This window comes from Mercenaria mercenaria, chromosome 6, assembly GCF_021730395.1.
Source record: "Mercenaria mercenaria strain notata chromosome 6, MADL_Memer_1, whole genome shotgun sequence".
NCBI classification, from domain to species: domain Eukaryota; kingdom Metazoa; phylum Mollusca; class Bivalvia; order Venerida; family Veneridae; genus Mercenaria; species Mercenaria mercenaria.
In genome coordinates this window covers 77,523,420-77,592,176 of record NC_069366.1, presented here as the reverse complement: position 1 = coordinate 77,592,176, position 68,757 = coordinate 77,523,420, and the positions used below count along the sequence as shown (strand labels likewise).

General features: G+C 34.3%; 1 protein-coding gene across 1 annotated transcript; it reads left to right on the top strand.

The window, feature by feature from the left end:
* Positions 1 to 8,967: 8,967 nt before the first annotated feature.
* LOC123548459 (neurotrypsin-like) lies at positions 8,968 to 62,174 on the top strand. The gene is made up of 7 exons (XM_045335750.2): positions 8,968 to 9,479; positions 13,861 to 14,005; positions 14,594 to 14,766; positions 47,454 to 47,598; positions 54,302 to 54,474; positions 58,387 to 58,534; positions 59,105 to 62,174. The coding sequence occupies exons 1-7, from the start codon at positions 9,128 to 9,130 to the stop codon at positions 59,259 to 59,261; spliced, it is 1,293 nt and encodes a 430-aa protein (XP_045191685.2). The 5' UTR covers positions 8,968 to 9,127; the 3' UTR covers positions 59,262 to 62,174.
* Positions 62,175 to 68,757: the final 6,583 nt, after the last annotated feature.

The window sequence follows — 68,757 nt, the reverse complement described above, 5'->3', positions numbered from 1 at the left end:
TACTTGCATTTTAACTTACAAAATCAGTTCCCTATTATTAAATATTTGGTCTGTTTCAGTTATGCCTGGGAATTTTGTTTAGATACAAAATCAGTGTCCTATAGACTGGCATTAGCCGTTAGAGTCATTAAATGTTAAGTACCAGGCCATAAAATCAATCCTGTCTGATACCACTTTCTGAAAATATTTACAATATCTCTTGTTGAGATGAGCCTAGAGAGAAAATAGTTATTTTTTTCTGAAACAATATCAGTGTCAGTACGTGTCAGTACGAAGAAATTAATATTATTACAGATTATTGGATCTCAACAGACTTTGTAAGTCTAAGTGTCCTATTGTGTAGAGGGGCTATTTGAGCCGCGCCATGAGAAAACAAACATAGAGCACCTACGCAGTCTAGTCAGGATACATGCTGATCACTAATGGTTTCTCCGATTGCAATAGGTTTTGAAAGCGAAAAGCATGGACCCTGACAAGACTGCGCGGATGCGCAGGTCGGTCTGGGTCCATGCTGATCCTGAATGCACTATGTTGGTTTTCTCATGGCGCGGCTCATTTAATTGTTGGTGTGTTATAAGTTTGCCTAGCATTTTCACTCACCAAATCAATCCCTTATCATGTTAAAGGAATACAAGTTTTACGGTGAATTGTTTAAGACATGCATTTATAACTTTTAAGATTAAATTTTACTCATGCGCATGACATGTCTCGAGCGTACGCCATTTCATTTCGTACGCACGACATTTTATCTATTGCTTAAGAAATACGGCGATATAAAACTATACAATACATGCAAACAAATTATTTAACAAACAAAAGAAAGAATAAACAGATGTATTAATAAAGCGGATATCACGAGTAAACGGGGCAAAATTTCACTATAACGACGATTGGCAAGGCGACTTCCGGTTGGCGACATTTGGCGGGCTGTGTTTCCCGGGGTATTGACCGGCGGGCCGCTATAACGTGTCGCTGCGACAGAATGAAATGTCAGAAATCAGCCAACATAGATAACAGTGGCATTTAATATATTTATTTATTTTCTAGGTATAACGTCACACCGACTAAATTTTGGGCATATTGCGACTTTGCAGTTTTTTGATAATGGAGACGACCCCGTGTACCCCTTTGTGCATTATTAAAAAGAAAAGATAGCATGACATGCGCACGAGATAAGATTTCCAGAGCTCGTGATAAGATGTCGTGAGCACGAGATAAGCTGTCATACGCTCGAGATAAGATGCCGTGCGCTCAAGATAAGATATCGTGCGCACGAAATAAGACGTCGAGCTCAAGAGATTAGATTTCGTAGGTACGAGATACTATGTCTCGAAATATGTCGTGCGCTAGAGATAAGGCATAGTGCGTACAAAATTTGAATTCGAGCTCACGAGATAAGATGTCATGCACACTAAAAAGATGTCGAGCGCACGAGATAAGATGTTGTGTGCACGAGATAAAATGCCGTGCACTCAATATAAGATGCCATGCGCATGAGATAAAATGCCGTACGCCCGAGATAAGATATCGTGCGCACGAGATAATTTAATCTTAAGAATTGCATCGAAGTCTTGAACATACTACCACTTCTGTAAATATTTCATCTTCGATGCACTTTAATTTACAAAGTCAGTACCCTTTCAAATTATCAATAATCCCTGTTAGTATTGAGCACTAAAAAACGGCAAGAAAGAAAAACCTAGATAAATTCTAGAACTGCTAAAACCTCTTCCTATTTCACTTTTGACTCATTGAATAAAGCAATCAACGAGTTAAAAATACGGACTAAAAATATATATAATGCCGATGAAAATACGCTGAAATCTTATTGGAAAAAAAGAAGAGAATGACGTCAATTATTATGAAGGTTAAAGTTATGCCATTTCATTAACTATTTTTTCCATTGTAAAAGAGGGAAATGTACAGTGGTCTGTTAGGATATACATTTAGTTTTGTTTTAGGATTAAACAATCCCGCGCGCACTACATCTTTACTCGAGTGCACGGCATCTTTTCTCGTGCACACAACATCTTATCTATATATATTAGGGCCCTTTGTGTGTATTCAGGTCATCAGTAAAAACGTTAGCAGGGTAGTAATTTTAATACACAAACTGATAAAAAGGCAGCAAAAATCAGTGATGATTTAAGTTCTTGACAAAATAAAGATTTAGTATGTAGGCTTCGCCTACATATTAAAGGGTTTTACCGTTTCCCCTTAATTCATGCATACAATTTTATAACTTTTCTAGCAATGTCCTTATTGATACTATTAAACTGCGATTGTTTCTAATTCTAACATGAGGTAATAGGAGATATGTGCACTGCTCTCCTAAATGATTTGACAAACTTAATAAGTTTAAAAACATCTGAATAAGCGGGACCCGAATTATATATTTGATGACCTAAATACACATAAAGGACCTTAATATATATAGATAAGATTTCGTGCACACGAGATAAGATGCCGTGCGCTCGAAATAAGATGTAGTTCGCTCGAAATAAGATGTGGTTCGCTCGAGATTTCGTGCACACGAGATAAGATGCCGTGCGCTCGAAATAAGATGTTGTGCGCACGAAATAAGATGTCGATTGCAACAAGATAAGATGACGTGCATACGAGATTCTCGAGATAAGACAATTTATTTTTTTTTTTTAAATAAATGCATGTCCTAAACATACCATTGTAGAAATGTTATATTTGTTTAAACTTTGAAATGCCAGACGCAATATTGCTCGATCTGTTTGCCCGTTAAACTAAATTGATATTGAAATGAACGCAGTACCTGCTGCATGTAGTTAAGCTTTAACCACGTTTTGAGGAGCCTCCATTGCCGAGTGGTTAAAGTCACTGTCATCTAGCCACTTGTCCCACACCGTCATGGGTTCGAAAATCGTTTCGGCTGAAAATTTCTTCCATGTGAGGAAGCCATTCATCTGTCTTACGTTATGTCGGTAATACGGTACTCATATACCCGCTTGTGTCTGAAATAACGTCAACACCTTTAAATCTCCATATGACCTAAATTGTTTTGGGAGGATACTAAACTCAGTTAAATACTCTTTTACCTATTTACTTCAATAGAGTGTGTCAGTGCAGCCATTGATCTATGGCTGCTCTTGGTCTTCTCTTTTATCTCTGATGTGGTCGGCATGGTCTATATCCTACCAAGTCCAACGCATTGCAACCTAGGGGATTGCTGCTTTTTCAATGCGACAAACGTGGCATATTTAACGTCACTGTATACATCTAATGAGGATAAAAATGGGTCGTCGTATATGTTCTGCAATGGAGGTCTTGGTTGGACAAGGTATGCGACCAAAACATCACAAGGATTCGGCTTAGAAATCTGGTCTGGAAAACATATACTAGTTTCTGGTAGTAAGACTGTGTCGCTGTCTATAGGATTTTTATTCTAATTACTTTGCTCTCGAAGATCCTGAGCTCATGGTATGATAGGTTACAGCCCTGTTCCCCGGGAGATTTAGATTCTGGCTTATATATTATCTTATAAAATTACCATCGATAGTGACTTTCTACGAAATCTTCCACATCTTTAATAATGCTTTCGTGGTTGATAATGACCAGTCAGTCGGTCTGTTTTGCCTTTTGTGTTTCATTACGCCTTCTCTTGCCGGTGCGTGTGTTAGGGATTCAAACGACAGGGATTACTTTTATTTGCATTATTTGTTCATTGTTTTCTTGTGCTTGCGTCGTCTTTTATCTGGGGGTATGTCTGTATGTGTGTGCTGGTTTTGGGCATGTCGGGTGCTGTTGGTTGCGCTTTTGGGAAGCTGCGTTTCTTTATATACCAAAAGTTATGACAACAGGATGGATTGGTTTTAATTTTCTCAATATGGATAGGGATGTTTGTTATATGATATATATTTCTCACTTAATTCTGTTTGCAAGAGCATGTAGTCATGTCGGGGGTTACAATGATCGTAATTTACATTTTTTTTTTATTTTCAACTTTAATAATAATTTGAAGACACTTTTGCGAAAAGTTATACCCAAACCCGATTTTTATGGTGATATGGTTTCCAAACTTATCAAGAATTTGGGTCATGGTAACTTTTCAATTGTAATTTGTACTGTTATAAAACGTTTTGTTAAAAGGTTATGACTCAACTCTTTTGAAACGCACCATATTTTTGATGTACAGAACTTTTACATTTTAACTGTGTTTAGTGGAACATGGGGAGGGTGTTATGATAGACAGATTTTAAATTCCACCGGTACTGAGTTGTTTTGATATCTGTATTAAGGCCTGTTTCGTTGGCTCTTAAATATGACTCTCTTGATGTTCTGTGCCTTGAGTGTATGCGTTTTGTGTCCGTCCCCCTCCCTGTTCTTGTTTATTCGTCTGCTTTTGTGTGTGGGAATATTTTTGCTTTTAGCTCGACTAATCGAAGAATAAGTAGAGCTATCCTGCTCACCTTGGCGCCGGCGTCGGCGTCACACCTTTGTTAAGTTTTTCGTACCTGTCCACATTTTGACAATGGTTTTTTAAGATAAAGCTTTAAAACTTTCAACACTTGTGTACCATCACCATGTCAAGTTTACAGTAAGAGGACATAACTCCATCAAGGATTTTGGCTGAATTATGGCCCCTTTTAACTTAAAAATATTTGTTTTTCATACCAGTTCATATTTTGTGCAAAGTGTTTGACATATGGCTTTGAAGCTTTAATCACTTTTATATATTATAACAATCTCTATCTGTAGGCAAGAAAACATAACTCTGTCAACTATTTTGGCTAAATTATGGCCCTTTTTGGACTTGGAAACTGGAACAATTTTTGTTCATTTTCATGTTTTGTCAAAACTATTTGACATGTGACTTTGAAAGTTTGAACAATTGTTTATCATTATGATTTCTATTTGAAGGCAAGAGGACACCACTCTGTGAAGGATTTTGGCTGAATTATGGCCCTTTTTGCACTGAATGTTTGTCAAATTATTTGACATACGTCTTTGAAACTTTGAACACTTGTTTATCGTCATGATTCCCATCTGTAGACAAGACTATATAACTCTGTCAGCTATTTTGGCTGAATTATGGCCCGTTTTGAACTTGGAAATCAGTTAAGTTTTTCATACCAGTCCGTATTTTGCCTAAACTGTTTGTCGTATGGTTTTGAAACTTTGACCACTTGTTTGTCATCATAGTCTACATTAGTAGGCAAGACTTCATAACTAGGACAAGAGCTTTAGCTCAGTTATGGCCCTTTTTGACATAGAAATTAGTTAAGTTTGGCATACTATTCCGTAATTTGTCTGACTGTTTTATATATGACTTTGAAACTTTGAACACTTGCTTACCAGCATGGTCACACATTGCCGTATAGTGCAAGACTTATCCAAATCCACAAATGCAGGTACATTGTTTTTATTATCTTTTTTTTTCTTTTGTTGGAAAATCTCTGGTAATATTTTGACCCTATACTTTTATCAATGCTTCGAATAGTAGAGCGCGCTCTCAACAGACAGCTCTAGTTTTCGGTGGGTGCCCGTCGGTTGTTCGTCCGACACTTGTATCGTACATGTCCCAAAAGTATTTGACCAAGAGTCATCAAGCCTCAAAAGATTGTCACACAGCATAGGAATATCATTCGGTAGGCAGAGTTGACCATTGACTAGTCAAAATATGTATAGAAGGGCATAAAAAATTTTGAACAAGCATCTCAAAACGTATTTGACTTAGAATTGTAAATCATGACAGGATTATTATATAGCATGTGAAGTTGTGCATCTGGTGTTCTGTTTGGGATTTCTTCAGCAAAAGTTAAGGTCCTTGACGCAGTGAAAAAATACTGAAAAAGTGCTTATATGTTGGAGTTGCATATGTTGTAAATATATTGAACCAAGCCATGAGACCATGTAGAAATACGATTCAGCATGTGAATTTATGCACTTAAAAATTGGTTTGGATTTCACTCTGCAAGTGCAGAGAGTTATGGACATTGACTTCGTCAAAACTTTATATTAAGGGTTAAAAGTTTGAATTACATGTATCTCATAAATATTTTATCTAGAGTCATAAAACATCAGAGTATTATGCGTTGCGCACCTGGTATTATGTTTGGGATTTCACTCAACCAGTCCAGAATTATGGTTCTTGACTTCAAAGCGCAACCCACAATATGCGAACATGTAATAGACTAGCACACAAACAAACACACACACAATCAAACACAAATCAAATAAATGAAGACAAAATGGAGAAGTAGCGCATCCCCTTGGAACGGTCAGTCATAAAACCATCTCTGAAGGGCTTTAATCGGTTTATGGTGCACCTAACATTTCTTTACCCCCACTCTCCACATTATGTTCCAAAGTCAAAAGACACGCAATGGCAACAGAAGGCATGGCATGTAAAACACAGAAAAACATATGAAACCGTTTTCGCATATAGTTGATGCCTTTGTATGAGGCAGTTCAATGACAGAAACACCAATGACGGCCTAGCAGTATGTCAAAACGCACGTGGGTAGAATATATCGAAACGCACGTGTCAGACCATCTGCCCAGTGTGCTTTTAGAACTGTGTATGAATGGAACGTAGCATCATATAATTGGTCCGTCTAAAAAGAGTCCGGTCTTAACATCGTATCACAACCACTTATAATGTTATAGAATTTGTTGCTATGCTATTTGCATTGCTTGAGCACGAGTGTTTTCCATCAATGGCCAATCACATTATCATTATTCAACTGCAAATCGATATTTACGCAAAAATCGTGTAGTGGTTCTTGTTATTTTATCGTCTACGAATCATGAATATTTCATTCATGAAACAATATTGTCGTTAATTAAGAAATCCATCCAAAAGAAACTTTAATGTTTAACAACCTTTCGTCGGACAAAATTGCCTTTCTTGTTTCACCATTTGCATACAAATTGATGTACAGTTCGGTCGGAAAACAAAACCTAATCAAAGGAAATTCTCTTGAAAGACAAACTACGTCGTAACTGCGAAATATCTTCAAGAATATTGCCTGAAATTAACACCGTTTTAAGTGAACAAACAAACATGAAAGATGCATGAGAACCTGATCAACAAAGTATTGACTTCGGTCTTAAATTCAATGTCTTTGTTAAACCTTCGTCTAGACATACTGATCCGTACAAAGATATTGGTAATTGCCGAAATTATATATTCTGTTGTAACACGGCATTTCAAGGGGAAACCTTTTAGCAGATGAACACGTTAAAGAGACAGCTGGGGAAATGCCAGCAGCTAGTTGTCGATACCTTGAATCTGTAGTTTGCTTAATATGTAAAGAAACCTCTTAGACGTAGACCATTTGATATTCTTGGGTGTTTGGGGGCGGGGATGAGGCGGGGAAATCATTTCCTGACTTTGGTTTTACATGGAAAGAAAATCTAGTTTCAACAGAAAAAGAAATATTTGTCTCCTAAATCATTAAAACATGATCTGTCTCCCATTGAGATTTTTTAAACAAATGATAGCCATTACTCTGAAAACTATATTCTTTTTCTTTGAAATTGCATTTAGATTTAATATTCTATAACTACATAATAGGGTTAGTATGTTAATCATAACATATCGATTTTTCTTTATTAATTTTCCATCAACATTAAAATATAGAATACTGCTGAAGAAAAGTGCGAGATTTATTCGAAAGTAAATATGTTATATCGATATTATTATAGCTAAATATGAACAGTAACATATATTCTGTATACATAGGCGTAAGAACAGGTAGGTGGGAGGAGGTGGGGGTGGGGGGGGGGGGGAAAGAGAGGAGTACTATCTTTTGAGTATTATCAATAACAATTAATATTTATAATTCTTAACTTTTTATGATAAAGATTTCATTTGAAATACAGAGAACAGTAATGACGTTACGTCATTGTAATATTTCAAAATGTAGCTGCCTGAACATATTTAACATTGAAAGCGTACAAAAATTATTGAAAAAAAAACTCAGAAGTCTAATGCTGTTTTTCCTTGGAAAATGAACTGTTTTAAAATGATATATATATTATACTGCATAGTTTACAAGAACTTTCTTTGAACTCTTGAAAAAATGTTTGCAACCGTGGGGCGAAAAGCAAGAATCGTCAGGAGTATTGTCGCATGATAAAACAAATAAATCGAACAGCTTAAAGCTGCGTAATTATTCATAAAGCCTCACTAGTTTCGTCTGTCGCACACTTTATGCTTTGGTTTTGTAATGAAAGGTGGCTGTGACTTTTAGAGGATTAGTGTTTTAGGGACTTACTTTTAGGGACTTGTTTATATATATATATTTGTTTTCTTTTTTTAATATTTATTTTATCTTTCAGCAGTTTAAATGCACAACAGACTGTCAACTGACTTTAATAAAAACATATTACAGAGCTAATAAAACAAATGGCTTTATATTTATCAGTGATGCTATATTCCTGGTCCTTTCGGTTCATGGAGTTTATTGAATTCTTTTAAGATAGAATTCCACTTTATCTGTACTAGGTGATATGATGGGTGTAGAGAATATCAGTACCATTGTCAGCCTAATCAAACTGAGTCAGTTTTTGTTTTGTTTGGTTGCGGTCTGTGCTTCCAAAGAATTTTCTTTTAGACTTTGTTAAAAAAATGAGCCGTGTCATGAGAAAATCAACATAGTGGGTTTGCGACCAGCATGGATCCAGACCAGCCTGCGCATCCGCGCAGTCTGGTCAGGATCCATGCTGGTCGCTTATGGTTTCTCTAATTGCAGTAGGCTTTAAAAGCGAACAACATGGATCCTGACCAGACTGCGCGGATGCGCAGGCTGGTCTGGATCCATGCTGGTCGCACACCCACTATGTTGGTTTTCTCATGGCTCGGCTCAAATGTTTTCCAATTTCGATGTTACATATAATGTATTTCGAATGATAGCATTAGATACCAGTCAAAATAGCTTATATTTTAAAATCATAATATGAGGGGAAACACATTTGCTCGTGTAAAATTACCCCTTTCTACTGCGGAAAGCTTGTATTTACTAAGTAAAGGAAACAAAACAAATACGAGTCTAGAATGAAAAAATTATCTATAAAAATAATGTATTTTATTAAAATGGGAGTTGGTTGACAGCCTAGGTGTATTTCAATACTGTATTTTAATACAAAGGACATGGATAACATCAGAAAGAATATACTGGCATTAGGCCTTGTGATTTTGGTGGTAGAATATACGTTTGTTATTTGTGATGGAATACGCTGGACAAAATACCATTACAATGGCAATACTGGACATAAACACGTCGAACCGAGAGAAAAAGTCTTTACTGCTGAAGTAAAGGACCCTGTTGCATGCGCCAAGCTATGTCACACAAACGGTGTTTGCAAAAGTTTTTCCTTTCAAGCAGAAACTAACAAGTGTTCAGGATGCAAAGGAACACTCCATTGTGATGCAGTAGCCACCGACAACCCACAGGACTCTGCAACATCAGCGTTCTTTTCAACTGTCAAGGAGCACAGTGGACGTAAGAATTAATATAATATTGATCTTATCTTTTTTATCATATAAAATACGAACAGTGATAGAAAGATATGTAACTATTGTCGATTAAACGTATAACATTATGGCAATATTCAATATTTTGTTGTTTAACAGCTTTCAGTATCGTTTGATCCACCGAACCTGTAATAGGAGTACTTTTGAATTAATAATTTATTTCGCAAGATACATGTTTAGGTAAAACATCATTATTGGGAATTGTTATTCCTAGTTACCGATATCTAACTTATTTAATCTCCTCTTGAGTTAAATATGACTTTTAATTGTTGCGGACAAAATCGAACAACTCTAGTCAATTAGATAAAAATGCTTCAGCAGGTAAAACATTAAAATGGCCGGTGTATATTTACTGAAAATGCAAATGCGAGGTAAAACAGTATGTTTACAAGTAAGAAGACGGAAAAGTGATGATGAAGATGCAGTTTATGATTGTTACTGTTTATATGCTTTACAAGATATATGCATGCCTTAGTTACACTTTATATCTATATTATTAATATATGCATACCAAAATAGACAGTAGTAACCAAAAGAAAAATATTTGTTGAAATTATCTTGTAAATATCGTCCTAAATCCGACAAATGTTTCTAAATATCTCAGAAAAAAGCAAGGATACCCATGATATTCATGTTTTTGTTCTGCTGTGTGTGATGTAAGCCACTTGTACAGTAAAAAAGAAAAGATATTTTACAATAGAAAAAGGGTATTTTATGAAATGTGCAATTTTGCTACAATTTAGTATATTAAGTGAGAAATAAAATGTAAAAGAAAAGTATTTCATGTAAATATTGGAATTTATGAAATTATTTGTAGCAGTTATGTACTTTCATACGTAAATATTTAAGAACAAATCCAGCTTTTTCTTCAGTCAACAAAAATAACAAGTGTTTACATGAGATATTTACACTAATCTTATATTCAACCTATAAAAACTAAACCAGAGAAAAAAAGAATTTCTACAAAGTTTACACCAAACGATTATAAAATTACAATTTTGACTTTTATTGTTGCTAAATCATATTTTTCAGTGAATATAATGAACATTTAAGATATATTTGGACTTAAAAAGATCATACTTCTATCCCTAAGGACTTTTGCCGGGTTTTTTTTCTACAGATAGTTTTTTTTTTATAATGCGCATTTCTACTTCAATATCTACGCTGTCAATTTCAATGATCATAAGGAAATGTCACCATGCTCAATTGTAAGGTATAGACAGCATAAATGAATGACTAATTAGAAGTTGATATTCAATAAGAGAACCAAGAACAGAAACAAACTATGAATTAAATTCAATGAAAAATAAAATTTACTGACAAATAAGTATTCAAAGTTACAAGTTAACAGTGACGTCTAATAAAAGGTGAAAATTAGAAGTTGATTATGTAATTTAATCATAAGCAATCAGTATTCCGTACTTAAATACCAGTTTACCTCATATTGTAATTTGTTCTTATCGAACATATTAATCTCTGATCTGCTGTGAGCTTTTCGTCTTGAATCAAAGTTTCTGGGATTGTGGCTCGTCAATTTGCCAAATCCCTCAAACTATTAATTTTCTTCAACGTCAATTTTGATTAATCTGATATTTGTCGAATACAGAATTTTTGCAAACATTCATATGGGCTACATGTGCTGTGCGCGCCAACGGTGCAAGAGTCACTTAAAAATAATATAACTCTTACAGGAAAGGTAAAAAAAAAAAATCCTAATTTCTGTTGAACACATCGGGCAGTTTACAATTTTATGTCAGTTGGTCTAAGTTGGATAGGCAAACACGTGACCATGTCTATTTCTTCCTTCGCTGATTTCGGATGTATATTGAATAGACACGGTTACGAGTTTGTCAGCCCGATACAAATCTGATGAGGATTATTTTCAAAATAACATATAAATACAGCTGTACATGTATATACTGCTAATGTTACTAATGTCTCAAGCCAAATAAATCAGTATCATCACTTTCCGCCGCATTCTATGATTTAAAAGGCATTTTATAAAGGTTTATTTTTTTCTCATTTTACGAAAGCGCGTATTGATTTAACAACTGTAGAAGCAGTGTGTCAATGATTGCAAAAAAAAAAAAAACAGTTTCAAAGATTCTCTAGCGGTGCATTTTATTTGTTGTACGAGTCAGAGTTGTGGAAAAAATTAAAATTAAAATAAAGATATTTAATTTTAACTTTATATCCATTCTCAGTAGTATAGGAGCAGATGTCCCATAAGACCTAAAACAATTATGACTTTATATATGCTGTATTCTCCTGGAGGATTATAGGGTTTACAAACATATCAATTTTGCATTATTTGAATGTGAATTTTTGGTATTTTGAACAATGCTATAGGAAAATTTAGAGACTTAGGAGTAGTTTATATAATTGACGATTTAAACACAAAAACTAGTAAAAAAGTGTGCGATATAATCCTGGATATATACTTAACCCTTTTGTTAACACGCCGTTTTGATAATCATGCGAATAGTTATTGCAAGAAACTGTAATTGCAATGTTAACAAAACGAGATACAGTTTTAGTGCTAAAGACAGATTTGAAAAAGAAGACAATGTGCGTTTTTCTTTTTGAATTTATAAGCTCTCCTATATCGTTCAGGAGGTGGATGATACGGTGTCGGTTATCAATTATTCTGCTCCAGCATTTGTTTCTTGATCTACCAGAAAACTTCTTGTTCTGAAGACCTCTTTGAATTTTGTTAACATCGCTCAGTTTGGCCCGTTTTACGAGACACACGTCATATATACACTTCTAAAGTACATCCAGTTAGCTTTCCAAACTCTGGAAAAGATTACTCGAGAAGAGCGAAACTTCTATTTCATATGAAATTCAATGATATTCTACATGTCAATGTAAATTCTCGTCATCTTAAAGTAATCTTATAGTAAAGATGATTCAAGTTAGACATAGTTCTGAAAATTATTATGCTCAGGTTTGTATTTGAACAACGTATTTCTGGTAAGAGTTAGTAGTTTTCCACATTTCAATTGCAAAATACATGTATCTATAAAAAATCAAAAGAGTGTGACACAATTTTGTTTACTTTATAAGTATTGAAATAATATGTGACAACTGCATTAAGTTACATATAAGAAGTAATTTACAGACTACTTCCTTAAATAATACGTGTTTTATTGAAATACTTATGTTACACATTGTTTAATGCACTATACATATTACAGAATCTGATGTTAATTTATTTATTAAACAACAGAGAAATGAATAATATTCTTTGCAAGTTTCAAATTGTTATATGTGTTAAACATTTACAGAGTCAGAATATAAAGGTTCATTTCAGCTGAGTAGCCTCTGCTCGTTTAGGCCTCTTGTCTTCATATGAACAGTTTAGATAAAACATTATTAGCAAAGAGTTACATAAGTCATCCACTGTCGTTAAAATGACTGTCTTTAAAATGACTAGATGCTTACTGATTTTTGCTTGTGAAGTTTTTGTCTAATAACAGACGGGAAGTAAAAACAAGTTTCTTTATAATGTATGTATTACTTGAACCTGTATGATATTCGTAAAGTTTATTGTTGTTAATATTTTATTTATTCATTATAAATATATCAGAATCTCAATTTACCTACCATATTTATGTTTTAATATTCTGATCTATAATGCTTTCGATATTATGACATAGATAGCGCTTTCCGGAAAGGGTGACCCAAAAATGTTTATCCAACGAAATATGAATATGAATCTTAGCGACTGACGCCTCGTTCGATAATCATATATCTTGTAGTGAATAGTTTTTACAATGCAATATTTACATAGTAATGTTTATTTTTATTTTTGCCTTTTTCAGTTGAAATAAATGAAATGAATTTATTTATCTCTCTTTATATTTTGTTTTTATTTAGTAATAGAAGCATATTGCTGAGATGTGAATATTCTCCTTACTTTATGTCGGCTTCGTCTGTCTACTATGCTTTTCATAAATTTTAGATCATCCATATTATTACACTCTCAATGTTAAAAGTAATTTTTAAAGAAGAAACATGTTATAAAATACGAAGATGTAAATTATTTATTAATTTAGAAAAATACCGCAAAGCGTTAATCGCTCAGTACATTTAATTCCATAAATGTATTTTACGTCATGCAATAATCATACAATTTCAACACCAAGGCACTAATTTATGATTATTATAACCGACAGACTTAATCATATTCTCAAAATAATGACGTGCAGACATTCATCTAAAGGAGCCCTTTAGTCAAATTGATAATTTGATCCCTTTGGAAATATAGAAAACAAATGCAAAATATAAAAGTGGACTCAATTCCCGACAAGTCCTTGTATGATGTATCGAGATTTACTCTGTTACAGCATCATCTGTGCGTTTAGCTGGTGGACATATTGAGTACGAGGGAAGGCTAGAAGTATTTCAAAATGGACAGTGGGGAGCTGTCTGCAATGACAGTTTTGGCAAGAAAGAAGCAATGGTTGCTTGCAAAATGCTAAACTTACAATGGTAAACACTTATAAAGCTTTTAAGAAAGCAATGTGTGCATCCTGCATAACATAATGTACATTATCTCAACGCGTATATATATATATTATATACATGATAGAAAGATGATTAAATAGGTTGGTACAAACTTGCACTATAACAAAAGGATATGGCATTCAAAGTTAGAATATATATTTGCGGTCATTTTTCTATCCTATTGCCAAATGCAATTATAAGGCATTTTTGCTTCCGACATCATGTGTTAGAGGCATCCGTGTCCCATGGACACATTTTAGATTTAAATATTAAAGGAAACACACATACTAGTATATTAACATTCTTACACAATATATATATGCAAACATACATAATTTATATATTAATTGTAATTATCACTTATTAAAATATGAAAGCACGAATAATTGTAAAAAATAAGAACATATAAAATACAAAGGAAACTACAAATGAAACATTAGGCAGTAATAACATGAATTATTAAATATACAAAAGTAGTATATAAATGTATGGAGATTTAAAACATGTGAATATACATTGACGTGTCAAAGAAAACATTAGACTTGAATATTTATAAACTTACATCTGTTTCAGGGACTTTGCGAAAACGTATCCTAGTGCTCATTTTAATGAGAGTACACTACCAATCCTTCTTGGTGATGTTTCATGTTCCGGTTCGGAGAACAGCCTTTTCGAGTGTTTGCATCGTGTGTGGGGCGAAGTTGATTGTAGACATGGCGAGAATGTTGGAATATCTTGTTCACCAGGTATTATATTCCTACAATTTCTGACACATTAAATGATTTATTATACAAATAAACACGCTAACTAAAGCATGATTTTGATAGGGGTAGGGTAGGAGGGTTAACGTCGCACCGACACAATTATAGGTCATATTGCGACTTTCCAGCTCTAATGTCCCAAGGTGCCCCTCCTTGTATTACTTATCACAGGAGGGTACATGGGTAGAACCACCGACCTTCCTTAAGCTAGCTGGGTGGCTTCCTCACATGAGAATCTCGACGCCCCATGTGAGACTCGAACCCATATTGGTGAGGGGCAAGTAATTTGAAGTCAGCGACCTTAACAATTTGGCCACAGAGGCCGAAACTGATGATATTTGTGCAGTTGCTGCATTATATTAGCCGCCAGAAGGCGGCTTCCAGTACGTACGCTTGAAATTTTCTCATATGGAGATGACGTCATTGATTTAGGATCAGCTGTTGTATAACTGTTGTGTTTATATAACAAAAAAATGTATATAAGACGAACTGATTTAATAAAATTTCAAAGTAAAAACATAAATGATTTTTTAAATCATCCAATTTCTTTTTAATGCAGATATATAATCATAATTATAAAAATCAATAGTCAGCAAAAATTGTAAAAGAACTATCCCCATTTTTGTAGACTGGTCAATGGTCCTCTACTTTAACACTATGTTTTGTTTGATTGTCATTTCAGTCTGTGTATTTCGCATATTTTTATATCATAAATTGACTGAAGTGAAAAACGTAAATATATTTATAAGGTAATATAATACATTTGTGTATTTGAAATGATCTTCTTCCAGCAAAATTAGCGATTGAAGCTTTTTCTCTCTACAAATATACATATAGGAATACAATTCTATACAGTTACTTTTACCTGCGTAGATAGGGAATGATAGAGAATAATTTATATAATAAGTTACCAGAAAATTTGTATGAAAATTAGTATAGATGACTGGAATTATCTGCGCTTATCAGTTATGTATTGTTTAAACCTTCATAGTTGTATGGTATGTTTGTTAATTGACGATACGCTAGCAAGGTGTATATTGTGCTACATTTCTCTTAGGGAAAGCCTGACTATTTTTAGATTAGCATTCGCATATTTGATACAGAAATCTGTACGGCCACTAGACAAACACCACAATTTAATTTTAACATAAAGTTGCAAAACTGCACTTCTTATGCTTTAAGTATGGTCACGGGTGTTAGAAATCAATTTACTGATGCTCTTAAGGCATATTTCCCTTATTTGTATTCATTTTTAACACTTTCCGAAAAGTCTCACATAATGAAATTAAAAAAAAAACATCCCGACCTCAAAATTCCAATTTGAGCATGTTACCAGAAACAAAGAATTTTTTTATTCTAACTGTTAAATATTTTCTTCCTCCCTTATCGCCCCACCACAAATCAAGACTACTGACCATGTGTTACTTCTATATTACGTTATTTTTTCTGTAGTGACAAAACTTTTTCCTATTATTGGATCTAAGACAGAAATATGTTTGTTAATACTGCTACCTGGATTATATAAAATTGATTTGATTTCTAATATGAGAGGTGTATGCTTTAAATTGTGCAACATTTCACTGGTATAAACTAGTTCTTACAACTTTGATTAATCGCTCTCAAGACCCAATCCAGATAGAATCAACCTCGAGCTTAGATGTTTTGGTTGTGTTTTAAAATGAAAAACGCAATTAGTAGTTTAAAACAAGTTTAAACCCATCACAAATTGCTTTACCTCGTAGAAAAAATGATAGAATTTTGTGAGTTTACAAGTTATTCTATTTTCCTAAGACCCTGGATGCCAACGACAAACCTAAATTATAATTATTTTTGCTATGGTCGAGTATAACTGAATACGGATTAACATTACATATCGAACGCCCCTTGTACATTCAAACTAGATGACGTTGTGCAACAGCACCAAATTTTGACCTTTGACCTCTAAGTATGACTGTAGCCTTTGAGGTAGGGGTCTGGGAGTTGCACGCGACACTGTCTCATTGAGGCAAACATTTATACAAAAACATGAAACTGCGAGCCGGTGGCACAACCCTTACTTTACCCTCATTTTTCCATTTATTCTTTGGCATTTATTTTTGGACAGCAAGGCGAGAGGTAGTGGATTTCAAATGTTGCAAACAGAAGGGTGTCCTCACACCTTAACTTTCTTGATTTAAAATGTACTAACTTTACTCTGATCACAATTTTAAATTGATATGTAATAATGAAAAGTTGTAGAATATACCAGTGAAATGTTGCACAATTTAAAGCATACACCTCTCATATTAAAAATCAAATCAATTTTATATAATCCAGGTAGCAATCGAGAATTAAGATATTAGTACCAACATAATGAAATAACAAGTTTTTTTAACGATGATTATCACGCCTGACAAAATTGCGAGGGTTATTGTACTTAACTTACCATTCTTCGAGTAAAAATATACACACTCAATTTAATACTGTTATACACTTCTTTATTTTGGTTTTCAAATGTTTTTTTTTTATTTTTTATTTTAGTTTTCAAATGTTTTTTGTTTTTTTGAAGATCATTATTTGTTTTATCTGTTTAAACTATAGTTTTAGTTGTTGAATAGTAGACATAAGGAATTGCATATAACAATCTCAATATTTTGGACATAAAATTGTCCAGTAAACCTGAGTACACCTCACTCAAATGGTTATATTTTTACTTTGAATCTACCGATTTTTATCAATTACTCTAAATTGTGCCGGAAACCGCATCTAAAAGTAACTAGCTGTTACGGAACAACATACGGAATAACATAATTGAACCCTCGTAGAAACAAGTTCAATGACACTGCCTTTGATTCCTTGTATGGCATTGCAGAAGGTTTACTAGCTGATATTTTACCCGTCATGAATAAATGAAGTATAAATCTGAAGTATGAAGATAAGGAATCTGAACATCATCGTGCACGGACCATAATTTTACATGGTACAATTTTTATAATCATTCATTTTACTTAGCATTATACTTCATAGACACTTTCCTTATTTCTATGTCTAAGACATTCTGAGGCACAAAGAAATTGCGATTTCTTTGATGTCATGCATCAAATATTCTTCTTGTTCTAGATCTGAAATTTCTTACATTCGATCCTTCTGTGTCTGTTATTTACTAAACCAGACAATGAAATTAAACAGCATTTCATTTTCTTGTGATCATTTATATAAGTATTTATTTGTAATAACATCAATCATTGAAACATATGTATGTACCTTATCTGACCTGTTATGTTTGATCTTGATCTAGAGTGAATCAATTTTGATTGTTCTGCAGATATTTTGGTAATATTAGATTGTCATTGGACTGGAAAAGTACTAATTGAATTGGACACTTGAACAAGTTCAGCACACGGGCGAGGGTTTATTCTTGTAACTTCTATACATTCCTCCTTCGTAAAAGAACTTTACTCTTAAGCAGGATTCGCTGCTTTTCGTCTTGTAATGGTCATGCAGAATGTGCAGAGAGAAAGATTATGCGATCAGAAAAACTTGGGTTGACGGTGGATATAATCGCCGTTCCGAAATCTTTGTCCGGTTAATTCCTCTTACAGTTATTAAGGTATTTTTGCCAAATCTAACAGAAACTAATCACTATGGAGGGAACTTGCGTATGTTGTCAGGGCAGGAAAGCATCATGTATGTGTGAAGAGTTCTGGCCCTTTAAATATTTATAGAATATTTATTGTGCAATACTGATATAAGCCTTGTATAGTTTTCATAGAATGTGGCCAAAACTTATAGGAATTTACCACCATGAAATAAGATGCACATATGTTTAGTACTCATGTGTACCATGCTTTGTTTATGGACATACGACAATGTACAAATTTGTTGTTATGCAGACAACTCCTGTAGTAGTTTTCAAGGGAACTGACAGAAACAACAAAATTTCATTGTAATTAAGTGATCTTACGCTTAATGTTAGAATATACTAGTAACATACCCCCTTAATAACCGCTTTCCGTCTGCAATTACTAAGCATTCACCGACATAAACGTGGATAAAATCGTCGTCGGCCTCAATCTAAGAAGACGATGGGTTGCACTGGGAAGAACTTGAGCTGGAACAGCGTCTGCGATTACTTCAGAGGTCAATCCTGGAATGACTGCAGTCATCACAAATTTAATCCGAGCTTGTCACTGTACATAAACTTGATGCCATTCTCTCCAGTCACCTCCGTCTCTGCTTGTCGTTTCTCTCTTCCTCTGCTTTCTTGATACCTGCATTGACGTCGTGCCCCCAGGACGGGCGATCCTGTACTATGTCCTCCCATGACTCAATGTCTATATGACAGATCTGAGGTCTTTCTTGCATACATCAGAGTACTTAAAGTATGGCCGGACAACTTAATGTGTACCTTCATCGAGTTGTCGAATCTTGTCTCCTATCCAGGGACCTCCGTGGCCGAGTGGTTAAGGTCGCTGACTTCAGATCACTTGCCCCTCATCGATGTTGGTTCGAGCTGCACTCGGGGCGTTGAATTCTTCATGTGAGGAAGCCATCCAGCTGGCTTACAGAAGGTCGGTGGTTCTACCCAGGTGCCCGCTTGTGATGAAATAATGCACGGAGGGGCACCCGGGGTCTTCCTCTACTATTAAAGCTGAAAAGTCGCCATATGACCTATCATGTGTCGATGCGACGTTAAATCCAACCAAACAAAAAAAAAATGGTTTCACTACCACTTGGGACACATGCCAGGTACACTTTCAGCTTTGTGTTTAGAGCCCGGTTGTGTTCTCCTAGACCCTCTTGCTGAGCTTTGGCATCACACCTGTGGCCTTTTATCCCACTGGCATTCATTTCTACATCAAGGGAGAGATTTTCCGGGATTTTCCGGGATGAGTCAGACCAGGTATCTGAAGTTGTGTACGTTTGCCGACTGCAAGCCGTTGATTGAGGGTAAAGAAGGTATTGGAGCATCCTGTTCCATGATTTCTGTCCTCTTAATGCTGATTGTCAGAGCAAACTCTCGGCAGGCATTTGAAAATCGCTCTAGAAGGCGCTGTAGGACATCGTGAGTATGGCTGACAAGAGCATCATTATCCGCAAACACAATTTCTCTATGGAGAATATGAGTTACTTGTGTTCTCAGTGGGGTACAGTTTAATGTAATGTTCCACCCATCTTTCCGCCCGCTCACTAAGCTCAGTAGCGAGAGCGTTGGTCTACAGATTGAGGGGTTGCAAGTTCGATCCCTGGGCGGGGCGTATGTTCTCCGTGACTATTTGCTAAAAGACACTGTGTCTTAAATCATTCGTCTTCCACCTCTGAGAATTCATGTGGGGAAGTTGGCAGTTACTTACGGAGAAGAGGTTTGTACTGGCATAGAATCCAGGAAAACTGATTAGGTTAACTACCCGCCGTTACATGACTGAAATACTGTTTAAACGGCGTTAAATCCAAACAAATAAACAGAACAAACCCATGCCTTTCCATCTGTTTACAGCGGTCTGTAATGGTCTGACCATATTTAGACTTGACAGGAGATGTCTTCCTTGTGGCAGGGCCTGTTGCTTGTTTTATGCCTTCGTACATGGCTCTAATATTGCCAGTAGAGAATGCCTACTCAATTGAGGCACATAGCTCCAGTCTGTATTCGTTTGCACATTATCTGGCCGTCTGCTGTTCTTTAGCTCTGGTTTTACGAAGAAGAGTTAGGTTCTGTTACGTCGGATGTTATTTCCAGTTCGACACGGCATGTCTTTTGGCTTCAGAAAGAGGTTTTAAGGTTAGCTTCAGACAAGTCCTTATTTCATTTTTTTCTCTCTGTCCATAAGCATTGATGGCACAGTCGCAGATGGTGGCGCTAAGATATATTCATCTGGATATAGCAGAAGTGAGGAAATATGACCAAATCTGCCTGTATTTCCACTGTTTATGGTTGTACATTCATAATTTATGAGTAAGCTGATGGAAAAAGCACATCCCGAACGCATGAAAATACTTTTCTTAGACCATTTAAAAATAAAAGTGGAGAAGTGCGGATGGATGCTGGTTTTTGAGATGACGGCAACATATAACTGAAACAAAAACTGAGACGAAGGTTAACCTTTTTCCCACGGGCAAGTTTATTTCGATTTTCGATTGACGATTGCGAGCATCAATCTAGTTAGTTTGGCTACCGACTAGATAATCTTTTCTTCTAAAAGAACAATTATATTATGTATTCTGACTTGATCTGTCTTGGCTCTTACCGTGTGCTTTGAGTAGACAAGGGACATAATTAAACAAAATTTGAATAGCCTCTGGAGTTATCTCATATGATCAAAATCTAGTAAACTTTTCTGCAATATATTTTGCATCAGTAGTAACCCCCTCTAACTCCCGCCATCTTTCAGATCTGCGTATCTATATTTAAGCTTAGATGCATTTGGTTCCCGTTCCTGTTCGACATAGCTTTGTAGTGAATACCCGGTAAAGGAGCCAAGAGTAAATGTTTACATTGGAGAAAGTTATGACGTTTTTGTACAGAAAATCAAGCCGATTTTGCTAATCGACAGACAACAGGGGCGGATCCAGAATATTTCAGGGGGTCTAGATGATGGTGGGTGCTGGAGGGGGTGACCCCCTCCTGCTTGTTGGGTTTACGGAGGGCCTCCCCCGTGAAATGTTCGTTCCTCTGGGTCGACGGAGAGCGAATTTCGAGCGTTTAGAGTAAAAAAGCAAGAATCTAAATCCCATCAAAAATGTAATCATCACTTTTGAAATTTGAAATCAAATATTATTTTATTTTTTCCCCATGATATGAAAACGGGCATAAATGAACAAGGATGAAATTTTCATTATTGGCCTTGACTAACTTGAAGCCCCCTTCCAATGATTCGCCGACTTCTAAATGGTTATTAAAATATGATATTAATCAATTATTGCCATAATTGATGTGTGGATATTTGCCGTTTGATTTCATACATTACCAGCTCTAGATAACCATAAAGAGGTCTCCACTTTTAGAACCGTTTTTCACTTATTCATTTATTTTCTTGAATCAATTTTACAATAGTATTATTCACAGCAAGTAAGTACATTCCACTTCACACTCTGCAGTGCTGATCCGCTAATTGAGATGACTAAGGTAATATCCACTCAGTGCTATTGTGATAACCGCTCAGACAAGTCGCGTGTGGTTTATGTCTCTTGGAGAAATTCTTTTATGTACAATTTATAGTGTTTATGGGTAGTGAGACTGGCTGTGACATTTAATTACCATTAATTCATTGATGAAGTAAAAAACTTTTGGATTAAATATTAATAATATTGGAGCAATAGTTAATAGACAACAAGAAGAATTATTTTAATAACAATGGATCAAATAGACACAGTGGAGGAGCAGTCCTCAAATGAACAAACAAAAACTCAAGATGAAAGAGAAATAATGGATATGTTCAAATCCTTTATGGATCAGCAATCTGAGATGATAAGTTTAACGAAGGAAGGCTTTAGCAATTCGACCAACTCGGTCAACAAAAAAGCCTCTGCTGCCCAAGCCGACTCGGCAATCAAACAGGCCGGTGCTAGCTGTTCACAATTGGCCGACTCGGACAGAACAGCACCCACGAGTTATGGACTGTCGGACTCTGATAACGGATCATCGGCTAATTCTGATGGTGAGGAAAGTAATTGTGAATTTCTGACACAAATTGAACAATTATACTCTGCAAGTGAAGGCATGGGAGAAAAAATAAACGACAAATTAGCCAAAAATGTGAACTTGTCTTTCCGGAAGATGCTCACTGCTAGTCATCAGAAATCCCTGAGGGAAAATACAAAATCCCAGTAAATTGTGAAAACCTTACAGTACCAAAGGTGAATATTGAACTTTGGGACGAGGCACGTCATACGACGAAAGCTAAAGACCTGGCACTGGTGAAAGTCCAATCCCTGTTGACTAAAGCTGTTGTTCCTATACTTGAAGTAATCAGTGACGCACTGAAAAGTAAAACGCCTGACAACAGGGAAAAAGCGGCCAAGGCTACTGACTCAGTAATTCTCATGGCTGCAGCATTCACTGAAATTATTCAGATTCGGAAGGAAGGATTCAAGTATGAAATGCCTGCCCAGTACAAGAATCGTCTGTGCAGCACATCAAATGAGCCATCAAAGGAGTGGTTATTCGGAGATGATCTGCCGAAAAAGATAAAGGATATAAATGACACGAAATCAGTGTCATATAAACTGGGAAAAAAGAGTGACAAAAGATTTCATCCATACAAGAAGGATGAAAGGTTTCCGAGAACACCTGGACATTTTCGAGCGAAGCCTTTTTTAGGCAAGCGGAGACCCCATCCTCGAGCAAAGGAGGGGAAACAGCGATCCGCAAATTAGACCAGGTAGCACGGGCAGAGGTGAGCACTTACATTTTTTCAAATATACACACTTTAGATACCCCTGAGAATTTCACAGGTGGAAAAGTAGCAACCTTTCAGTTACAGTGGTGTCAAATTACTTCAGATAAATGCAGTTTAAATGCTGTGCATGGCATTGACATTCCTTTTGAGGCAATACCTAATCAAAATGTTTTACCTATCCCTATAAACTTCTCAGAAAGTGAACAAGACTTAATTCAGAAAGAACTGTCATTGTTGTTACAGAAAAGTGTAATAGAACATGCGCAATACGATGATACTGGTTTTGTTTCTAACATTTTCATGCGCAAGAAGAAAGATGAATTATTTTGAATTTGAAAAAACTCAATAACTATGTTCAGTCTGATCATTTTAAGATGGAAACTTTACGGACTGCTATTTCTTTGATGAAGCCTGGAGTGTACTTTGCAAGTTATGACTTAAAGGATGCTTATTACAGTTTGAACATCAATTAATCCAGTAGACAATTCTTACAAGGGTTTACTGTACACCCCGTAAAATCAGTGTTTATACCTACACAAATAATTGAATTTTTAGGCTTCATATTAAACTCATTGGATATGTCAGTAAGCCTTACAACAGAAAAAGCAGAGAAAATAATAAAACAATGTACTGCAGTTCTAAAGAAAATATATATTTCAATAAGACTTGTGTCAGAGGTTTTGGGAAATCTAGTGGCATGCAGTGCTGCAGTTTCTCATGCAGTCCTCCGATATAAACGGATTGAAATTTATAAAAATGCTATGTTAAAGAGGCATAGAGGAGAGTTTGATGCAAAAATCATTTTACTAAGTGGCGTGAAAGCAGACATTACTTGGTGGATTAACAATTTGCAGACTTCAAAGAAATATATATATCAAAGCAGCCCAGACTGTGTGATATTTACAGACAGTTCACAGACAGGCTGGGGGTCAGTAATGAATGATAAATCAACAGGCGGCCTTTGGAATGTCAGTGAACGAATGCGTCATATAAATTATCTAGAACTAAAAGCTGTACTGTTTGGTTTACAGTGTTTCTGCAAAGATATGACAGATAAACATATTAGAATCAGATCAGATAACACAGTCACTGTTGTTTGTATAAACAAACATATGGCGTACCATTTGGGTCGAAAGTTTCCAGGTACCACAGGAAGTAATAAAATTATACCAGCAGGTATAAATTTATACCTGCATGTATAAACAGGAAATGTACCTGCGGGTATAAACAGGAAATGTACCTGTGGGTATAATTTTATACCCGCGGGTATAATTTTACACCCGCAGGTATAAACATTTACTTTACTTAAATAAATTGGAAATGTACCCGTGGGTATAATTTTATACACGTAGGTATAATGTTTATACCTGCGGGTATAATTTTGTACCCGCGGGTACACTTTTATACCCGCAGGTATAAAATTATACCCGCAGGTATGAAAATTGTACCCGCGGGTATAAAAGATATACTCGCAGGTACAAAAGTTATACACGCTGGTACAAAATTATACCCGCAGGTATAAAAATTGTACCTGCGGGTACACTTTATTACCCGCGGGTATAATTTTGTACCCACGGGTACATTTTTATACCCGCAGGTATAAAAGTGTACCTGCCGGTATACAATTATACCCGCAGGTACAATTTTTATACCTGCAGGTATAAAAATTATTTCTACGGGTATAATTTTGTACCCGCGGGTATAATTTTATACCCGTAGGTGTAATTTTTATACCCGCGGGTACACTTTTATACCCGTAGGTGTAATTTTTATACCCGCGGGTACACTTTTATACCCGTAGGTATAATTTTTATACCCGCGGGTATAAATGTGTACCCGCGGTTACACTTTCATACCCGCAGGTATAAAAATTATACCCGCGGTTATAATTTTTGTACCCGCGGGTAAAAAAGTATACCTGCGGGTATAAAATTATACCTACGGGTAATAAATTATACCTGGAGTTATAATTTTTATACCTGCGGGTATAATTTTGTACCTGCGGGTATAATTTTATACCTGCGGGTGTAAAATTATACCCGTGGGTATAAAATTATACCCGTGGGTACAATTTTTATACCTGCGGGTATAAAATTATACCTGCAAGTATAAAATTGTACCCGCGGGTACAATGTTTATACCCGCGGGTACATTTCCAATTTATACCCGCAGTTATAAATTTATACCTGCAGGTATAATTTTATTACTACCTGTGGTACCTGGAAACTTTCGACCCAAATGGTACGCCATACAAACAGGGCTCCAGCAAGGTGTGTTTTTACTCAGGCCTTCTCTACCAAGATATCAGTTTACCTGGGATGTTGAAATTGTTTTTTTTTTTTTTTTTTTTGTTTTTTGGTATTTTTTATACTGTCTCTTTATTATCCTCGTCATAGTTTACTGAAGGGTCGAGGGCATCCACTTCAGCACCTTACAAAGTTGGCATCATTATTAGATTGGTGATAACTAATCAATAGTACAATTACATACTATAGTATTATTCATAAAATAAGCTCAGAATTCAAGACAAGTTTCTTACATTAACATATACTATATCGATGTAACAATATTCCATTATACTCTTTTGAGAGACAATATTTTTTTATTTTTTCTACAATGCTAAAAGGAAACCAAAACAAAAAAAAAAAAAAAAAAAAAAAACTAGAGAGCAAAAGAAAGAGAGAAAGAAGAACGTAACCCACGTGATTTCAGTGTTTTTCTTTAGACAGAAAAGTCTTGATATAGTTATCCATAGATTGAATATTGATTAAGGAGAAAATAAATTCCTAATTTTAAAAAGAGGATCAATAAAATTTACTGGAATATATTCCTAACCATGTTCCATTCTTTTTCCAAAAACTTGCACTATCTTTCTTTTTATTGCAATATCTTTATTGTGTTTATAATTATAATGAAGAAAGGATACAAATCCACCGAGTGTTAAAGATCTTTGTAAGGACCTACTTTGGAAAATATATTTTTTAAGTAGTGACAAAGTGATATTCAATGGCTTATCTGTGGTACCTAAGATAGCATTTTTTTCATTTGGCAAAAATGTGATATTTTTTCTTTCACACAATAACCTTATTTCACTGAAGAGATTTGATGTATGAGTACATAACCAGAATAAGTGCTCAATACTTTCATTTTCTACATTACAATATGAACATAAAGGTGTATCTTTTATTTTAAGTTTAAATAAGTAATCATTTAGTGGCAAAATACGATGTAATATCCTGACTTGAAACCACTGCATACTTGTGTCTTTAAAACAGTCAAAGGGCATATTATAGTATATATCTTGTTGAATGGAATATCGGTGGTTCCATTTTATTTGGCCGGTAGGAACTTTTTTGTTTTTATTAAAGATATTATAGAATGGCCTTGTTACTTGTTTATGTTTTAAGAGTATTGACATAGGATTTGGTATTAGAGGAGTTTGATGTTTATCTAATTGTTTTCCCCTGTGGCTTTTACTGAAGTATTTCATAATGGCATTTTTCATTCCCATGTAATGAAGAAGGTTAATATTAATATTATAATTATTTTGTAGTTTGTCTTTATTCATAATCTCATTATTTTCAAAAATGTCATTGATGTATTTAATACCGTTCAAGTACCATGATTTGAAGAAAACACTTTTATTGCCAATACAAATATTATGATTATAAAATAGAGGTTCTTTTAAACAGTTACTAGAATCAACTTGTATTACAGAAATAAACTCTCCAAAACCAGAAAGAACATCTTTCCAGAACAAATTACTGCATATATTTGCCATATTTTTCTGCATAGTGTTTGCCACAGTTGAACAATTTACTTTCATCAAAATAGAGATTAGTAAGAGATTGCCACTGACCCTCATGAAGTCTTAGCCATGTCAGCTTCATACTTTTAATGAATGCCTCTAAGTTTACCATTTTAAGACCACCTTCAAAGTATTCCTTAATAATTACTGTTCTTTTTATTTTAGCTGGACCTTGCCATAAAAGTTCAAATAGAAGTTCATTTATCTTTTTTATCATTGTTCCTTCAGGATTTGGTATTGTGAGAAATAGCTGATTAAAAACTGGTATTAAAATACTTTTAATCATTGTGATTTTTCCTAATGGAGTTAAATACCTGCGATTCCAAAAATGTATTGACTTCTTAATTTTATCTATTGTTTCATTATAATTCAAATCTATCACTTTTTCTAAATCAACATGAAAATGAACTCCAAGTAATTTAAATTTACATTGTCCCCAAAGTAGTTTAAATTTTGATTTTATAGAGTCTGCACTGTATTTTTTGGACCCTAGCCAAATGACGCATGTCTTATCAAAATTAATTTTAAGACCTGACAACTCAGAGAAATATTCCAGTTCATTTAATGTCTGATCTAGAGACTACTTTGATCCATCCAAAAGGATGGAAGTGTCATCGGCATATTGAGATATAATGTGCTCTACATCACTAATATTAATGCCTTTTATTGCATTTTTTTTCTATGAATGAGTATTTCCGTACAGAGGATAAAAATATAAGGTGATAGTGGATCCCCTTGACGACAGCCGCGGCCTACTTTAAAGAATTCTGTTAAAAAAACACAATGTGCTACAGATGATTCAATATTATTATAGAAAATATTTACCCATGTTTTTATGGAGTTGCCAAAATTAAACAAATCTAATGTTTTATGTATAAAGTGCCATGAAATGGAGTCGAATGCTTTTTCAAAATCAATAAGTAGAAGAAGACCTGGTGAGTTGTTTATTTCTAAGTAATACATTATATCATATAGTAATCTAGTATTTTCACCAATAAATCTGCCCTTTAAAAACCCTGTTTGTTCCTTACTAATAATTTTATCTAATATCGTCTTTAATCTGTTAGCAATAGATCCAGATACTATTTTGTATACTGTATTTAAAAGTGTAATAGGTCTCCAATTCCTTAAAAACTGACGTGGTTTATTTTCTTTTGGTATACAAGTAATTATTCCCTGTCTTTGTGTTACTGACATTGAACCATTGTTAAATGTTAAAAGCATCATTTAAAGACCGAATAATAAAATGTCCAAACTGCTTCCAAAAAACCTTAAAGAAATTAGCGGAGAAGCCATCACTTCCCGGACTTTTATTATTAGACATTGACTGTAAAGTTGCTCCTGCTTCTTTAAAAGTTAGCATTCCTTCTATAGATTCAGCTTCTAAGTTTGATAAGCTTGGAATGTTATAATTATCAAGTTCTTTTTTTAAGTTTTCATCTTTATTTTCATATAATTTTTGAAAAGAATCATGCATTTCCTTTAAAATTTCTGATTGAGATACAACAGTTTTACCATGTTCATTTTCTAACTTTGAAATAGTTTTATTTAAATACTTATGTTTTTCAAGGTTACAGAAAAAGTTCGTTGGCTTTTCTCCTTCATCAATCCATTTAACTTTTGATCTTAATAGATGTCCTTTAAGTTTTTCTTCTCTAATAGAATTAAATTGTTTCTTTAATGAGCAAAGTTCATCAGAATTCTCCTCTTTTAATGTATTTTCTAAAGATTGTATCTTACTCATAATTTCCTTTTCTAGTCGACACTGTTTTGTTTTCTTGTAACTTGCGTAGGATATTGATTTCCCACGTAATTCCATTAAAAGTGTTTCCAAAAATAACTGGTCATTTATAACAAATTGAATTTCATCGTTTGGTACATTGTCTATATTCTCAAAATTATAAACTGGTAGACAGTATTGTCTCTTTACTTCTTTAATTTTTTCCTTAATGCAGTTTAAATAATCAATACCATTTAAAAGAGAGTTATTGTGCTTCCAAAGTACTTTACCATGGTTTATATTAGAGAAGCCAACCTTTAATGAGATGAAGGAATGATCTGATTTATAGCTGGATTTGATTTCACAGTGTTTTACATTTGGTAACAATTCTTCACTTATGAGAAAAAAATCTAGTCTAGCTTGCTGTATAGGATTACTCCTTCTCCATGTATACTTTTGTATAGCCTGGCTCCCTGGCTGCATGGTTATTTTTTTTATATAAATACTGCAGGCGAAATAAGAAAATCGTAAGCCTCTAAAATAGCACATTTTATCTGATGGCTGAACCATACAGCCTGATGAAAGTTGGCCAATGTAACCCTAGATTACCCCTGTAAACTGTTAACTACTGAGAACCCTGTCAATTGCAAGGCAATTAATTATCCTACCTGGTGACAAGTTCTCCTTACCAATTTGATAAGAGTCATTTGAGAAAACATCCAAGATGTTGTTATTTTCTGGAAAAGTATGATATTGAGCCCATTCATGATCCAACAGTTTAATAGTAAATATTGTGTATGGATAATTAATTAGAATTAACATAAACTCAATATCTTTTTTGTGAATTTTAGGTCTTATTGATTGTTAATTATGGAAACTCCACCTAAAGAAAGTGTTATTGATCGCGGCCTGGAGGCCGCGATTATATTGAATAGGTGAAGTATATGCACGCTGGGGAAAATATTTCATGATGGACCTGTGAATTCTTTACTTATGGGTGAAACAGGTCTCATAAGCGTAAATACGACTAGCTTCTACTGATTATAAAACATACCGTACGATTTGTTGTGAATTAACTGTTGTACTTTTTGTAGTTCAACCGCCACCCTTGTTTATGAGCAACATTTAAAAAACACGTTTTTTCATCCTCAAGTAATAAGTAAGTAGACTCGCCCAGTGTAATCAATAACCCACAATTGACCGACCCCTCTGGTACAGTATCAAGACGCATAATCTAACTCTATACATAGAGCGCCTACTTCACCCGATTTACATTCGGAACATTTTCACGCGTTTCGGGCTTTATCGTATGTTTAACATGGGATTTTTGAACCGTCCAAAGATGTTGGAAATGTTTGTCTCATTGTTTATTTTTTTAATAAAAATGTTACTGCTTTCATTGTCTACCACTTTTTTCCACCCTTGCCTGAAAAAAACAGTAATGAGTTTGAACACTGTTCAGACAATTGTGCTCTGTTGAAATTTAACCAAACACAAGTTTACCTGCATAAACAGAAAGCATGATATCTTAAACGTATGTCACTATACCTGTCCAGTACTGGGCAGTATGGTAAACGCTTCTTTCCTGCACAAATGGCAGTTACGCAACTTCTGTCCGGTTTGTACAAATTTCTGGCCGCGATAAACCATTTGACTTGTGGTAAAATTAACCCTTGCATCAAAAATGTTCAAATGTATTCTATGTGCAGAAATGAAAGAAAAAAGAAAAGAAAGACAGCGCTTGTTTCATGGTCAAGAAAAAAACAGACTTGTGGTACATAGTTGAGCAAGTTTGGGTATTAATATTTCGGAAGATGACTGCAGCGAAATTTGCTGTAGAAATTGTGCTAAAAAGCTTTATACCACAGATAAATCGCTACGTATGACTCGACTACGTGCATATAATTTTTTTTTAAAAATTTGTACATTTATATGGGGCATATACATTGGAAAACTGAGAAAATATTTAACTAAACAAATAATGGAAATAACAAGAGCTCTATCAAGAACACAAATTTGATTTATTGGGATTGTTACCACACATGCAGATGATGATAGTAAAGATATATTTCGAGTTTTAAATCATTATTTCATAAAGTACCAAAGTTGTGTCCAGAAAACGAAGTTTGTCAAAAAATTTAAGTATGAAAGGGGCATAATTTGGTCAAAAATACAAATCAGAGTTATGGTTACCACACATGCAGATGATGATGATAAAGATAAAATTTAAGTTTCAAGTCTTTATCTTATATTGTACTAAAGTTATATCCAGAAAGCGAAGATTGTCTTCGGGGTTATGAAACTAGGTGATAACATCAAGTCCCATAACTCTGACATGCAAATGTGGCCAAATTATGCTCCCTTTTGGACTTAGAAAATCCTGGTTAAAGTTCTGCGTGCAAGTACACTTGGCTATCATTTAAAAACACATAACTTTGAAACTTACTTTTTCTTTTTCTTGGTCAATTACCAACCTCACTAGGTCAAGTCCCATAACTCTGACATGTATTTCTGGCATCTTATGCCCCTTTTTGAACTTAGAAAATTCTGGTTAAAGTAAATTCTGGTTAAAGTTTTGCAAGCAAGTTACTATCACTAAAACTAATGCAGAATGATACTGAAATGAAACTTCACATATGTCTTCGCGGTTATAAAACTAGTTGACAGAATCAAGTCTAATAACTCTGACTTGAATTTTGGCCAAATTATGCCCCCTTTTGGACTTAGAAAATCCTGGTTAAAGTTTTGCATGCAAGTACATACATGTGGAGATATATAGCTATATTACTTAAAGGCATATAGATTTGAAATTTTTCTTTTTTCTTTTTCTAGATCAATTACCAACCTCACTGGGTTAAGTCCTATAACTTTGACATGCGTTTTTGGCAAATTATGCCCCCTTTTGGACTTAGAAAAATACTGGTTAAAGTTTTGCGTCTGCAAGACAAATGCAGATATTAAATTGAAACTTTCACATGTGTCTTCGGGGTTATAAAACTAGTTGATTGCATCGAGTCTCATAACTCAGACTTGTATTTTGGGCAAATTATGCCCACTTTTGGTCTTAGAAAACTACTGGTTAAAGTTTTGGTTGAAACTTTATTGTTATTTCAACATAAGATTAATATTCGTGCTTCTGTGAAAACGATTCGAATAGTCTAGTCGAGCACTGGCTGTCTTACGGACAGCTCTTGTTGTAAAAGTATTTAACAAGATAACTATTATGATTATACTCTGTTTACATGTAAGACCCATTTGCTTAAATCATTAAATTGTTTTAATTTACTGCTGTCATTTCATATTGTACTAGTTACTAGAGAATACAATTAAAATGTTCTTCGATGTTTCTTTCTGACTATCCTTTTCCTATTACTTATTCAATTTAGCTCAACTTTGCCTTGAAAAAATCATGACTAAATGAGATAGATAAATTCATTCAAGTCTTGTACTTACTACTTCTTTATGAAGTGTGCTGATTGCTTTCAGGGCCCTGTTCTTTGACATATTAATTAGCAAAGATCTGTGTTCACCAAACAATGACTGTGGACTAATAAAAATTATATCGGCTTTGCCCTCATGTAACTGTTATATTGTATTTCACTTTCCAGTAAATACACTGTTTTTAAGTCACTTCTTGGCTTTTCATAAGAGCCACAAGAGGTGACACAACAATAATGGTACATTGTGTGCTGTCATTATGGAAACAGATCAAATGCAAATAGTTAAGCTTTTGCCACTGCCAGAATAAAACATCATTTCCTTTTAAATATCCTTTTACAACAGGCTCTTGGTTTGGTCTTATTTTTTCATAATTTAAACCCATTTCTCCATTACAAGTGTAGTTTATAATGATCTATTCTTGAAAATAGATTCTTGAAAATAGATAAAAAAAAATCCTCTGATAAATATGTATCTCTTTTGTATGAAAGCACATTCCTGTTGTCTGATAAGCCATTACAAACTGAGGGCAGGCCATAAATCGGTAAATTAGCTTTGGCTCATTAAATGATGGTTAGCACATGAAACCCTTAGATAACATGTCACAGTGATAGCAGTTGACTATCACTAAAAGAAATTAATGGGAATTTGTCTCACAAATTTGTGAGACACTGTAAGCCAACTTTCACCAGTCCCTATGTTCGGAGCCAGGGGCAATAAAAAATGTCAATGTAGATTCAACCTACAGGAGTTACTTCCCTCTTAATGAATAAACTTATATAGGCCTATATATGTAAATAAGAACAAACATAGGGACGGGAGCCAGTCTAACTTTTGTACATCTGGAAAATTTTCCCTATATGGATCTACCAGTTGATGTTCTGCGATAAATTTTATCAAATTATCTCTGGCCTTTTTATTATTTATCCTTTTATAATTATAATAATCAATATCTGGATTTAGGACCAAATTAAAATCACCGCAAATTATACATTTTTCATTGTTGAAGTTCTCAACTGTTCTGTAGAAACTTGGATCATCATTATTCGGTCCATACAGATATAATAAAGTTAATCGTTGTTTTTCTATTGTAATATCCAATGCAATAAAATTCCCTACATCATCCCTTACAGATTTATGAACATCTATTTCAACATTTTTATTAAAAAGAATCGTTACACCTCTAGCATTAGATTTCGAGAAACTAAAATAGCTCTCTCCATTCCACTGAGAGTAAATAAATTTTTCTTGACTCTTGGTAAAATGTGTGTCCTGTAGACAGTATATGTGATCTTTTTTTTCTTTCAAAAATTTAAAGACATCTATTTCTTCTTGTTCTCATTTAGGCCACGGCAGTTAAGTGATAAGAAACTTATTTCATCTATATAAAACAATGGCTATATTTCCGAACATGGATAGTATTTCCATAACTTTCATGAAAAATATATCTAAAATGTGGGTTATGTGCAATAACAAAATGTGTATAGAAAATATAAAAAAAACTTGGTGCAAGAAGATCATGAGCATGTAAAAGAATTTCATTCAAAATACTATAATAGCATTTCTATGTTTTGTTGACACTTAAATGCAGTTTCTCTACTTATTCTATTTTCAGAGGAAATTATTGTCAAAAAGGAAATAACAAATGTTTATAAGGACATATGTTCTGTTGATACAGGTATTTAAACATAGTCCTATGGTGTAAAGAAAAAGTATAATATCATACATCACATAGGAATATTATGGAAATATCTTAAAAATGTACTAGTTTCTGCCCAGTTATCGAACCGAGCAAAAGAAAATTTCACATACTATACAATACTAAGTTTCATAAACGGAAACATTCTATTTAATATATAATATTGGGTCGAATGTTGAAAACATTCTATCTAATATACTTGTACTGGGTCTTCTTTTGGAAACATTATATTCAATATACAATACTGGGTCTTATGTTAAAAAATAAACTATTTAATATACCATGTGCCATTGAGCAATAACATTTTGAGGTGGAAATATCGGCCTTAAAATGAAAAGAATAACTCCTTAGTTTAGAATTTACCAAAGATGGTGTAACAATTAGAATAAATGAATTGTTAAAGCAATCTAGGTCTGGAAATCATTTGAATGAGTTATACTTTCAATCATTTTCTGATAAATCTTTGTGTGTGGTTACCTGCTTACATTGTTACATGGAAATAACATCGAGTTTACGCAATAATGAGACTTCACTGTTTATTAGTTTAAGTAAACCTCATAAAGCTGTGTCAAAGGACACAATTGCTAGATGGGTTAAGCAAGTACTGGATAACGAAGGCATCGACACTTCTAAGTTTAAACCCCATAGCATCAGAGCTGCTTCTTCCTCGCATGCTTCTAAAAAGCATGTACCTGTGAGTACTATAATGAGAACTGCTGGATGGTCAAAGGAGTCAACTTTCCGGAAGTTTTATAATAAGCCAATCACAAATGATACGTCCTTCGTAGAAGCTTTTGTACAGAAATGACTGCAAACTGAATTATTAACGTTTATAGCAATTTATATGCAGTGAATGATATATGACTATAATGACTTTCATATAGAATCTGTAGTATTATTTTACTCATTGTATGTGCCCGCATTGATGTTTTTATAACATATATTGATACTTAGTTTTGTTAGACAATTGTGTATGCTTATTTAGAACAGTAAATAGTTAGTCACAGCTTTCGTAAATTTTATTTAAATGGTGCAATACAAACCATTTAATTTCGCTGGATGTCCTCTAAAAATCTCAATTAGCGGATCAGCACTGCAGAGTGTGAAGTGGAATTGTAAAATTATACGATGTTTACTGAAGTATGATTTCAATTCCATGAAATCACACTGCAGTGCTGAGACGTTAATTGCCCGCCCAATCCCAAACGCCCTATACCTAATAATGTACTATAATGTATATCAACATTGTATAGATATTATATGATATTATGACTGTGACATCCAGCTACATGCGTTAAAGTCTGAGTGGATATTACCTTTGTCATCTCAATTAACGTCATCATACTTCAGTAAACCTCGTATAATTTTACAATTATAAAATGATTTTGTACTAATTGTTCAAGTGTGACAGTGCATCTAGTGTATGTGTGCGTGTGGGTGTGGGGTGGGGGGCTGGACCCCACTGATCCCCCCCCCCCACACACACACACCCACTCTCTCTCTCTCTCTCTCTCTCTCTCCCGCTGTATCCGCCCACGGACGAGTGTATAACGTAGAAAATCAAACTGTAATAGCTGGTTTACTGATAATTCACGGTTTATTGTATCGAAAGGCAAATGTACTAAGCACTTATATAGTTCCAATCAGCTTTACTTTTTATTTCTTTCTCTTTTCCTTTGAAGGGGGTGGTGATAATACGATATTAAATAAAAGAATAGCTTGCGAATGATGCAGAGTTGTGGTCCTCGACTTAATCAAAATATGCATCTTGCACCAGGAAGTTGTCTCAAGTATATATATATATTTTAATTAAATATTAATTCATTGTCAAATATTATGTGAGGTTGTACACCTGCGGTTTTGTACTGGATTTCACTCAGCTAGACCGGAGTTATTACCTTTGACTAAGTAGAAGGTATGCATAAAAACAGGCTTAATTTATGTCGAATATGTCTCAACAAGTATTTAACCTTGTATCATGAAACCGTTTAAGAGTATTATTCAACATGTGCAGAAGTGCACCGGGGATATTATTTGGAGTTAGCTTAGCTAGTCAAGAGTATGTTTTTGAATCATAAACAAGATATACATAAAGGGTCTATATCCTTTTTGATGGTGTTACTTTCTGTCCAGATACAAGTTATATGACCCAGGAAAGTACATACACCTTTAGTATCTTGAACAATGAAATGGGTCCAATCGCTAAGGTGACTATGTCTTAGACTAGCTGACAATCGATATTGAATGTCCTTTGTTAAAACGTATAGCTGGTGAGACTAAATATCTCATACATAAATTATCCTTTGGCTACCTTGCCTAAATGAAGCGTGTACCAATGACTCATAATTGATTTCAGTGATGAGCTAGATAATTTCAGGGATCAGGAAAATCACTAAATGTTTCAAACTAACAATCTTCAATGAATAATAATTAGCTCAAACTCCTATAGGCTAGAGACTATATGTTTATGTTAATAATAGTTCAATTCTTGATATGTAGTTCTGTAAACGCCGGTTATTTTTTGATGCGGCTTTCGGTACATTATAGAGCAATTTTTTCGGAACACAATGCTATATAAATGATAAAAATCGGTAGATTAAATGTAAAAAATATAATCATTTGTGTTAGGTGTACTCAGGTGTACTGGACAATTTTATGTCCAAAATATTGAGATTGTAATATGCAATTCCTTTATTCTATTATTCAAGAACTAGAACTATAGTTCAATTTTCAATTTAAACAGATAAAACAAGTCATGATCTTCACAAAAACATTTGAAAACTAAAATAAAGAAGTTTATAACAGTATTAAATTGATTGTGTATATTTTTACTCAAAAAAAAATGATATATTGAGTGCAATAAGCCTCTGTAATTTTGTCAGGCGTGATGATCATCGTTTAAAAATTCTTGTCTTTTAAGTTGATACTAATATCTTAATTTTCAATTGCGAAACTAGTTCTTACAACTTTGATTAATCGCTCTCAAGACCCTTTCCAGATGGAATCAACTTCGAGTTTAGATGTTTTAGTTGTGTTGTAAAAAGAAAAACGCAATAAGTAGTTTAAAACAAACTCAAACTCATCGCAAATTGCTGTACCTAGAAATAACCAGCGTTTACGGAACTACAAACGGATTAACACTACATACCGAACGCCCCTCGTATTCTGACAGTTTCTCACTCTGCTTGACCTAGCGTGATGGAACTGATTAGGATTGTTAAACAGTATGTGAAGTAGTGCAAAACAAAATAGAAAAAGTGGAAACTTCACAGGTCGCCCAACACGACAAAAACGAAAATGTTGCAGGCTCGGTTTGATTGAGCCTGTTCATGGACGGTAGCGGAAACGGAAATGCATGCTTTTCTATCTTATTAGGGGCCAGTAAGCGAAATGTCAATGCCATGGTTGTCTTGAGCTAAAGAGTGGTTTCTGATTGATAACTTGAGAATGCTTTGGCCCTTAGTGATGAACGTCATTGAATGTCATTACCTGTGTAAAGTTGATTACTTCTCTTGTTCATATAGTCAGTATGTCAAAGGTCAAGGTCATAATGACATTGAGACTGAAAATGGTTTCCACTCAATTACTCAACAACGTTTTGATCTGTGTCGTCATCCTTTATAGGATCATTGGATGCGGCTCGTGGATGACCGCTTTTCCTTTGGGCGTCCGAAGCACAGACGCAAAGGCCGCACTGCCCTCGAGACCTGTAATGGCTTTCCGTCAATAACCCTAGAACGCCCGGGCCTATGGCCGTCAGACTTCTAAGGATAGTTGCCTGTTATCAGTAGACGATCCCTGTCGTTTTAGGGATCTTTTGGTTAAAGACCAAAGCCACAGTGACAGAAAGACTAAAAATGGTTTCCATTTAGTAAGTTATGCTTTCTATGGCCTACTACCTTTAAACGTCATAAGGAGATTGCCTGTGGCCAGTAGATGACCAATATTGGTTTAAGGTTAGAAAATTAGAGGTTAGGTTAACATTGACGATGAAAACAGTTTCATTTTATTAGCTAAAGAACACTGTAGCTTACCGTGTACATACTTCTGTGGATGATTGCATGCTATCAGTAGATGACCTTTATTGTGTCGGGCTATATTCCTGTTGTAAAGCATTAAATGTTCACTGGCGGACTAACGTTTTAAAAAGTTTTCTACGTAGGGATGTGGTTTTAGTAAATAAGGCATAGGTCTCAATAACTTAACTGATTTTATTTGTTCTTAGCAAGACTATTAAAAAATAAGTAAAGCTTTTGCACTCGTTTATTTGTCGACATCGGCGTTCCCATTTAGTTAAATTTTGTATGTGAGTTGGTATCACAGTATCCCCTAAAGGCAATGGATTGAAACTTTACACACCTGTTAACTGTGATAATATGACGAACGGTGCTCTGGTCCATAAATCAATTTTGCTTTTTATTAAATTTATGCCCCCTTTTTCGTGTTATAAGTAATTGGTGAAGATTTTATATGTAAGTTGTTATCTCTGTAACCACATGGGAGAATGCATTGGACCTTGAACACTTGTACACTATGACAATTTTGCTTGCAATACAAATGTCATATAACTGTACTGTACATTTTCGCAAACCAATTATTCATTTATAACTCAGCAATATTTTTGCAATCTGCATCATCGTCAAAAGAATAGAAAAGAAACCTCTATTACTCACAACCTTTGCCCCTTTTGTACTTGTTTATATCCATGTTATGATTATTCAAACTTGTTAACTGGCTTGGCTACTGACATGCAAGCCATGCTTTTCTTTTAATAATTCAGAAACAGTTCTTTCAAAATATGAATAGAAATGATCTAAATCTGGAGTTTCCCGTCATAACGTGCATCCATCCCCAGCTTTTATCATATTTCAACTAGCATATCATAGTAGGTCGTCCCGATAATCATTATTGGTTTCCCGATTGAATTAACTTTGAGCAATAGATTTTATTTGAAATCATTATTGGTTTCCCAAATGATTCTTTACATTTGTGAATGTTTTAGCAGATAGACATTATACATTACTTTCTCCTCTTCAGTTTGATGTAAGAATATTTATTCTAACTGAATATCTTCTTGCTTTAAATTTTGTTTTAAGGTTTAGCAGTATATTACAAAAAAAACCAGATTTTTCAGTATATGAACAGCATCTTGACCAACAACTTACCTATCCAGTAAAAGTTTTACAGTTATGTCCCACAGAGTTGGATACTTACAATATTCCAAAGAAGTTGTCCCCCTTTAAATAAATAAGAAATAAATGTAAACAATTTTCAAAAATCATGTTTTACAATCTAGTTATGTTAAGTTTAAACACTTGTACGTTGTTGCAAATGCATCACATGTAACAGCTTTTTAAAAATGGTGAGTTTTTAATGACGCTGAACTGTTCAGTAGTGTGGACCCTTCATGCATTCAATACATATATCAATTATTTGACAATGGTTTTGTAGAATAATATAAATGTTTTATATGCTGTTAAATTCTCATGTAAAACAATGCTTTCTTTCTATAAAATTGATGACGTTCGAACTTTTTTCTCCGAAACATGGACTTATATCTTAAAAGTATCGCTACCACTTACAATGGGCATATAATGGCAGTGAAAATCATTAAAATTTATCATTTTTTATTCACTTTAGAAGTAAATAAATCATGCTATTCCAAATATGACAACTTATTAACACATATGTATGTGTTTTTTACATTATGAACATTAGGATGACATAATTACAGCTTTAAAACGATATAGGATTCTTGCTTCCATTTAACGTCAAAATTATCCAGGAAACTAAAACCTGTGGTTTTCTTATAGCACTATTATACCTTACACAGTGTTGATTTACAGAACAACTGACATATGAAACGATAATGTTTATAATAATGAGGAAATGAAACAGAACAGAAAAGAACGGACCTTTTAGTTATTCTAGCTGTTTAGGGGAAATACAACTAAAAAACCAAACGAATAATCACGAATTATTTCGGAAAAAAGTTAAATATTTTAGAGTATTTGACAAGTATTTGACGATAGGAAGAAAAATGTCAGTAAGAGTCAGATTATGGAAAAGAGTGTTATCTTATTTATTATTTCGACAAACAGTAAACGTTATGAGTGGGGAGAAAAATTGATACATTTATCTCGATAAAAGATGCAAAGTAAATTCCACATGTGTACAAATCAGTGGAAAATAACAAATAAGCGATGACATGCCCATTTTAGCAATAAAAGAAAGAAAAAGAAAATAGATAAAAGCATGCTTTGTGTACAGTGGGATCATCTGTACCTTAGTGCGACTTACATTTTATTCACGGTTTTGTTCATGAAAAGCATGTTAAACAGCCGCCATTATAGCTCAGGTAAATGTATTTCATAACGCAACCAGGAATGACACTTTAGATTTGCTTTTAGTCAAACTGCGCACTATCAAACAAGTAGAAAGAATAAATCAGAACTATTTTCTATAACCCAATGACATTTTCTAAAGGTCTATGATTATTATATACCAATAAATTCATTAATTTTAAAGTTTCCTTCTTTCGTCTTTTTAACGTAAAACCTTGCAGTTTACAGCTACCTTGCAACAGAAGCTCGCCTGTTTAGCTCATTAGGGAAAGCGCAGATCTACGGAACTCGGGGTCGCGAGCCCTGGGCGAGGCGTATGTTCTTTTTGTGACCACTTGATGAAAGAGATTGCGTCTGAAATCATTCGTCCTCCACTTCTGATTCATGTTGGGAAGTTGGCAGTTACTTGCGGAGAACAGGTTAGTACTGGTACAGAATCCAGGAACACTGGTTGGGTTAACTCGTTACGTCGTTACAGTACTGAAATACTGTTGAAATACGGCGTTAAACCTAAAACAAACAAAAAATCTTGCAACAGAAATGATCATGTCTGGTTAAAACTGGTAATTCGTCAAATGTTTGGAGTGTTTTACTAGCATGCCTGTTACATCAAGATACTTTTTTACTGCTCAAAATTTATAAATATGTCAGATACCTTACTACTGCTTAGTTATTAACCTTTTTTCATTTTTTTAAAGAGAAAACCTCTAGGCATGTAAAGTTACATAAACGTTCCGTGATATAGACAAGAGCAGACAAAAAATAGGAATACATTGTGATTTTATATTAGTTTCGTTTTGAACAAGGAGGAAACTTACTTTACATGTTTTCTTTTTTCATTTTTTTTTTTTTTTTGTTTCTTTTTTCGAAATATTTGGCCGTATCCTTATGGCGGACTTCAAAAGTTTCAAAACAAAGGATATAAACTTATGTATATGTATTTATTTTCTGTTACAGGAAAACATGAATTCCGTAGGATCGTAAGATATCATAATGTATTATATATGCTTTAAATTAAATGTTTATGTTTTTACAAAGATAGTCTTTCTACATAAATCTGTGAAGTAACAGAAGTTGTAGCTTTATTTCAATATATTGCTCAAAGCAATACCACGATCAATGCGAATTATATGAAAGTGAATTATTAATATACGACTTTAGCTAATGTAAGGGAGACAGTCAAATCATGGGGAACTGCTATAAAACAATCGATAATCAAGGGAGAGAAAACTCGATATTTCTCATCATAAGCTTGCCATGTGTATTCTCTTTCAATTTGCCAAGAATATGCAATACGATTGATTCTGCAATTGCTATTTTGATCCATGTCATTATACAACACATAAATAGCCCATAGATAAAGGGTTGTTGTCCTTGATGATAGAGTGGGTTTGCTAGAAATAAATAGTGAAAGCTATTCTACTCACCTGAGTGTTGGTGGCGTCATTGTCGCTACATTCTGGTAAAAGTGTAGCGTACAAGGTCATATTTCATTGGATATATTAGTCAGAGCTTCCTTATCACCTAGTTAACAAAAAAAAACTAAGAAAGGTAACTCTTGTTTGAATTCAATGTGAATTATTGCACTAAACTTAGAGAACTTGGTAGAAAAATTACATATGAATATAAAGCTTTATCCCTGTTATAAGCACATGTTTAATGCCGAATAGTACCATTTTTCTTGTTGGCCAGGGAGCGAACCCACAACCTCCCGCACTTCAAGCAATTGTTGTACCTTATGGCTATCTTGGCGGCTGCTATTTTAGCCACAGCTGAATGTATCAGATTAAACTTCCTTCTTTACTACACAGTCTTCAAATCTGCTGAAATAAACAAGACAGATAACTCTTGTCTGAATTCAATGTAATGTATTATTAGTTACACTGCTTGTTGGTGACTGGATACGGGATATCACTGTCTGGCGAGGATATCCATATTAGGCGAGAGCGAAGCACTGTAACGATTTTATCTTGCCGACTACCTTTTATATCCTCAGTGCAATTGACATATTTTTATATCTTAATAAAGCTACTTATAGTTACAGTGCAATCCTGCAATCTTCTGTGGTCATCATGCTTTGATTATATCTAGTTCATTAACACCAGCCATAAAATGCAAAATAAACTGTTTATTCACTGAATCACAAAACACAGAAGCTCATTTATACAGATTATGAACTGGTTTTTAAAACCTTTTATGTTCTATCCTTTCGAAAAGTCATCAGGTTACACAATGTTAGAAATGTCTTGAAACGTCGGCTTTCGTCCCGTTTCCTGTTGACTTTTTTATCTTGCAGACAGATTAAATGATCCTACAACTAACTGCTGTCTTACAAATGTGTTAATTTCTTTGCTTCACGATGATTTAACTAGAACAACATTTCAACCTGGTAATCGCGACCGTCCCATATAGAGTTCCACTAGCTTCACGAACCTAATTTAGATAGGAACAAACAGAACGGCAGGAAAACACTAACTATTTTATCTCGGAAACAATATCTCTAGCGGGAACTTATAATCTGACATGATTCAATTACGCTAGGGATGCTGCAGCCATTTTGTTTTTAATCAAAATTCATATGAAATGTACTTATGATATGGAATATATCCTGTCTCCATGTGACGTCTGTTGACCAATAGAAATGCAAGAATCTTGTAGGAGGGAAGATAATTCCCTTTATTATTTAGAACATTTTGTTAAAATGTTGCGTGGAATTAACTATTCAAGCTTTTCCTCAGTACATCTATATTTATTGTATCAAAACTTCACATATGCTTTCTGGTTACCAGACCTTATTACAAAACTACGCTAGATCAATTTTGACACATTGTAATAGTTTTTTGGCATTTCAACATAGAAAATTTGGTTAAAGTTGTGCGTGTATTTTAGTGTCAAGTTATATATCAGTGACTACTATATAACATTATAGGCATCTATAAAACGTACGTACATAACAACAAACTATTACTTTTTTTAATGTTCGCAAGATGTCCATTAACCAACATACAAACCAATAGAATTTGTAAAAAGAAAACCTCCTAGATGAATTTCATCAAATTATTGCTCTTTCTGACTTAGAAGATTTGGTTGGAAGTTTCACAAGCCTTTATATTATCAATAATAAAGTTTTACATTGTAATATATTGTGATGAAATAACATTTTTATGTAACTCTTGCTTAACTATGATGAACAGTTTGGCCTTTTGTCGACTTAGAAATAGTCGATTAGTCGAGAGTACTGTCTACTAGACATCTTTTCTTTTGAAACGAACTGATATTTAACAATGTTTACACTTAAGCACATTTAGCTTTTTACCAGTTTACCAGTTCTTATTATATATAAGAAATTGTGTTCATATGTAACAAGTTTGACCTTTGATGTGAAAAAAAATCATTGTTTTCCTACGTATGCTTTCGAAACATTTCTTTACCAATTTTGATCATTTTCTGAATGTTATAAGATTCTTTCACTGGTTATAGGTGCAGATTGGAATTTCCGGTCTCAAGGATAACTGTTTAGGCGGTAACGAGGTTCCTACCGAGTTACCGCCTAAACAGTTACCCGAGAGCCGGGTATTCCCATCTGCACCTATAACCAGTGACAGAATCTTTTTCTGGCATACCAATATCAAGATATAATAATAAAAATAAAATCAGTCGAACGGCTTTCTTTTTAGAACTAGCGTCAACTTGATAAAATACTTATTCATGTCAGCCTAAAACTTTTCATTTATTTAGTAACAGAAATAAGATTTTTTTATATTCTAGTATATGCAACTTTTTTTCTATAAGCCTTAGCGTAGTCTGTGACGAATCGTAACCCTGTGAATAATTCGGCGGCTATCTTGAATTTCAAATTGTTGCCGTATTTCAATAGGCAACCGATATTTATCTATCTGATCTTTAAGTAAGCCAGTTTTTCTTACTTAAACGCTAGAATTTATATTTCTTAACGGTAAAGGCTTAAATTTATAAGATTTTTATAATTTTTAGTTAAAGCTCCATGTGGCTTTTATTTTATAATAATAACAAATATATTAGCTACCCAAAGATATGTAATGCATCATTAAATGGTTGCAAAATCACAAATTTAAATTACACATGAACTTTTACAGGTCACATTAAATGCTATTTCCCATTTCTAACCTTTCAGAGCGAATCAACCTACACAAAGCAACAAACTCTCTTGAAAGACAACTTTCGTCGCTTTCCTTCATTGGCTGCACGTTAATTTGTAATGCGGTTAGTCTTGAAGAAATAGTAATACCTTATTTATTCAAGGTCTCTTGAGTATTAATTGAAGATAATGTATACCAAAAGTCCCTGCTGCAATGAAAACTGTCGCAATGAAAGAAAGGTTCGGGTATGGAGATGAAATCAGATTGAGATGATGTCTACTTTTCTAACTCTCCTGAACTCTATTTTGGGTGACTTACTGAGATAGGTGGCTGGTACGGCGTCCGTCGTCAATTTCCCGTTGATTTGCCTCATTTGTAAACATTTTTTGTCCCCGGGCATTTAGCGATTGATCTGTCCGCCCGTTCTTCCGTCCGTCTATATGAACAAGATTACCTACAACCCTAACAAATAACCCCATTTAGGTCATACTTATACTCAACATTTCTTGTGGCAAAACCTACAGACCGACCTATATTGAGGTGAGCTTGACCCACATTTGGTCTTCATCTTCAAACTTTAAACCTGAAAGAAACAACATTATTGGTCCTACAGTAAAAACAAATACGTAATCTAATCAATTCAAACTCACAACCGACAAACTTTTTGGCAAGATTTACAAACTGACCTATATGTAGATGATCTTGGCCTTTATACGACCTTCACATTCAAACCTAAAACGGTTATAAACAACATTTGTGGCCCTACAGTCCACATAAATTACTTAAGTTTCGAGACCAACAAACTAACTTATATGTAGATTATCATGGTCTCCGACAGTCCGTATTAACCGGTTTGCCTACGGCCCACATTTATTAATGAACCAAAGACCGACATGTAAATGACCTTTATTCTCATAGTTCTTTGTCTTCAAACTTTAAACCTTAATAAACAATACTTTTAGTCCTACAGTCTATACAATGACAAAATTGCGGAATAAAGAATAAATGACATTTGTAAACAAAACAATTGCCACATATCTTACACTACTTAATTTCAAAAGTCGTTGTCTCATTCGACGATGGTGTTCATGGCAAATGACTTGAAATAACTCTTTTTCATTTTTAATATTTGCTTTGCTGTGTGTTGAGTCGCTTATAAGAGTTACTGAAAGTCTTATGAATGGATATGTTCATTACAGCAGTCTAGTATAGTTTGAACAAAGAAATAAGAAAATAGATTACTAAAAGTTGCAGTATAATTAGTATCACACATGTCCTAAAAGACAGCTTTCAAATTGAAAATGTCCTGTTTGTTGAGATATCTTTTCCCCGTTAGAATAGGAGGGATATAGTTTTGACATTGGTCGTGTTCATTTCTCTGTCGTTCTACAGCTGTATATACAAAAGATATCAAAATTTTTAAGCCAATATGTCATTTGAATACACAGCTATGGCTTCGGAACTACAGACGAACGTACACGAACAATGACAAAACAATATCCCTCCGATGTTAATCGGTGAATAAATATAGATCCAAATCATGTCGTTTTAAATATGTTTGTTACCTTTCGAATATGTTGGAAAATAACTTTTAGCTGTAACATTAAGTAATGTTATTTTATGTTTCTGTATCAAAACAAGGCTTTTAACATATCCATCAGTAAATCTGTCCAAAAAAGAAAACAAAAAAAAAAAACAAAAAAAAAACAAAGCAAAGCAAATATCAAAAACAAAAGTGAAATTACGAGAACAAAACAAAATTTGTTATCAATTGCAAAACGTTTTCAGTGCTAAATTGAATATAAATTTGGTAAGATAATAATAAAGTTCATTGGTCATGAAGATTGTTGTCTTGTTGGAATGTCCGTTTACATTGAAAATATCAAACGTATACAACTAGTGACCCAATGTTCCAGCGTCATTACACATGTTACAATATTGACAAGAGGAACGAACATAATTATATATCTATATTTCAGGAAAGCAGACCGTTTCCTAACAACTCAAAAGCTTTAAACGCCCTAATATTAAATGTGCCTTGGCTTCCGCTTTGATTCTAAGCTCCTCCACCGTGTCGCTGTCTCCTCCTCTTGGCCAAAAACGCACATAGACGGATGTAACCCGCCAATTAATCACGTAGATTTTACAGTAGTAAGACATTCCTTTTAACAACGATGACTTTGAAATCTCCGACTTGTGTAAATTAGGGCAAAATATATAGACTTATGTCCACTTTCGGTTTGAATCATTCCGATTTCACAACTTTCAAAAGTTCTCAAATCAAGAAATTCCTTCGCTCTGCAAGTCGATCCGATTTCACAACTTTCAAAAGTTCTCACGTTAAGAAATGCCTTCGCTCTGCAGATCGACCTACATACATTAAGAAGTTAAGCCAATTCTATGTGGAATAACATTGTCTGTTTTCTTAAATAAGGACTTAAATTTGTTACAGAAATTAAATATGAAACTCGCACTATGTCTTTGTTTAAAGTTTTTGTGTACTTCCGGTCATTAGCACCGCCTCGGAAGTATTACTGGTTATTTTTTCAATTCACCTCCATAAAGAGACGAAGCCAGTGTTTACCGGCCGTGATGTACTACAGATATGTTTTAAATCAGTGTAAAGAGAAAAATTAATTTATCGAGAGTTTAGTTTAATAAAATGCTATTAAAATGAAACGAAAGCTCTCAAACATGTTAATCATACTATAAAATCGATGGATAATACGTAAGAACATGTATTTATATATAATATATTCAAGTCATAAAATGTCAATAAACATCATACAAATTAGTTGCTATTCGATATACTATTCCATTTGTCTTTTTGTTTTTCGTTTCTTTTTTGTTTTTATTTTAGTATTCTGACGTTAATCTAAATAAGCTATTTTAACAAGATGAAAAGAGAACGCAACCAAGGAAAATAATTCCTGAATTTATTGAGATACTCAGGAAAACATCATGGAAATTCGGATATGAAGTTTAATCATTATTTACTACGTTACAGTTTCTTCCTTACGTTTCTGTTACAGTTTCTTCCTTACGTTTCTGTTAAAGTTTCTTCCGTACGTTTCTGTTAGTTTTTTGTTACAGTTTCTTCCGTACGTTTCTGTTACATTTCCTTGTTACAGTTTCTTCCGTACGTTTCTATTACAGTTTTTTTGTTACAGTTTCTTCCGTACGTTTCGGACAAAGATCCTTCAATTGGTCTGGAGCACTAGAGGTGTTACATAATAAACACTGGGCCCCAGTGTGCGCCGACAATGTTGACACAGAAAAAGCAATGGTTGTTTGCAACATGCTCAACTTGACTTGGTAAAAGCTAACACATATTTTATTAATTATATACGTATGCATACTAAAGCACAGAATGCAATATTGTAGTAAGGATTTGGCAGGTATAATATTATTATAATGTAAATTTATTAAATGTTTTTACTCCCTGTTGATTTTAAACTATTTAAATTATATTTTGTATAGATCTAAATTACATTCTTTATTAACTGATTCCAGCGAAATACATTGTTGTTAATGTAAGTTTTTTAACAAATATAATACATTATATTATATATCGTTTCTTAAGTAAAGTATACTTATGCTTAAAACGCATGTCAGGAAAATAAGATTTGAAAACACCATCAGTGCAAGTCTAACTTGTAAAACATTTAAGCACATTTAAGTAACTGATTAGTGGATAAGGTGTTACATATTTTGAAGTTGAAAGGTAGATTGAAGAAAAAACGTCAGGGAGTTAAAAAGGAAAATTCACACCAACGATAAAGAGCTCGAACAATGAAATTTTATGGAAAGCAATTACTATCCTTACGTTCGATGTCATATTTCACTTTTCCATGATGAGCGCAGATGTGAAATCGTTTTATCCGATAAACGTACAAAGAGTATTTTACAGTTTTACTGTTATCTTAATACATCAAACATATTTCTGGCATTAATTCTGTAAATGTGACAAAATTTGGTCCTTTTTATTTGTTTAAATGTAAAAAAAAATGTATACTCAAGACCAAGTCCAGAACGTTCAAGGAAAGTGATACACTTTCGAGAAAGACAAAATGTTTCTGAATGATTTACCGTAAACGTTAAAATGCATTCAGTCATTTGATTGAAAAGTGATACTTCAAAAGTAACAAAGAATTAGCTGTTCATAATTTGCTATCCCCTGCTTTTATTATATTTGACTGGCATATCATAGGTGGTTGTCCTCCTTGAAAATTATCCGATAATCAAAATTAGAGTCCCTGCTTGTACTTTTTTAGCAATAGATTATACATGTTATTTATTTTCAATGATTAATGTCAAATATACGGTGGTATGTTTAGGACATATGTTATTTTTTTTTAAGATTAAATTATTTCGTGCGCACGACATCTTATCTTGAGCGATCAACATATTATCTCGTGCGTACGACATCATATCTTAAGCGATCAACATCTTATCTCGAGCGATCAACATATTATCTCGAGCGATCAACATCTTATCTTGAGCGATCAACATATTATCTTGAGCGATCAACATCTTATCTCGTGCGCACGACATCTTATCTCGAGCGATCAACATATCATCTTGAGCGATCAACATATTATCTTGAGCGATCAACATATTATCTTGAGCGATCAACATCTTATCTCGAGCGATCAACATATTATCTTGAGCGATCAACATATTATCTTGAGCGATCAACATCTTATCTCGAGCGATCAACATCTTATTTCGTGCGCACGACTTGTCTCTGAGCGTACATATATTTCGTCGCATGAATTATCTGACATCAACTATTATTTGAGCGTTCAACTATCTTGAGCAACCAACACTTATCTCGAGCGGTCAACATCTTATTCGAGCGTAACATATTTTTGAGCGATCAATATTATTTTGAGCGACACATCTTATCTCGAGCGATCAAACTTATTCGTGCGCACGATCTTATCTGACGATCACATCTTAATCGAGCGATCAACATCTTATCTAATCTCGAGCGATCAACATCTTATCTCGAGCGATCAACATCTTATCTTGAGCGGTCAACATCTTATCTTCTGCGATCAACATCTTATCTCGAGCGGTCAACATCTTATCTCGAGCGGTCAACATATTATCTTGAGCGATCAACATATTATCTTGAGCGATCAACATCTTATCTCGAGCGATCAACATCTTATTTCGTGCGCATGACATCTTATCCTGAGCGATCAACATATTATCTTGAGCGATCAACATATTATCTTGAGCAATCAACATCTTATCTCGAGCGGTCAACATCTTATCTCGAGCGGTAAACATAGTATCTTGAGCGATCAACATCTTATCTTGAGCGATCAACATCTTATCTCGAGCGATCAACATCTTATTTCGTGCGCATGACATCTTATCCTGAGCGATCAACATATTATCTTGAGCGATCAACATATTATCTTGAGCAACCAACATCTTATCTCGAGCGGTCAACATCTTATCTCGAGCGGTAAACATATTATCTTGAGCGATCAACATATTATTTTGAGCGATCAACATCTTATCTCGAGCGATCAACATCTTATTTCGTGCGCACGACATCTTATCTTGAGCGATCAACATCTTATCTCGAGCGATCAACATCTTATCTAATCTCGAGCGATCAACATCTTATCTCGAGCGATCAACATATTATCTTGAGCGGTCAACATCTTATCTTCTGCGATCAACATCTTATCTCGAGCGCACGACATCTTATTTATATATATCAAGGCATTTTGTATGTGCATTTAGGTCATCAGTAAAACATACGGACAAGTTGTTAATTAGGTTTCCGCCTATTCCGCTATTATTTAAACTTCCCACAAGTACATGTACAAGTTTATCACATCATTTGGGAGAACAATGCATATAATTGGTCATCCTTCCTTCAAAATCAAATGAACATAACCAATGATACATACTGCATGTTAGAAAAGCAACAAATTTCAGTTCAACTGATAAATTCGCGCAGAAAAGTTGCATGAATGAATTAAGGGAAAACAAGGAAATTCTTAAATATATGGGCGAAGCCTACATACTAATTTTTTTTGTCAAGGACTTAAATTTATTTCTTTGCATCATCACTGATTTTTTGCCGCCTTTTTATCAGTTTGCGTATTTAACTTTCTAACCCTGCAAACATGTGAAACGGTTATAAGTATAATCGAAACAAAAATAAAAACGGTGGCAGCCGTATGTTTTTACTAATGATCTGAATTCACACAAAGGTCCTTAATATATATTGATAAGATGACCGAGAAAAGATGTTGATCGCTCAAGATAATATGTTGATCGCTCAAGATAATATTTTGATCGCTCAAGATAAGTTGTCGTGCGCACGAAATAAGATGTTGATCACTCGAGATAAGATGTTGATCGCTCAATATAATATGTTGATTGCTCAAGATAAAATGTTGATCGCTCAAGATAATATGTTGATCGCTCGAGATAATATGTTGATCGCTCGAGATAATATGTTGATCGCCCAAGATAATATGTTGATCGCTCGAGATAAGATATCGTGCGCACGAGATACGATGTTGATCGCTCGAGATAATATGTTGATCGCTCAAGATTATATGTTGATCGCTCAGGATAAGATGTCGTGCGCACGAAATAAGATGTTGATCGCTCGAGATAAGATGTTGATCGCTCAAGATAAGATGTTGATCGCTCAAGATAATATGCTGATCGCTCGAGACAAGATGTTGATCGCGCAAGATAAGATGTCGTGCGCACGAGATAAGATGTTGATCGCTCAAGATAATTTAATCCTAAAATAATAATTGCATGTCCTAAACATACCACCGTACAAATATGTATTTTAGTTTGTGAATATTTTAACACATATGACAGTATAAATACATGTCTCCTCTTCAATTTCATGTGAAAATATTTATTCTAAGTGAACATCTTCTTGTTTCCAATTTTGTTTTAAAAGTATCACTATCGCTTAAATTGAACATATAGTGAAAATCACTACACTTTTCAATATCTTTTACTTTAGAGGCAAATAAATTATATTTTCCAAATATGACAACTTATCAACACATATGTAGGTGTTCTTGAATTTATAAACAATACAATAGTATAAATATATATATTGGAAATAATAACGTTCATAATTGTCTCAGACATAAATAGAAAGAAAATGAACAGAACAGAATAGAACAGAGATTTGATTTTTTAACCAACTGTTTACGTAATTGCTACTGTGTGGTATGAGAACAATACAAATCAACATAAATTACATAAGTTCGACAGAAGGCTGAATATTGAAACGTTCGTCGACAGGAGAAAAACGATTTAAATAAGAATAATTTTCTTAGGAACTAGTGTAAGCAGCAAGTTTGACGATTAGTGAAAGCTGGTGGGGTCTGCATTTATTTAAATTAAAGATACTATAGTTCGACCGCGTGTTTTGAGCCGTGACGAAATGATACACTTTTCCAATTGCGGATATACGGTGCATACCTGGCTAAACAATCACTCCAGACTAAGTTAATATGTGTGTTTTGTTTAGCATGAGCTCAATTATATCGCTGGCGCAATTGGTAGAATGTAATGATTATAAACCGTGAGGTGCGAGATTGGTAGAACGTAATGATTATAAACCGCAAGGTGCGAGTTCAATCCCAGGTTACGACCATATTTTTTCTCTACTATACATTTTTTCAATTTCATTTTAGTCAAACATTTTTGAAGACTCTTTTTTAAAAACACTTTAAATATTTCAATAATAATGTTTGACTTGTTTTTATTGTTTCTATAATTTTTGGTATATTTTGCTACTTTTATTTCAATTTAATTCATGTCATTTAATTTCAACTTCACTTGCTGTGTTTGTTGACGACCCTTCAGCCGTGTCAGTCTCTCAGTCAGACGATGTATTGGAATCAGGGTTAAGCTCTATGATCACCGATCATTAACTTACCGATTCAATGAACTGCATAATTTTCTTGAACAATGACTATTGAAACAAACGATTTAAAAAATGTAAAAAAGTGAAATTATCAAGTCTCGAACCTCGAAAAGTAAGATTGTTAAGCCAACGCCATATCCTTTGGACCATGCATTCGTTAACATTCATCTCAATAACTTATACCGTATTAGTATTTATAATATATACGTTCCTACCCTTTTTTTGGGAAATCAACTGTCCTGCATTAATTAGTCACGGCTCAAATCACGTGGCCGACCTAAACTGGCAGCATGATTTCCCCGCTGTACAAAGAAAGGGGAAACTTAACAGACGAGAAATTTCATTTCAATGTTAGAAATGAAATCCAAGCTTGAAAACAAAACAAACAAACGAACAAAAATCTATAATAGCGTGCTTTCTATGAGTTTGCACGACTTTAGTAGGACCTACATTTTTGCCACGGTTTTGTTCGTGGAAAACATGCAAAATAGTCATCCTTAAACTTTAAGCTAAAGAAACTTTAGTCTACCAGGGTAAATTTGATTTCATGATTAAATTGTGAAATAAACACAAACAGATATATTAATAGCATATTTGATTTTTGTTTATACAAAACTAAGTAACTTAGACGCTATAAATAGGTAGACAGGATGAATCAGAAATACTTTTTAAACAAGAGCATCGCCTTACGGATGCAGACGCTCACCTTATTTCTTTGTCTCTGTATAATATAAATATTGTCCTAGCCATGATTTTCTAAGTCCAAAGGGGGCTATAATTCTTGCAAAATAACAATGTAGAGTTATGGTACTTGCTGTGAAGACTCAGCTTTTAATGGTGAATAACTGTTCAATTTTTTAAAGCAATAGCTTTTACCATTAGGTTTAACCTAAACGCAAAACTTATCCAAAAAGTCTGATATTTTCTAAGTCCTAAAGGGTCAAAATTCTTGCAAAAAGCAATTTGGAGTTATGTTTCTCGTTGTACAGAGTCAGCTATTGATGGTGAGCAAGTGTTGCAAGTTTAACGGCAAAAGCTTTGACAGTTTAGGAGAAAAAATGACCTAAACATAAAAATTAACCAGGCAACGCCGACGAAGATCAAGTGATGAAAATAACTCATCATTTTTTTAAACAATCAGATGAGCTAAAAAAAAATGAGTTCGGATCTCAATAATACACATACACCAGCGCTGATAAGAAAGAATAAAAACTTGATTCATAATTAAATAGATTCTTTCTTTCCTTGATTTCTATGGAAAACATTGCAGTTTACAGTTTACAGATCAAAGCCAGTTAATAAAACAAGTGCGTGCGTGTTTTACTAACATGTACATATTTTACGATTGTTAATTGCTCGTTTCTTTTGCCATTGCCTATGCCAAATACCTTATTGCTTAGTTTACTACTTTATTTTATCATGTTTGTAAGAGCAAACCTCTGGGCATGTAAAGTTAAACAGAAGTACTGTTATATGGACAAGGACATTCAAATAAAAATGTGAATACATGTCTCGTTTTCTCGAGGAAAACTATCATGATACTGTTAGAAAGAATCATCGGATTTAAATGTACATATGCATGTATGTATGTATGTACATAATGACTTTTTTACAGAAATGATTTATATCTTTACAACAATGATATTTCTATATGATTCTATAAAACAACATGAATTATATATAAAAAAAAAAAAACTGCCTACATGTTTTGTTTCTTTCTTTGGTGTAATATGCGAGGTTTATTTCCGTGGATTGGCCAAAGCAATGCAAAATCTATAACAAAGAATTATTGATTCGGGTCATGAATGTTACGACTTTAGCTAATGTAAGGGAGACAATCCAGTTTGAAGGGAATAGCTTTATTGCAGTCAAAAATTAAGGTGAGAATTCGCGTTAAAAGCTGACCTTGCAAATTAAGAAAGAAAAAAATGAATGAGGAAAGATTTTAAAGTCCCATTCGCTGTTTAAATGGAGAACAAGACATTGAATTTTTAACTCAAAGCTACATGCTGCTAATTGAATAAAATTAACCATATCCATAGAGAAAACATATAAATATGTGTTCTTTCAATATTATTGTTTCAGGGTAGGTGTGAGAACATTTGATTCCCCAGCCGATTCAAAGGATACAGCAACAATACGAATGGATGATTTTACATGCACTGGGTCGGAGAGAAGCCTATCTGAATGTCCTCACTATTCTGTGGGCGAAAGCGATTGTAGTCTTGGTTTTACTGTCATCATAACATGTGCACCAAGTATAACTTTACAACGACTTTTTACATATGTAATGTTGAAACAGAAAAGAAAATGCATCTTAAAAATATAGAAGTTTTATTCAATTGGAGTATGGTCCTAAAATGTGAAAGTCTTTTTTCGTTGAGTGAATGATGTTTTTTTTGTTTTTTTTTTCATTTTATATATCAAAGTTTCATGCAATCTGACGATGTAACGTAAGTTATCAGTGGTATTTATATTTTGATGAAGGTTTTAGCTAGCGTTTCAATGATGCATTCCTATAATTTATAAGTAAGGTCAAACAGATCTATAAAAAGAACGCAAAAATGAATACTTTTAGAAGCACAGAACGCAACATGGCAAACTAATAGCAAACTTGGTTTGATTGAGTCTGTTCATAGTAATAATGAGTATGATTATTATACAAAATTTTTATAGGAGCCTTCGTGGCCGAGTGGTTAAGGTCGCTGACTTCAAATCACTTGCCCCTCATTGATGTGGTTTCGAGCCTTACTCGGGGCGTTGAATTCTTTATGTGAAGAAGCCATCCAGCTGGCTTACGGAAGGTCGATGGCTCTACCCGGGTACCCGCTCGTAATGAAATAATGCACGAAGAGGCACCTGGGTCTTCCTCGACCATTAAAACTGGAAAGTCGCAATATGACCTATAATTGTGTCGGTGCGACGTTAAACCCAACAAAACAAACAAGATTTTTATAGCGTGTTTTTCATTATAAACACGTTCAAACGCGCTTTACATATAACAAACGCAGCCACACAAGGCGCAAAAGTTCATCCCCTACTAGTACAGACACCGAGCCATCTGACCAGAGGGACAGAGTGAAATAAAGCCCCCAGAACAGATAGAGAGAAATCATTCTTAGATACAGGCATGTCCGGCTAACTTAGCCTAGCTCTTTGAGAATGGACAGCTTGATTCTTTAACGTACCCTATGTATGGCACCAATACATGCGAAGACGTCTTTCCTGGGAAGAATCAGTGTAGGCCTCTTAGCTAAATTAGAAGCTCAAGAGGATGTCGAAAATTTCCAGTGCCTTGACCGAGATTCGAATCCCGGACCTCTGGAATGACAGTCAAGCGTGTTACTACAAGACCATTGGCATAAGAAGTTCGGAAATGCACAGCACCACTCATCCCCAACCTTCTCGCCCCTAGCACCGCTAAAGCGTAGCTCTATTTTATTATAAAATCAAATATACTCCACGGTTAAAAAGAACCAAAAATATAAAAACACGGGGAGACTTTCACACAGCTGCCAGATGGCACTTAAAGACTGCTTACCATTGTTCATTAAACATATGTCAAACCGTGTTGTATCTCAAATAAAGAACAATCGCGGGAAAAAACTTCATATACACTGATATCCTTGCTTACTGCACTCGCTTAGCTCAGTAGCTAAGAGCGTTGGTCTACGGATCTCGGGGTCGCGAGTTCGATCCTCGGGCGGGGCGTATGTTCTCCGTGACTATGTGATAAACGACATTGTTTCTGAAATCATTAGTCCATCACCTCCGATTCATGTGGGGAAGTTGGCAGTTACTTGCGGAGAACAGGTTTGTACTGGTACAGAATCCAGGAATACTGGTTAGGTTAACTGCCCGCCGTTACATGACTAAAATACTGTTGAAAAACGGCGTTAAACCCAAAACAAACAAACAAAAAATACTGCACTCAAAGAATATTAACTGCGGAGAACCCAGTGACAAAAACCAATAATTAACAACAATGATGATAAAAACATGTATCTAGCAATGCTTTAAACATGTACTACAATGGTTGTTCATTGGTATTCAAATCATCTAGATTTAAGCAGAGCAGCGCCCTTGCTGCAAGGCGATATGCAAGAAAAGATTTATGATTCCTGACCTTCTGAATCACCATATTGTTCTAGTTTCTTTTTCGTCTGAAGGGCACCCAGACCTATTATTATTTTTATGCAAATGTTATGGATCTAAGAATCTGCCACGCAATTATCTTTATTTTAGTAAATTTGGACATTTTACTGAAACTGGAATTAAATTGTTTTCATCATATTGTTTTACCCTATTTATGTTTCTGTTTCTTTTTAATGTGCAAAAGTTTATTATAAGGATAAAGAAGTTGGAAGAGAGAGAGTTTCTGTTCAATTTTAAAACCTTTTTCATGTAGAGCTTTCACTGTAGGTGACGGTCTGTCCTCCGTCTTTTATCCTCTAAAGTCCACAATTTTGCTTAAACATCTTTTACTTTGAAACTAAGCTCGTTAAAATTTCAACCGACATGGCCAGAAGTAGTCCAGAATTGACTTCTATCAACTGTTTTCAAATGCTTAACCTTGGTCCCTTTTGCTTCAAAAGAAATCTTCTCACGAATCTTCATCGACCTGGTCTTAAGCTTAATCGTAAAGTAATCATAGGAGGTTATTCTATTCCATTTTCAAGAGATAAAGAAATATTTCTTAATAATATTTCTAAAATCTGTATGAACAATGAAATATGGCATCCATCAGTTTATGCAATTTTAGACACACCTATGAAAGAGGGAAAGACTGAAACTTGTATGTAAGAGTGATTGAAGTAATCAAAAGAAATGTATCTTCAAGTTTGCCATTTAGTTCAAAATTTTACTTGTCTATTCTTTGAGTTATATCAAATTCATTTTTCTAACCATGTTTAAATGTTACCACTCTTATATTTATTATCGGTTCTCATTAGCGTAAACAATACACGTGATTCCTCAACACGGTTCGGCATTTTTCATAAAGGCCCAGTCCTCCCACATCATGTCTTAATTATCGATCTTACATTCCGATTTACAGTTACGGTCAGTGAATAATACCTGAGCAAGTTGGTTCAATAGTAATTTCGTATACAACAAAACGTGTTTATGGCTGCACATATAAAACATTTGACAATTTGTGAACGAGAAAGGGTGCATGCATTTACACTACCGGCTATGAACAGTCTAAATCAAACCGAGCCAGCAACGTTTTGGTGTTGCCACTTTTTCTATTTTTTGACATGGGAGTAGCTCGTATATAGGACACACAATGGAATAAATGTCATCGCAGAATAACGTATACAATGGTTTTCCTATTATAAATGATCATAGAATGGACTTCATGATCCCAAAAGTTCATTAGGCGTGTAGGCCATTTCTGAACTGAACTATTTTAGTCCACTAACAGTGAAACGCTGGTTTGCCACTCCAGCCGTCTGTCCGTCTGCTCATTCGTCCTCAAGTCAGTCAGGCATTCAAAGTGGATTCCTGCAATAACTTTAAAAGCAAAAAGATATTTCTTGATTACAATTGGCACGTGGATAGACATAAATATGGAAAATACACAAGTATTTTAATTTTGTTGCTATGGCAAAACTGTGGTTGTTATAGCAATAAATAAAAATAAATATGATAAAACGTGGCTTCTGGGATAACTTAATGGGTGCAAGATTCTTTTCGTAAGTTTGTGAATAGACAGAAGACAAACCGGAAAACATTGAATTATTCTTTTTCCTCCGTTTGTCCTCCCATTCGTCTATCTGACTTCCTGTCAGTCACAAATGAGAGATATTATTAAAACTTTAAATATACAATCAATGTTTTTCTTGAAACCTGGGCATATATAGAAGGCATATTATATAATATACACATCATTCTATTTTGCCCTTTTGTCCATCAATTCATGCGTCCGTCTGTTTGTCCGTCCATCAGTCAGTCACTAAATGATAGTTCAAAGTGCATTTTTCGTTACATTCGATTTATATTTCTTCAATAAACTTTTAAGTTTCAGTGTAAATATGTATGCTTCCTACTGTAACACATGAGACAACTGCCCGTTACCGTATTAAAATTTCATTTCTGGGCAATAGTCTTGTTTAAACATTTTGTTTTTATAATACCTTTATTGTGTGTAAATTGTTTAACTTTTACAGTCTTTCATATACGTCTCGCCGATGCAGAGAGTTTACGCAAAGGACGTGTTCAGGTATCTTATGATGGGAAAATGTGGTACTCAATGTGTGGGTATGGCTTTGACAAAAATGCTGCTGAAGTTTCGTGCAGAATGTTAGGATACGAAACGTAAGCTTCACTATACTTTCATTCTACAATAATACACTCACCTGATTGCAAATAAACAATTACGGCAAAAACCTTAAATGAGAATAAAACGTCTGATTTCCTGTTTCGTTATTTTTAATCACCAATTCAATATTCTTATTAAAAGAAAGCGGTCTAATGTTTAAATGATTCTAGCATCAGAATGTTCTAAACTGGCCAATAAAAAACCTCGTCAGTAGTATTTTAGCAAGATCTTGTTTTAATGAAACAGATAATGAGATTTGAAAGAGTAGATTTAGCGGAAAACAACTCATAAAATAAACACATTAAATAAAATGCCTAATATCCTGAAATACTACCTACTGACTGTTCAATCAAAAGTTTTCGTGGGAAACTTATTGCCGTGGATTTCGTTGTAATTGAATTAATCCATGAAATTTAACTACAAAGTCATATCCCCACGAAATAGCTGTTAGGGATAAAACGACGAAGTTTCATGCCAACGAATTTTAACGATTTCAAAGTAATTGCATGTAAATCAGCAAAACCCTATACAATACATATACTTAGTACTAATGATTTATATTTTAGATCGAGTCCATACTTTGATGCCGTTGACGACTATGATGGTGAGGCGTTCTTCGCCAGCATTATATGTAAGGGGTCAGAGGATTCCTTGCTGCTCTGTACTTTTCATCATATGGACCACTGTGATAATAGAAAAGTCTTTACAGTTGAATGTCCATGAACAAGTTGCCACTTGTTGAAATTCAATTTAACTTTTCTAGGAATAAAACTGACAGAACATTTTTCAATGTGATGTTTTGCTATTCTTATTGTCGCATTTGATTGATTGCAATACTGTACAATCAGACGATATTAAAGTCGAGTCTTTATGTGAAATAATTATGATTTTTAATCGATTTAATACGAGAAGAGAGTCATTGACGGACTAAAGCTGATTTAGATATATAGATTTTTTTATTCTAAGACAATAATAATAATTAAATATACTTACAGTACAGTTTTTTTTTCTCCGGTTTATTAAGTGAAACTATTTCTAAATCTGAAAATAATACATGATTTATCAGTAGGACACGAACAAGAAGCGACATTTTCTAGCTGATTGCTTTTTAACAGTTTTTCCGTTCCTTTTATAACTATTTTTTGGATGTAAATTGAGATTTTTGTGAGCATATGTGTTCTAAAATAGCATGTTATCTTACCTATATTAACTTATTATATTATTATCTTATAGCTGTCATGAACAAAAATTGAAATGTATCATTTCTGGTTAGAGGATTGCATGTTTTCCACAGTCTACTGTTCGATCCACTTTTTCTATAGCAGGGTTCTATCATGATTGCTTTTAAATATATTGTAAAATTTTGAGAAGGTATTTTTTCTAAATTTTTCCCAGTCCAGACTTTGTTTTACACAAGGACAGTCCTTTTTTAATTATTTAATACTGCCATTATGGAAAACATTTTAACATTCATAACAATTCTTCTACCACCCTTGAGACATTCAGGCTAATGTTTAACTGGATCTTGCAAACTGAAGCAGCAACTCACAATACACGTTACCAAATAGGTGGAAGAAACAGTAGATGACTTACCCTGGAAATGCCCGCCCGCTTAGCTCAATAGGGAGAGCGCAGATCTACGGATCGCGGGGTCGCGTCCAAGCCCTAGGCGAGGCGTATGTTCTCCGTGGCGATTTGATAAAAGACATTGTGTTTCAAATCATTCGTCGCTGATTCATGTGGATAAGTTGGCAGTTACTTGTGGAGAACAGGTTTGTACTGTTAAAGAATCCAAGAACACCGGTTAGGTAAACTGCCCGCAGTTACATAACTGAAATACTATTGAAAAACGGCCTTAATCCCAAAACAAACAAATTATCCCGGAAATACGTATTTCTCTTCTTATTTTCATTTGTTACTTTTAAGTTTGAAATATCTATTTCTATATCTGTACTTCCGTTTGTAGTATGCGAAATGAATGTTTGTGTTTTTTTTGGACTACATACTTTTAATCACATTTTTTAGATTTATCGCGTATTACAACAAAGACTGCAGATAAGCCATAAAAGCACACTACCTGTTTCCTTGGTAATACATAGGATATCAGTTATGTAATATTTTACGCTAACTGGTGAAATACTGAAAAATATAAGTGAGATATTTCTCTATATCTATCACAGTGCCGAACTTCTTTTTTTTTTTTTTCAGATAAAATTATTTCCCTTGAAATATATTCTATAATAAACTCCCTTTGTTGCCTTTATCATGGCTGGTATCTTATTATTATCATAACATTCAAGCCATACAGGAGACATGTACAGCTAGATAATCCTACATAGGACAAGCTAGCTATAATAAACTTTGCAAAAGAAATAACAGTAGATCTAATGCTCTAGAAATGTTACCTTGGTTGTTTGGCCTTGTCGTTAATGTAGCTATAAATTCGTCTTTCCTCCACTTTTCATCGGTTCCTCAGTATCGTATGGTAGATTTTACTGGCGACAGCACATTTAGTTGGTTGTTGTCTAAGTTTATTATTACAAGACATCAACTCAGCCTTACGTAATATGCCAGCATTTTCGCCGATATTCTTCCCCACCCAGCCAGGCAGTTGTGTTCCAAATTCCATCCCTATTCGTTATGCTATACAGCTCCTAGACCAATATTACCATTAAATCCATGATGATATTTAATTCTGCAGCTTGATTTTCCAAGGACTTTCGGATATTCCCTAGTTGTTTACGTTTTTCGGGTTGTTTTTTAATCTGACCTTTAGCGTTTGTAAACAAAGCAAGCTTCCGGTTATTCAACGAACTGATGGCATTGACCGAAAAGTTTAAAATATGCTTACATAACTACTTCTGTTCGTCGCGGATTGTGCATTTTTTAACAAAATATTTTAAATGTAGATTTAGTTTTCAAAAACAAGATGGCGTCGTGTTGGTTTTACGGACCTAATCACCAATATTCGATATTAATGTGCCTGAGTGTCCATGGTAATTCAGCGGATGCATCATATAAAACACGGCAGCCTAAATAAATCCTTTTATCATCATGAAGTATTGGTCTTATTTGAACATGTTAAAAGCATATAATAAACAGAAAATTCGTTGATCTTCACCAGTTAGCATAAAATGAAAAGAAAATTTGTTTGTTTGCAGTGTGTTATCGAAATATATCTTCACCGAAAAGGGAGACAATTCTGATATTTTTATTCAGGCTCTGGCTTCATGAATATATTCAATTGTCTCCCTTATCGATGAGGATATGATTCGATGTCACACTGCAAACAAACAAATATCCTCTACAGAATAAACATTTTAACATAACGTTACTTTGATATTAACTGGAGCATTCAGAAAAGCGAAATTTTTAAAGAAGTTAGACATTACAGATGATGCACTGCAAAGAACTACTTGTAAAATAATTGTTTTCTATTTACTAACTCTGTGCTGGAAATACTCTTTTAAGTTGTTTGAAAATCATTGTTTAAATGATTTGTTACAGCAGTTGTTATAATCAGATAGGAAAGTAAGGCATAATACCATTTTACAGTCTGTAGTAGTAAATCTGAGGTGACCAATTAGAAATCTTGCTATGTGTATACGTATGATAGAAATAAAGTGTGAATGAATATTAAGACTTGTTTAATTGCATTAAAACCATTACATCCTAGAATCTGTGCTTGACTTAACAATTGTTCTAACTCCGATATTTCTTTTGTTATTAGCTCAAGTGAGCACGAACCGCTCAAGGGTCAATGATTGTCCGTCCTCCGTCAACACCTACCAGCCTAAACCACCAGTCTGATTTTAATGAAACTTCACAGGAATGTTTGTTGCATGATCATCATTAAAACTTAGTTAAAGAAATAAATACCATGTAGAACTCTGGTTGCCATGGCAACCGAAATGAAAAACATAAACTCTTCTTGTCCAAAATCACAACGGCTTTGAAATTTGGTTTGTAGCATCATCTAGTGGTCTTCTACCAAGTTTGTTCAAATTATTCCTCTAGGGTCAAGTATGGCCCCGCCCTGGGGTGTCACATAGCTTACATAGACTTATATAGGGAAACACTTTGAAAATATACTTGTCAAAAACCACTGGGCCTATGGCTTTGATATTTAGTGTGTAACATCATCTTGTAGTCCTCTACCAAGAATGTTCAAATTATCCCCCTGGGGTTAAATATGGCCCTACCCCGGGGGTCACATGGTTTATATTGATTTATAGGGGAAAAAAAACTTTGAAAATCTTCTTGTCACAAACCACAAAGCATAGGGCTTTGATATTAGGTGTGTGACATTATCTAGTGGTCCTCTACTAAGATTGTTCAAATTATGCCTCTGGGGTGAAAAGAGGCCCCGCCCCGGGGGTCTCAAGTTTTATATAGACATGTATAGAAAAAGAAGAACTTTTCTCGTCTTATACCAAAAGACGTAAGCTTTTGATATTTGATAATGTAGCATTGCCTGGTAGTCCTCTACCAAGATTGTTCAAATTATTACCCTGGGGTGAAAAGAGGCCCCGCCCCTGGGGTCCCAATTTTATACAGACATATATAGAAAGAAAAACTTTAAAAAATCTTTTGATCTGAAACTCTAAGTCCTAGGCTTTTGATATTTGGTATGTTACATTGCCAAGTAGTTCTTTACCAAGATTATTCAAATTATGCCCCTGAGGTGAAAAGAGGCACCACCCAGGGGTTCCCAAGTTTTTGATAGACTTATATAAAAGAAAACTTTTAAAAAATCTTCATGCCTGAAACTGCAAGGCCTAAGCTTTTGATATTTGGTTTGTAGCATTGCCTAATCGTCCTCTAACATAATTGTGCAAATTATGCCCCTGGGATGAAAATGGCCCTGCCCCGAGGGTCCCAAGTTTTACATAGACTTAAATAGGAAAGAAATTTAAATATCTTCTTGTCTGAAAGTTCAAGGCTTAATCCTTTGATATTTTGTATGTAGCATTAACTTATAAATTAGTGGTTCTCTGATAAGATTGTTCAAATTATGCTCCTGGTGTGAAAAGAGGCCCCGCCCCGGGGATCACTTGTATATGAGGTTTATAGGATAAAATACTTCAAAAAATATCTTATTATATTTCCAAGATTGTTTAATTATACTTACCTGATGATCCCAAGTAATTAGGGATCACTTGACTGTAACCTTCACCTACTGACCTACTTTCTTGTTTTTTACGATAAAGTCTTGAAATTTTGATGACATGTACAGTTTAGCACACCAATCTTAAAACTGACTTTCAGTGACCATGAATGTGACCTACTGATCTACTTTATTTCTACAGCCTTGAAATTTGGATGACATGTGCAGTTTTGCAGACTGGTCTAGATCTTAAACTGAATTTTAGTGACCATGAATATGACCTACAGTCCTACTTAAAACTAACTTTCAGTAAACATAAAACTGACTTCATTTCTTAATATTTTAGCATCAGGATACCCAGGGTCATCATGACACTCTTGGTTTTATCTGTCAAGTATTGACATATTTTTGAGCAATTCTGACATGATATTACTTCATGATCATTACATTCAAATACACCACACCAGTGTGATAAAAATCATAGAGAAATGAGAACCCTGAAAGTAAATCACATTATGAGTGCATATTAGTACTGGCGGCTGTATAACAAGTATTTCAAGCCGTAAGAATAAAACAATGTTGTAAATAGTATATTTTCAACAAATGGACTTGCATCATGGACAATAAAACATACATAAATTCCATACTTGCTAGGGCACTGCAATCATAAATATATTTGGTGCAAATATGTGACTTATCTTATTGTTACTGTCACAGCAAATTGAATTTACGATTGCTATCGCTGATTTGTTTTATTAAAATAGAAACATATGCATATGTAGAGAATATAAACCAGAACCTATGATACACTAGAGCAATAGAGTATCCCAACGTAGGGCTCATCAAAGGTGGATAGGTGACATCAGTCAATCCATTCTCTACCGTGTGGTAATTTTAGTGCTAAATTTCTGAAAGCCGTGCACCTATTCCTTCATCGTACAATTAAAGTGGAAAGCGTTACCGACTGTTAAAAGACTGAACACTAAATATAACAATGCGATCTAGCCTGTTTCAATGTAGTGTTTGGTAGTTTTACGAAACTTGGAAATTACATCTCATAAAGATCAGATTGCAATATAAAGATGCAATGGTATCCGTAAGTCTTTTATTTTGGAGCACTCTTGTGTAGTTTAGTTGTCATAGGAGCAGTATGCATAATACTCATGTTTGATATATCACCCAGATAGTGTGAATTTCTATCAAAGGCAGTGATGACATCTGCTTTCCTAACAATATCAACTAAGTCTGCATCTGGTGGCACACAATCATTTTCAATGAAATGAAAGACGTTTTGAACAGAATTAACAAAACTGAGCCTAAAAACGGAGAAACATTTTACAGTCGTCACATGTAACAGAAAGCCTTATGTCGCTGTAATAAATAATAATAATGAAAACACTCTTTGGAAGACAGAACGCAACAAAGCAGAAGAGAAGACTTGGTATATCATGGGTAATGGAATATGCAACACCAATATCGTATTAGATTTAACTGTATACAAAATTTCAACCGCGCCATGTGAAAACCAACATAGTGCGTTTGCGACCAGCATGGATCCAAACCAGCCTGCGCATCCAGGCAGTCTGGTCAGGATCCATGCTGTTAGCTAACAGTTTCTCTAATTGCAATAGGCAATAGGTTGAAAGTGAACAGCATGAATCCTGACCAGACTGAGCGGTCGCAAACGCACTATGTTGGTTTTCTCATTGCGCGACTCACTTAAATAAATTATTTAGAGCTAGGAAAACAAGTTTCTTTACTAATAATGTGAAGAGTAGACTAGCAACAAATCTTTAACACATTGTAAAAAGCGATAAAATCTTTACTGTTGTTATAGATACTAACGTCCACGGAAAAGCCGTTTGAAGTATTTTAAGCTTAGAGAAAAGCTTGAATGAAAATTTGAAAAAAAGTTAATTTTCTAAACAAAAGGGAATTAGGCTGATAATTGTATCACAATTTCTTAATTGTTTAAGTGCCGTGTGGCGGTTATAAGAAGTCTCATTCAGTTTTACTATAACAGAATTTCGCTAAGTCGGTGCTAGGGGACTAAATGGGTGTTGCACATTTCATTACCGCACATAAAGTGACTCAGTCAAACAGAGTCTGCCATTATGTTGCTTGGTTGCACATATTTTATAGAACGGTCAGACCGTTTTTTAATACGTGAATATGCTTGATGACAGCTGCGTTAAAATATGAAGTAATTTATGATTGATGTTCATCGGACAGTATAAATTAAAATTGAGTGTTTGTATAGAATTTTAAGATTGATTTAGAACTTCGGTAGTAATGATATGAGACTAAATTGTGGTTTGGACTATAGACTAACATTGACTATTTTCAGCACCTGCGAATTTACTGTAATATAAATCAAACGTTTTTTTTTTTCTATTAGTAATTGAAACAGAATCTACTTGACAAAAATTTTAGAATCGGCAATATTAATTTGAAGCATCGCATGGAAGAGCGGCTGGAAGCCATGTTAAACAAGGTTTTGATATCAATAACCGTGGTCACACTAGCAGAACGGTTTTATTTTTATCAGGCATAATTGGCTATAATTGGTATTTGACATTCAAAACCCATCAAAATATAATCTAGTTTGCGTCCACACTAGGCAAAGAAATGTGGTTTAAATATATACATGCAATGTTGGAAGTTAACAAATATCTTGCAATAAGCAAAAAAGGTTACAAAGAATTGAGGCTAACAGAAACAAGAAGGGGTCATCAATGTTTAAACTTTTGTGTTCACCTAAGAATTTCTGTTCATTCCATCTATTGTCCATTTTGAGCGTCAGCATGACTCCATATCGCAATTTAATGTTTTTGTTTCATCAACAGTCTAATTACTTTTGCCAGCCACAGCATCAATTGTTTAATACAAAAGAGAAACACATGGTATTCTTCCTCCAAAAGGTAAGATCTGTGGATTTGGGATTGTAAAACCAGTTATAACCCACATTTGCGTTCACATTTGTAAAATAATGTAATATTACTTTTTAATGTAGTATTAAAACCACCCCCGAGGTAGTTTTAATGCTACATTACAGACACCACTTGACCTTTACAAAATTCACGTTTTACACCACATATAGTGTGGACGCAAACGAGTTTAAAAAATAAACCCAAGTTAATGTAGGATTAAAAACGTAGTCTGAACACTGTATTATAGGAACTCTTGGTTTTGGTTTAAAATTCTGTTGAATCAGAGTTATTTCTATTTTGTTTGACACTATTCTTTTTATTATTAAAACCATTATGAATACAGTAAGACTTTTTAAAAGAGGGGCGATCAGTTTATTATCCGTGACAAAAAGTGATATAGTTTTGGGTGTTGTTGTAATATAACCTTACACCAAAATTCTAACTACATAGATAAGTTACGTATCAGATATACAAACTCCTCATATTTGGATAAAACAACTTAAAGATAACACGTTTCCACGCACAATTTTTATGTCGTCCAAAATACCCCGACATCTAAGTTTCTGTATTCATTGCATATTACAAGTATCAGTTGTGTTTGTTTTCGGGTTTAACGCCATTTTCAACAATATTTCAGTTATGTAACGGCGGGCAGTTACCCTAATTGTTTCTGGATAACCTGTTCACTGCAAGAAAATGTCAAAGTCTTCTCTTTACTTATAAATAAAACTTAACACAAACTCTATGTCGCCCTTGTAGCTGTGTACTCTGGCTAGCCCTTGTAGCTGTGCACTCTGGTTACGGGAATACATAACAAATACTACTATCAACAAAAAATACGTAAATCTCTTATTGTATCTTATAAATATGATACTGATTCTTATAAATATGATACGGATGTATAAAATAAACACAGTTACTGTGTAAATCCATTCTTACAAACTCCTATCTTTCATTACCTATGCCATTCTTGTATAATCAAAACCTTTTGTCTTATAATGTTTTATTGAAAATTCGTATCGGAATTCTCCATATCATTGAAAAACACGACGTCCAGGAAAAAACAGACAATGTGATTCTAAAAACCTGTGTCCAGAAAACCATTTCAGTGCTTTCCTCAATGGTATGTGTGGACTTCACACATTAAAAAGTGTTAATTTAATTGCGACACAGCATTTCTTTATGTGCATACAAATATTTTATATTGTTAAGAAAAAACTTTCTTCTTACTATCAAGAACAATTGACTCATTTATGTGCTAAATGAAGTATATCTACAATAGATCTACTTATAAATAATAACTTGTACTTATTTTCAAAATTCAAATATGTAACAAAGTTTCAAATGTAAAAACAAAATTATTCAAATCCTTATAAAAAAAAATATATATACTTCTTTTTTATATTAAGAGACTTGAAATTCATACAGTGCTAAATAAGTGCACGCTAGACCTGACAAATATCTACAACACATCATACTTGTAGCTTATGTTAATTTCTAATTGGTCAGTTTGGGAATAAACAAATTCCCATTGGACAATATTCATACATACTTGACCAGTGCGGTTCAATAAACCGTAACTCAAAGACAAAACTTTCCCGCTATACTCCGAAACGCGGGAAAGTAAAAATTCCCTACATGAATCAGAGGTGGAGGAAGAATGATTTCAGACACAATGTCTTTTATAAAATCGTCACGGAGAACATTCGGCACGTCCGAGGATCGAACTCACGACCCCGTCATCCGTAGATTGCGGGCAGTATAATATATAATTACCCTTAAATTGTAAATAAGCTTCTGAATTCAGTCTCACGGAAAATTCTTTAATGTTTTCAAAGATATATAACATTAGCATGTGAATAGCAGCTATGTTTAAAGACGTTTTCTTGTTTGTTTGTTTGTTTCTTTTGGGTTTAACGCCGAGTTTCAACAGTATTTCAGTCATGTAACGGCGGGCAGAACTTTAACCTAACCAGTGTTACTGGTTTATGTACCAGTACAAACCTGTTCTCCGCAAGTAACTGCAAACTTCCCCACATGAATCAGAGGTGAAGGACTAATGATTTCAGACACAATGTCGTTTATCAAATAGTCAGGGAGAACATACGCCCCGCCCGAGGATCGAACTCGCTACCCCGCGATCCATAGACCGACGCTCTACCTACTGAGCTAAGCGGGCGGG

Coding starts and splice junctions, on each gene's coding strand:
- LOC123548459 (XM_045335750.2), top strand. CDS start 9,128: ATGGATAACATCAGAAAGAATATACTGGCATTAGGCCTTGTGATTTTG. Junction 9,480..13,860: donor TGTCAAGGAGCACAGTGGAC/GTAAGAATTAAT, acceptor ACTCTGTTACAG/CATCATCTGTGCGTTTAGCT. Junction 47,599..54,301: donor AACATGCTCAACTTGACTTG/GTAAAAGCTAAC, acceptor TTATTGTTTCAG/GGTAGGTGTGAGAACATTTG.